The sequence below is a fragment of the Urtica dioica genome, chromosome 7 (assembly GCF_054948205.1).
Source record: "Urtica dioica subsp. dioica isolate 48M chromosome 7, U.dioica_male_clone48M_v1_H2, whole genome shotgun sequence".
In the NCBI taxonomy this organism is placed as follows: domain Eukaryota; kingdom Viridiplantae; phylum Streptophyta; class Magnoliopsida; order Rosales; family Urticaceae; genus Urtica; species Urtica dioica.
In genome coordinates this window covers 43,293,139-43,361,629 of record NC_142762.1, presented here as the reverse complement: position 1 = coordinate 43,361,629, position 68,491 = coordinate 43,293,139, and the positions used below count along the sequence as shown (strand labels likewise).

The following is a 68,491-nucleotide window of genomic DNA, read 5'->3' as shown; positions in this document are numbered from 1 at the left end:
GGGTTTATGAGTTTCTTTGTTTTTCCCTAAATCGTGTATAGTTAATAACCGATAATAATTGTTATAAAAATTTTGGGTTTTGGTAGTTACAATTGACTTTCATATTTTTTTTTTATACTTAATAACTAGTAATAATTGTTAACGATTTTTTTTTTCATTGAACTATAGTTTTTTTTTAATTATTATTGAATAAGCTTCTTTATAAGGCAACGACCTATGGGACGCGGTCCAAATGCACAACAGCGCATCAGTAATTTTTGTTTTTCTTCAGAGATGTGAAGTCCAAGAAAGAGATAATTCAAAGAGAGATATCAAGAAGAAAGGCCTTCACTCTTTCATTTTCTGGTCATGTAGTACCATATTCCATAAGGCTTTTGGTTATCTTTGTTTATTGTTTGTTTATTTATGGTTCATCATTTTGGTTGGTTAAATTTACGTATTGAGTTTTGTTTAGCCGGTAATAACCATTATAAAAAACTATTATAAATATGTTATAAGTATGTATGATTTTCAATAATTTATGGGTAAGTTTCCATTCCTTAATTGTATTCAATAATAGCCAATAGTCTTCTGGAAATCGTCTCTGCCTTGAAACAAGATAATTAGTCTCGTAAAACATAACACTGCTTGAGTACTATCTGGAATGAGTTTTCAAATGAAAAAGGGGCAAAAAAAAAAAAAAAAAAAAAATTAAGTAGTGTGTTGTGTAATGTTTAAATCAGGAGAGACTTCATACACTCAATAGGATACTCAAGTTTCAACCTTGATTCATGTGACAATACATCATTGGAGCCATATATTATACAAAAAAAAGAATGGAATCACGCAGTGGAATTAAAGGGGAAAAAAAATGAACCTATAGGGGTAGAGGGCTTGTTAGGTTAGTTTCTAAGCAGTTAGACAGAGCTCGGCTCTCTCCTTCTGTAGCCGATACTCGTTTGTTGAATTTAGGACTGAACTTTTTGGGTTAGTAGATTAGAGCGAAATAAGCCCCACAGAGCTTTGAATGAGAAAGAAGAAAAAAAAAAGACTAAAGCAGTTTGCAATGGACTTGCCTCGTTTCGCTTTTCACGAATCATGGTCTCCTTGGACCATCAAAATAACACGTTGCTTGACACTGTCACTCCGGAGCATCTCACCTTTGAATCCCACCTGAAAACTCAAAAAACATTTTGATTTAACTGTTCATATAGAAAAAAGCCTAATTATGGTTAAAATTATTATCATTATTATTAGAAAAATTACACGGACTAGCTAACCTCAAAGGTTTAGATTGCGTATTAGCCAACGTTTGAAATTGTTTTGTAAAATAGCCAAATTCGCTGACGTGGTGTTTCAGTCAATATTTGATGGACAGACTATTGACTGATTCTTTATTAATTTTATGCATGTTTACTTTTATTTCTTATAGCAATATTTAAGTCGACTTTTAAATATAGCAATTGCATATATAAAAAGAGAAGGTAAAATATAAGATCTTGTACGTGACTTATATCAAATCAAGGTGCGACTCTCTCTCTTTGGTTGGTAACCGCAAGGCTTAGGGTTAGGGATAGAGATGTTGCTGATGAGTTTCTGATCGCCAAATGGAGAGCGTCTTCTTTCTCGTTACGGGTCTGTTATGCGCAGGTATGGTCGCCGGAATCCATCGCGGACATGTCCTCTCCTTGTGCGACACGAACTAGCCGGGGTCCACAGTGGTTGGATTGACTATCGGATCTGTCCGGTCACCATCGCTTCTGGATCTTTGTGGCGCCACCATTGAAGGAGTTTCGTCGAGCATAATTGCAAGTTTAGTCGCTTCTTCTCTCGCTAGTGCTTCACGTGACCAGAGTCTACTCCTTCCAGGCCCAGATCCGACGGTGCCTTCCATCGATTGGCACGACTGTTCCGACTCAACTCCAGATCCGACGAAGGCGGCTTCATATATGCGCTCTCTTTGCTCTTAACTCAAGCTCCGACCACCACGTCGCGTTAATACATGTTAGTTCGTGTTAATTTATATTAATTCGGTTTATTTTTGTTTATTTGTATTAATTTTAATTTATTTGTGAGAAAATCGGCAACTCTGTGGCTTCGGTCTGAGAATTGGCGATTCGAAACGGATCGGCGGTTAAGATCGGTGGAAAATTGCATAAGTTAACTCGGCGTTGAAGATCGGTGGTGAAGATCGACGGTGAAGATTTCGTAATATTTTTAGAGAATTTGGTTATCTATTAATGGAAGAGTTATTTATTGTAATGTTTTTCATTTATTTATTTGTTTTTGTTACTAATTTATAACGAAGGGTATTTTTGTCTTGTCAAGTAGAGTAATGTGGTTTATTGGCTATTTTGCAAAATAAACCAAACATTGGCTATTTTGACAATTTTATGTTTCTGATTGGCTGGCATACTCGAGCTCCCCTATTATTATTATTGAATGAAAGATGAGTCTGAAAACAGGCTATTTACCTCAACAGCACTGTCCGGGGGAAACCACCGCAGTAGCACACCAAGATGCACGACGGCCGGGATGAGCTTGAAAAGCAGCGGAGTTGTCACCTGCAAGGTTTTTCCAGAATATTCAACCATTTTAAAAGAATGAATTTCTCGGGGGAGACCAAAACATTATTTTCGCTCTCTTTGTCCTTTTTAAAAAAATAAAAATAAATTGCTCGTCGTTAACCTAGTATTTCCAAATTATTCTAGTGCATGTTTTTAATTATGGCAGATCTACACTTTCTACAAGTGACAAAGCGCCAGGATAAATGGCATGCCATGTGACCGACCTTTCAGTAAACACATAATTCTGTAAATGAAAAATAGATTCATACCAGACTAAGTGCAGTCGTCCCCAGAAGCAGGAGATAAAGTTTTCCCTGAAAAAGTTTTCAAGGTTTGATCTGTAAACTAGGCCATTATTTCAAGAGAATCTTTAAAAGTATGGGCTAAGAGAATCAACAGAATTGGTAATGGAGAAGAAAATCATAGTAATTACAGACCTCAACTAGATGAAGATTTGATGCGCGACTGAGAAGAACAAAAGCGAATTCTCCGATCTGAGCCAGGGACATTCCCACCTAGACATAAACGGTAATTCAACTGTCTTCCCTTGATCACTCGCAAAAGTTTATAAAGAAAAGGAGGCCATGTAAATCTTACCAGTAGCGCGGTTTTGTTGTTGTAACGAAATCCCTTGACAACTGTGGCGATGATTACAGTTTTTACGACTATAACTAGGAGAACGGATGCAAGCAATATGTCTACGTGATTCCAAAGAAATTGAACATGGATCAGCATCCCGATGCTGGCAAGGAAAAGAGCCGCAAAAAGGTTTCGAATAGGTTCGATCTGCACGAATAAAGACCTTCAGCGTACCGCTGAAATACTAATTCACAATCCTACAAAACTATAAGCCCACTCGTCAACGACTGTGATTACGACATCAGCTCATTATCTTTGTTTTAATGTACATACCACATTCCATTTGCAGAGCAGACTATTTTCTTTTCTAAATAATCAGAAACTAGGAATTTAGAGTAAGAATTTCAAATTCAGCCAAAGCAAATTAAAACCCTCATTGGCAGCCCTCTGTGGCATTTACTATGAGGAACATAGCAAAATGTAGTCCTAGTTATTCATAGAATTCCATCACAATAAATCTAGTTGCACACAATTACAAGCAGCAGCACCAAGAAATGTCGGAGCATGTAGTTGATAGCCATATCCAAACAAAATATATAAAATATATGAAATACCTGCTTGAAATCAGAAGCTAACCTGCTCAAGCGTATGGGGGGCAAGATCTGTTGTCGATATCATCACTCCAGCAGCAAACGATCCCAGTTCTAGACTTAGCCCCAGCTTATCACTACACTGCAATTTTACAGAAAATTAGTTAATATTCTCATTCAGAAATATCTCAAAGAAATTAAAAATAAAAATTTCTGAAAATGGAACTAGACATCCTTCAAGTATAAAATGGTGGAAAAACAAACCCAAGCGACAAGCAGACAGAACGCAACCGATGCCAACTGGTAGAGTTCATTCGTCTGTGCACATGTAAATAATTTATTAAACCCGTACAGAACCCAACAGAAAACGATTGTCATGCACACATAATACTTTTTTCGATGGACGTTTTTATGAATCCCACAGCTTCTTTGGTACCACTGAGCCAACCTATCTTGCCTACTTGCACAATAATTATTGTACAACTAATCATTTAGATTGATTTCAGGAAAGAAAAAAAATACCTGTGACGAGAGGCTAACCATTAACTTGAGTAACCAAGGTAGACCAGTACGAGATAGTATTGACAAAACAGCCAGAAAAGAAATCAATACCACCAACCTGGTTACAACAAGATGATTAGCTTTTACTCATACTGGGCACCAAAAGACCGAAATTAATCGACATATATATACACACATGCATACAAAGTTTCTCAATTCTAAAACTGTAAGTATCGCCAATACTTACCAAGTTCTAGTGCCCTTTCTTTACAATAAAGTCATATAACTACTTAGATCATATAAGCAAGCATGCGATAAAATAATCATCAAGTGGCAACATCCCTAGCTTTGAAAATGGTTTCAGATAATCTGGCCAGGAATAAAATTGCAGAAACTATCATAACGCCAGGAAAGACGGAGAATACAGTTTAATTCAGGAAAACTTACGATTTGGTCATAGACATAAATCCTTGGAAAATGCCAGAAGTTCCACCAAGAACTGGAAGCAACGCAAAAAGCAACCCCACTGCACAGTCCTGGAAGATAACCATTTATCAGGGCCATTTCTAAACTCAATGATTACAAAACACATATAAGATCAAACTAACGGAAGTGTTCAACATCATGAGCGATTGTCTCCTAATTGAAAGAGGAATAATGTCTAAATATATGAACCTGCAGGATAAGTGTGCCTATGGTAACTTGGCCATGAAGAGAATTAGTTGAGTTTTTCTCCATCAAGAACTTCAACACCTAATGACACAAGAATCCAACTTCTCAGCACCAAAACTGGATGTGAGCTATACATACAAACAAGGTTGTGCATGCATGTATGGATGAAACAAAGTACGTTACCACTGCAGTTGAAGACATTGAAAGAAACGTGCCTACAAATATTCCCTCCGAAGGTTTACCGCCACACAACTGCAAACAATGAATTGCATCATCAAGAATGAGAAAACACCAAGCAACACAATTATGTCCCTAGTAGTATAACTGATGCCTGAATAAGACCATCATAAAAACACCAAAGAAAAACAATCTGGCCCCTACAATTTCGTCCCAAAACTTGCTTCTATCTCTAGCGCGACATGGGCTTTAAACACTGATTAATCAACAAGACTCCAAAGCGTGCTCGATCTCGAAAGAATTTCAGAAATCGCCGACAAGTGAGTCCTTAACAGAAATTGTGCCGACGGAAGAATAATCCAAGCTTTAAATCGAGACTTCCACAAACTCCTGACCAATCTACGGTTGACACTATCTCTTTTTATGTCATGTGCATCAGAGCTTCTGAAAGACATGTTGAAGACCAGCTTGCAGAGCTCCTTCTGTCTCCCTTTAAATTCCAAGATAGCAAGCTTGAAGCTTCTTCCGGACATGACCCCACTTGACTGGTCCCGAGAGTTAGGGGAACCGGTCGTCCGAATATACACTGAGATTTAGAATGCCGCTCAAATCTCTTAACAGACTTTTCCATCCCACTTGATTTACTAACACGTCCACCAGCAACTGAAACATTTCCTGAAAAGGTTCCCCAAATCTTATACTGCTTTTCCGTCTCAAGCAGCTCTGACGACTGATAGGGACAAATTCTAGTTCTAAAGTATACTTTTATAACTACGTCGACCATACATATTCTGCGAACTATTTAAAGAAACAAAAATGAATGTCAACAATAAACCGATATTTTTTAAATCTGCACAGCACATACCGATGCTGTAGTCCCACAAAGACACATGAAAAGAAAAATTTGGAGCAGACCACCAAGAACAGCAACAGCTCGGACAACTTTGAGCTAGCATCACAAAAAAAAAAGATGAGATTTCACTAAAAAGCCTGACAAAGATTAACTAAAAAATATTTATAAAAAAAGGAGCGGGGAAGGAATGTAAAGTAGCAGCAGAAAAACAGGCAACCTTTGCTGTGGAGAACTCCAGGCCCAGAGCAAAGAGAAGGAAAATTACACCAAATTGAGCCACTGTTTCAACCTATAATTATAAATAAACCATCACCATGGTATAATGTCCAGTGATGTTATTTAAGAAAGAAGAACGGATTTACAGCACTAAACTTTACGGGAAAAAGAGTATATTCTACAAATCATAAAGAGCGCCAAACATTAATGACTAAGCAAACATTTTTAAGCTGTATTTGTCTTCAAATCATTGTGATCTATATCCTGTTTCTTTCTTTCCAATGGTCAAACAAAGCAGGAAAACTAAGTTCTAGTATCATCGTAATCGTTATCAATTATCACAATTATTAAGTTCAGCATAAACTTAAAAGAATAACGGCATTAGGCATCACTCAGAAGTAGGTCACTATGTGGCTTTCATGGGTTTTATGATTACCGGTATAAGTGATGCTTGTAGCATTGCTCTGAAATAAAAAGCTCATATTTTCCAGTACCAAAATATTATAAATTCCTTAAACTACTTAATTATTTCATACCATGCCTAACCAACTAATTTTGTACCATTTTCCTTATGAACCAAGGCAAAAACAGAAGATCAAAACTGGCTAACAATGGGAGACTAAAAATAGAAAGCTAACCCAAAATAATAATAATAATTATAAAGAAATCATACTTGCACCATTTCACTAACGAAGTTCAATCCTCCAGGACCAATGGCAGACCCCGCTAGCAAATATCCCGTAATAACCTATATCACAAACGAAAACTATATTTAAAGTAAAAAGAATGGGAATGAATAGTCTCCTGATTGTAAGGTTACTACATAAATTGAACCAGACCGGTTGTCCAGCACATGCAAAGGCAATGCCACCACAGGTTGCGGACACAATAACAACAACCAAGTCGGATATCAATCTGAAAAAGAGAAATTTGAGAGCTCTCCAGATCACTGCTCAAAGGTTGAAGGGAATTTTTGAATAAAATGAAAAAAGTCTGTTTACCTCAAATCTAACTGCAGCATTGGATATTTCGACTTAAAGTTTGATATGATGAAGACATTATCCTACGAGAGCCAAGAGCATTTAAAAATTAATATATTACGTAAACATAAGAAAAATTATCCGCAGGGAAAAGAAAGAAAGAAAGAAAAAAGGCTACATTACCTTTCGATCTATTAATGTCGGGGTATCTTCTTGCCGATTATCATTATCCAGATTGAAAACATCATGAAATTGAAATGATCTGATCAAGCCACAGAAGAACAAGAAATGAAGTCTCGTTAAGACAGTGAGACATATAACTGTACTGAAAGAATCAGCTATTAGAAACTGCCTGAAAAGAAGATAGAAGCATATACTTTTCCTCTTTTGTCTCATTTTTCTTTGACTTAACTCTGGCGACAGTTTCAAGAACGGCCTGATCAGCACAATAAAAAAAAGATAAAGCAAGATGCATAGTATACGCCATAAGCTAAACCAAGCTTTCAGAGAAAGCAAATTAAGGAATAAAATATAGCAATTCAGTGTTGTTAAATTGGATTAAATTTACACATTAAAATGGTCATAACATAATACATGTGTATCCATTTCATCATTATTACATAAAACGCAAAGAAATAATATACAGCAAACATGATTCTCATATCAGATGTTCAACATATCATAAGCATAGAAAAAAAAAAAAGTTTAAAGAAATGCAGTTTAACCGAACCTGTTGCCCAGCTACACTGTTGTTGAAACTCCCTGCGTCATTAGCTGCAAGAATCTCAAAAACGAAAAGATAAAACAATTTACCAATGAGAAAGGGGATTCAGATCGAATATTCATTAACATCTCTCTTTTCATTTGTAAAGTTATCAAACATTTCAGAGCAAAAAGAGGAATTAAACATTCAACCAAGATATTCACTTCCAGTAACTATCCGCACAGAAAATCTAATTCAAGATGATGAATTTAAAATAATAAGAAACCGCAATCTCTACGTTACCCTAATAAAAAAACGATTTCTTAGAAAACAAGCGAAGATTTACAACAAACCGACAAACTGAATCTCTTGACGAATTGACGTAACAATATCAAGTTCATTGAGAAGCAATGAGAGCCAAAAAAAAAAATAAAAAAATGAGTATGATACCAGGCGAAGCTCGGATCTACTAACCTTCGTTCTGATCGTTTTCCTTGAATTCGTTCTCCAAGGCTTTATCGATCATGTCGGCGAAACTGCCTTCCTTAGGTCTGGAGTTGGAGACATTGGACTCAGTGGTTGCGTTGGCCTGGACAAGCAGATCCGGTTCGCCGAGCAGTTCAGCGCGCGCGAGCCGAGGAATCGAAACCGAATAGAGAAGAACCTGAACCACAGCGATGAAGAATAGCCTTTGAACGAAGTGCGAAGATGGCGATCTTCTCAACATTGCATGGATCGGCGGAGCAGAACTCGCCGTTCCGGCGGGGTAATGCAACAGACCAATCTCTCTCTCTCGCTCTGCGCGGTCGAAGAGACTAACGATTGTTAGATTCGCTCAAAGGTCTTCAATGGCCGCAAGAGACAGACAGTGTGTGTGTGTGGAGTGAGACAGTGAGAGAGACTGAAAGAGAGAGAGAGAGAGATTGGAGAAGAAATGAAATATGGGAAACAAACCAGAGTTTAATTTTAATTGGAGTTGAGGTTTGGTCAAGTTGTGGTCGTCGATTTCTCGATTTTAAATTATGAATATAATATTATATCTTCTCTGTGTTGTGTGAGCTCTTTCGTCGTCGTCGTGAACCAACCGACGGGGAAAAATAACCTCACTGATTAAACTGAAAATGAAAAACGAAAAATACAAATAATAAGAATAAAGAAATATTCAGTGGATCCGAGACTGAGACATAAATCGGATACAAACATCTTGACTTTTGTCTAGCTCGGCTATGGGTTATTTGCCTTCATTATTGTTTTTGTAATTGTATATGTGAATTTGAATATGTATTTATTTCCACATTTTTTTCTTCCCACGTGGAATTATATTTAATGGTAGCGATCAAAAGTTCCTAATAGACCATACAAAACATTAATTAAGGATGTTGTTATATAGATGCTTTCAATTTTATGGGAAACTTTGTGGTAAATTCAGTCCCACATCTAGTATATAGCGAAATTCCAACCAAACTTTTGAAAGAAATTTTTCATTAACCCAGGTTGGATTAAGCTATACGGTGTATAGCCTGAGTTGTTGATCTCATTCTCATAGGCTATGACCGTTTTTCTGAAAGTAATAGGCTATGACAGTTGTTAGACAGAGAATTGGGCATTCTGTTTTGAGTGTCGTGATGGTACATGTACGACAATGTTGATTAAATTAGTTCCAAATTAGAGTTGAATTACCCTTTATTTTCATTATTTGTGCGTGAGGATAAAGAAAATACAATAATAAAAATTATCTGACAGACCGACTCTTTTTGTGCAAACACTTCAATACTCGGAAAAATTTCATAACTAACTAAAAACATGTGTCACTTTTCATATTTTACTCATATTTTCAAAACATTTCATCAGTAACAATTTCTCTTTTTCGGACAAAAATACCCAATGTTTAAGATATTTAGTCAACAATTATTGAAATCTAGTTAACAACTATTGAAATATGGTTAACTGTTATTGAAATCTGATTAACTATTATTGAAATATGATCAAAAGTTATTGAAATATGATCAAAAGTTATTGAAATCTGATCATATACGTGCAAAGGCCAATGGTCTAATTTCACGCCGACGATCACTTCTACGAATGGCAGCGAGAGCCAGCACAAAAAACACGAAGTTGGTGATACACTTGTCGGGCTGAGGTGTGTGACCATAAATTGGAAATGTTGTACAATCTGTAACTTAGCTATACAAAGAATTATTTGACCTATTGAAAGGGGTTGAACACATATGCCATTTGATGACTTTGTCATATTACTCCACCACTGATCATATGCATTTATCTATCATTATTGTCAATCTTCTATGCACCTCATGGTTAAGTTCAGTATAGTTGAAGGGGTTGGGACACATATATCTGCGCCAAATGATTGATCATATTGATTCCTCTTGGAGGTGAAGTCCATCGCTGGAGATATGACATTTTCGGCTTTCGTTCTTCAAGTTGTATGTTTCCCACTTGGCGGTCTTCCAAGAATCCTCTAGCTCGTTCCACTAGTACGATGAGGTCTAATCCTAAATCTTCCATCACCAATTTAGTGGCACATACTATTCGAGTTCCCGGAGTGAGAGTTGATCCAAGATTCAGGCAAAAAGACCGACCATGTCACTATTCGCGTTCCCGTATAAGTGTTTATGAAAGTCTGTAATTTTTCAAATTCACTTGGCCCACTTGCAATTTCAAATAGTGTAACTTATTAGTTTGCGGGACAGTGATGTAATATTGGGGCTTGATCATGCTTCTCCGCCGTAGGTTTCTCTTCGTCGATAACCACCTATTTAAAGAGTTTCTCTCGAAAATCCTTAATATGTCTCCATGATAGAGTTTTTTTTCCTCCCGACTTCTATGTGCTACACAAAATCTCATTGAAATCTCTTGTGAAAAAAATTGACCTCATTTCATGGATCTAAAGCCAACGTATAAGTTCCCACAACTCTTAGCTTTGCCCTGATTTGAGATGGTAATACATGCCCAAAAACCGCCAATACTTTTCCACTTCGTCTAGCATTCAAACTTTGATATAATCGTGAATAAGAGTACTCCGCGATGCTTACCGTATTCTTCCAGAAAAACACGAAATTCCACCCAGCCCCACTCTATCCACCTCAAACCCACTTAGCGGAAGTTGGGATATATAGAGATTTGCTTAGCAACATTGTGCTTCAACTCGAATATTGACTAGCTTCCCTGGCTTAATGAAGTAAGAAATATCTCACACAAATAAAACCCACCACAACACGACAAAGTTACAACTTACATATAAGCAAAATACACGTGGAACGTACTCTCGTCGTACTGTCCGTTCGGAGTGAATGTGCTTGTTGTGTCACTAATCGCTTTAATACTATTGTTCTTTATCTATTTCATGAGACAGCGAAATAAGTTCCTAATTTTCTTAGTCGCGTATAAAGCACTGAGACACTACATGCTTAATCCTCTCCTTCTAAATAAAAACCACGACATCATTAGTTAAGATGTCAATTCATGAGTTTCAACTTGGATACTAATGACAATAAACAGCTTTTATGGCCTTATGGTGTTGAGTAACATCCAAGCCAAGTTCAACTTAGGAACTTTATGTTGATTTAAATGATAAAGATAAAGAAGAAAAAAAACATATAAATTAAATGGCGAAAACAATGTGTGTACAGTAGAGCGGTAGAATAATTCAAACAAATACACAACTGTAAAATGTGATTGCAGACTAAACTAAACAAAAAGTAGACACACTTTCTTATCTTCACACACAAACAGTCGAGAGAGTACTTAACTCGTGAATGTCTCAAGAGTGTTGGTCATGGTGTAACTTTGTCTTGGGTTGATGTGTCGCAGTTTTCTTTATCAGGAGATGGTACATTTTTTTGTGGGGATCAATGGCATATCAAAAGTATTCTAGTGAACCAATTCTTCAATCAGACCCCACTATTAATCTTATCGAATTCTATCGGGTGAATGTTGTCAGCCCGCTATTAATATCTGATCTCATGCATTCTTGATATGATATTCGCCGTTGTCCAAACTTTCTCTGTGATCTTGGCAGCCTATACTTTTTCCATTTTGAGTTTATTCTTGGACTATTTATTCCCTCTCGTCTCCTTCATCGGCATCACTTTAAAAAAATCATCTTTCATTCACCGTAATCGAAATACTATGAGAGTGCGTCTAGGAGAGGTCGAGGTCTTTTTGTGAGCCTCTCGCATTTTGTTTTGGGCACTCGAGGAAACTCATCCACGGCCACACAGAGAGAGCTTGTATTCCAAAGGTTTTTCGGCAATGAAAATAGTCTGGATATGTTGGCGGATCTTAACTGAAGAAGGTAGAGCAAGAGAGAGTCATCTTGTGTAAGTTGTCAAAATTTCTTTTTAACCAAATACTTCAAAACTAGTAAATTCTATATCATATGGGTGTGGCCTAGCGCAAGCACTCTTGGCGTCACTTTTACTAGGCCTCAGCTTTTGTTATCCCGTACAGTTGCTAGGGGTGTACAAAAATTAACTGAAAATTGGTTTAGCCGATAACCGAACCAACCGATCCAGTTTCACCCATGTGTAGCATTGTTAACTACTAAGTCAAAGTCTTACAAAAAACACACGGTTAGTGAACTAACGAACTTTCAAATATATCATGTACCTGAATCACTCACTTAGACACTTTATGATGTTGTCTGTATTACTTTAACGTAGTTCGTATCTATAAATATGGTATTTTGTACACATAACAAAAGCTGATACTACTCGTGTTTAATATCTACAAACATATTTAACACAAAGCCAGTGAGATCCCAAACCAATCAAACAGTGTCCAACTTCACAAGGCACTTACATCTTTATTCGTATCAATCAGGCTTTTCTTCGAGAGATTGGCTATTGAATCCGCAATCACTCTCGCACTAGACTTCATATAACCACCTGAAAATCCCAGAGGAATCGGAACAAATCTTCAAATGAGGCACATATTTAACTACCACAAAAACATGTACCAACTGAAATATTTGCACTCTTGGTGTGTCCATGTTCTTAGGAGTTCATATTTTAAATGGAAAAAGAAAAAGCGCACCTGATGTGAGCATGACAATAGGAACATTCCTCTCACGCGCAAACCTGAAAACTTTCTCATCTCTTGCTGCTATACCATTGGGACTAATCTGATCAAAGAAATATGCAATAGAAGGAATTGGTATAGTACTATATGATCTTATAATAAAAACATTAAATGATGAGCGTTTGAAAGGATGAGAATACCTTCAACCTGCCTAATGGATCTCCGTCTAGGATATCAGTTCCAGCATTATAAACTATCAATTCGGGATGAAAAGCATGGGAAGCGACCTGATAAAAGAGGGGGAAAATAAGAATTCCGAAGTTTAAAGAATTGTAATGTCGATGTAATAAATGAAAACTTACATCAACCAGAAGGAAAAATAAATAAAAACACATACTTGGGCAGATTACTTCTAGGGCACCTATTATTTCTATATTTTATACCTGCCACTGTAAAATATGAGTCAAGTTTTTACCGTATCTGGTGTATTTGGAACTAGTAAAAGGAAAAGTTGGAAGGAAGCTAAAATTAAAGGTACACACGGTACTTTAGGTTTGAATTTTGGTCCTAGTTGACTCTCACATTGCTAAGTATGAGATTGGCATGTGAGAGTCCCACATCACTAATTATTTGATAGAGGAGAAAGGGAAGGAGATGATTGATTTTTTTAGCTGTTGTGACATGTGCTCTTGTTTGGTAGGAAAGAGGGAAACAAAATAGGAAGGATTTGGAAAGATTCATAATCCACCGGGTCCACCATTTTTAATCCTTCCAATTTGGGAAGGAAAGAAAAGTGGCGAAAAAAATGTTATTTTTTTTTACAAATATACCCTCAAAACAATCCATCCATCTATCATTTTTTCCTTTCTACCAAACATAACTTTGAAATTATTTAATCTTTTCTTTTCTTTTCCATTCTTTTTTTCCTTGTAAAAGAATTCATATATTTCCTCTTAATCCTTCATACCAAACAAGACCTTAAAGATGGGCTTAGTATGTGGGTTTATAACCTTTTGGGCAACCTCTCCCTAATAGCTAGCTTTTGGGGATGAGTTCTACCCAAAGGGTTGTAACGGTTTCATTGTATGTTTAAAAACAGTTGATTTCGACTTTAAGCCTGAAAATCACAAGACTTCGCAAGTGCACAAAGTGTGTCATTCCTTTTTTTTAAAAGCATTGTAAGACGGAAGATCCTTTAGTCAAAGCCCTTTATAATCATCGACTAATCATATTAGATATAATGCTGGGTACATACCTGCAAATCATTATGAACAATATCATTCTGAAAGCAAAGTTTATTTACCAGAGCAATGGAAGCAAATTATGTGCATGAAATCAAAAGGAAAATTGAAAATGTTTGAATTGCTGATTACAAAATTAGGAATAAGTATAACACCTGTAGTGCTTCGTCTAATTTCTCCAAGTACTCATCCGTTGCAGTGCCACTCTGTTTGAAATTCAAGAAATAGGAAGTTCAAGAGATCAGAAAGCAAATATTAATAACGAAAAGCAGTTGAGAAAACTGTATTTTTGAAACTCACCACTACTTCAACCTTTTGGTCAATATATCTTCTTGCCTCGTAATCCTAACCATTAGGAAGGAAAAAGATAGGTTTTATCAGAAATGCTCACTACAAAAAAAAAAAAAAAAAAAGTCTTGCACAACAGTAGTACCGGGGATAATCGATAAAACAAATTTTTTTTATGAAAAAGATCAACAATTGAATAAAAAAGTTTGAAGCATCTTTGAAGCTATTAAACAGAGAAATCTGGCAAAATCTTTCACTAAACATATGGCACAGCTGCCTTTCAATTCTGACGTATAGACTTTCTCGAAGAATCTGGATGGACATAAAGATTCAAGCAACTTACAAGTGGATAAATTCCAGGGTTGAACATATCCAGAATATAGACTCGACCTGTTAGTAAGAAAAATAAAATCTTCTATTCAAGATGAGAATCAACTTAAGCCAGCATTAAAAAAAGAAAAAAAAGAGAGAGAGAGAGAGAGAGAGAGAGAGAGAGAGAGAGGGAGAGAGCCATACTGTCATTGGCGAAATCCGTTTCGTGGCCATTCCCTTGATGCGCATCGAGGTCAATGATCATCGCCCTGTAAGATTCGGAAGAAGGTCAATGATCAATTCAAATGCGATTTCATACATATGTCTCCCTCGGTTCAACTTTAGCTATACCTCGACACGTCCAATCGAACAAACGCAAATTGTATGCAAAGAGAAATGTCTGCGTAGGTACAAAATCCACCTCCTTCTTCACTGCAACAATGGTGAAATCCACCACCAAGGTTGATAGCCCACCCTCGCTCTTTAGCAAGCTTCGCAGCCAATATCGTCCCGCCGACCTAAAAGAGGGAGGAGCATTAAAATTAAAAACCATAAAATAAACAAGGAATATAAAACGAGGCTCTCGAACGAGTGTATTACCTGTTTACGGAATGGGTAAAGTACTTTCTTCTGCACAAGGCAATTGGGTAACAATGCAACCGGAGGAACCTGAATCGTGGGACTTCACCGTAATAAATAAACGCACATTGAAAGCACATCGAATGAATGGGACATAGCTTGGACCCTAAGTAACTGAGAAAAAATCAGCACTAACGATACCTCAATGATCATGGCGACATTTGTACTGCTCTTTAAGCTATTCAAGTACGTTTGTGAGTGAGCCTGTTCGACGATCAGAGAGAGATGGATATGCAGACTTGTCATTTCGAGCTCGATTTGTGAGTCGTGAGGACTCAAAATACTGTTTATAAAAGGATTGAAAACGGTACCACGAGAAGATCGTCATTTGAAGCTTCTAAAGGCTCTACGATACAATCTTTATGTACAACTCCATCATTGATTAAGAAGCCGCAAATGCGTCCCCATTTTCCAGAATCAAAGGGATGCCTGAATTTCAATTGCTCAGATCGATTAAAAATCTGCGATGAGAAGAAGAGAATCGGTCTTACTTACAGCTTCTCTATCCCTAGAAACGCGATGTTGTACGTGGACGAGTAAATCAATGGAACCTGAAACATGAAAAAAAAAAAATAGACCTAAATACTTGATATAGAATTTAGGAAAACGTCTGTTTGGCGAATCTGAGGTCTTTAACCTTGGATTTTGAAACGGTCAAGTAGAGCTTGCTAGAGAGAATTCGGTCGCGGCGGATTGATACGGCGTCGCTTAGCGACGATGGCGGAGCTGAAGAAGTGGACATCAAGTACTGGTACGGAGGTAGACAGAGCTCGAAGGCAGTGAAGAGAAACGGTCGAATCGAGTTGATGGCGGTTGCAAAAAAAATTGGTCATATTATAATGGCTTGGGAGTGAATAATCTTTCCTCTCTGTAATCGAAAAAAAAAAAAAAAAATTTATTCTTTTTCTTTCCTTAGAGCTAATTCTAAATGAAAAATGGTACAAAATAATCATTTAAAAAATAAAAAAATTGGGTAAAATTATTTGTTTTTTAGAAAGTACGGATTTTTCATTAAAATTGGGTAAAAAACCCATCAATACAGGAGAATAACACCTTAGTACTTGGATTACCAAGATCTAAGTCGAGATGAATCTAACACTAACTTCCGGTAAAAGTACGATATGTGCAAACTTCCGACAACTGGAAGAATTACAAGCACCAATAGAGCACACAAGAGGCTCGTTAAAAAACCCAAAGAATGGCGATGGAAAAATCCAACCAAACTTGGTTCGATAACCACGAATAGGGTGGCTCTTCAACCTGCATAGATAAAAACCTAACAGGAAATCCACTACGGGAGAGGGAACTACGGCTAATCCGAGTCCAACACAAAACAAAGCATAGCAAGAAAAGGATAGGTCCATGCCAACATAAAAAAAACAAACTAAAAAACTAAAACTGAAACAAACTAAAAAAAGGCGAGCACCCACACCCAAGATTTGTAGCGAGCACGGCCGCATCGCGAACGTCGACGAGCCACAACTGTCACTCGGCATCAAGCTTTGATGGCTCGAACCCGTGGCACGGAGCACCTCCAGCCAATCCATCCGAGAGCGACCATAAGGATCGGAGTCGACGGGACCACGTCGGAGCTTCGGATCTACACACAAGAGGGTGGGGTTCGCTGTGCACCTCCGAAAAACGCTAGTCCACACCGTCGGGGCTGAACCGGTGCCGGGGACGTCGACCGCAGAAGATTTCCGGCTTGGAGAACCCTCGCCGGCGAGGGTGGCTTCCGACGAGGGCGAGTGGGGCGTGAAGGAGCAGAAGCCTCCGCTGCATCTTGGTAGCTTGTCAACACCCAAGCCACCGAGAACCGAGAGGAATCGCGAGGACCACCGGTGGAGGGGGTTCGGGGCACCGGAGATCTCCCGGAAAGACTCCTCAATCGTTCTCAAGACCTGCAAAAACCAAGACCGGGAAGAGCACCCGAGCAAGACCACACGAGGACAGCCGGAGGAGAAGGCTTTCAGACCGGAGAAAAACGTCGCGGGGTAACACCCAAAACGAGAATGTGGGTCGGAGGGGGGAAGGAGATGGACCGGAGTTGGTGTCGAACGCCCTAAGGGCAGGGCTCCCACCAGGACCGACGCCGGGGCTGAGAGCACGCCGGCGAGCAGCATCCTGGGGGGGCGGCGGCGACTGCTACAAGGAGAAGAAGAAGTTAGAGAGAAAAAACCCTAGTTTTTTAGAGAGATAAAATGTTCTCTACTCAAGTATAAATTATTTTTAAGTAGTAACTTTTATTATACAAAATAAAAGTTAGTGTATTTGATTCGATGGTGTTTATAGCACATATGTCTTTTTTTTGTTAAAAGTATGAACACATATGTCATAAAGACATATCACATATTAATATAAAGAGTATTAATAGACAACAACATATCAGCGCGTCACCGTAGGCAAAATCTAGACAAAATTTATGAGTCTTACTTCACAAAATTATGGATTCCACCACATGTTCTATGTACGCAGATCCATTGTTGCAGCTGATAAAAATCGTTTCTCTAATATAAAAGGTAGTCACAAGTGTCTATAGTTTTTATTGTGGATAGCTTTATATGGATGGTCAATCCTCTTTCAACTTTATGCACTTGTATTAAATCATATAATCTTGATCAATAGTATCACTTGCGTTTGCACTGCTAATATATCATGTAATTTTGAATAATAATGTCACTTCTAAAAAAAAGATTTAATTGTGTTTTTATAAGATAAAAATGATTTTCCACATCATTGTATTTGCAAGATGAAAATCAAGAAGAAAAAAAAATAGCAAGTTCCACCTAAAGCTGTCAATTATGTTCGGTCGCGTGTCTGCTAACAGGCCCGACCCTCTTTTTTAGAGGTTTTAGGTCAGTCCGACCCTTTTCAGAAAAGGGCGGCCCAAACCGAGCTTCATGAAGGACCTGAGTTGGGCCTAGGGTATAGACCTTCAAGTCCGGGCTGACCCGGGCCCTCATTAAAACTCAATCTGGACCCGAGCCGGACCCTAATTAGGCCTCGTTCGGACCCAATCTTTTTTTTAAAAAATAAATCTTAGGTCATGAGTTGGGCCTAAGATCCTATTCCTAAGGCCTGGCCCGGCCGTCCAATAAGAAAATTTGGATCGAGGTAGAGGTCAAACTCTTTTAAACTTGAAGATAAAGAGCCGGTTCGGCCCAATCCGACCCTTCTGACAGTTTTTTAGTTCCTCCACACATTTTTAATATGTATAACTTTCGTTTGGATTATCAATATCATTCATTATTCTTTAGACAAGCACCATTGCATAACATAAGTACGATTTGATAAAATCCACTAATAGAAAAAAAAGTAATATATAATTATAATGACGTAATTACAATTCGATAAACTCCATATATAATTATGATTTATAAATAAAAAGAAACTAGAAATAAGGTGGTATGTCATTGTAATGTATTAATCCGATGCTCTTTAACATACAACAAAAGTTTTTTTTTTTTTTTTGTCAACAAAACTCAAAGATATACATTTTTTATATATACGTTAGAGAGCTATGAGTGGTCTCTTATCATGAAAGGTGGTGTAGCTAAATAATTAATTTAAAGTTATGAATTTGTAAAATATCTCAAGTTTGCCTAGTTTAATGAAATAGCAAAAATACGTAATAGTCTGATTTCAAAAAATTTTTTACCCCATTATTAATTTTTTTGAAAGTAAGAAATTGCTTATAATAATCGTCAACAAATTTTATCTGGGCTGTCAAAAAATTTTGAAAACGTAAATTTGACTATTTTGTTGAAAAATTGAAACTTTGGTTATTTTGCTAATTAATAAGTTTTAAATGACTATTTTTTACTATTTTTCCTATCATGAATAGGTTCATCAGCTAAACCGAAGTTTATTAAAACTAGACTTCTGAAATTATTTTCTTACCAAATAGCTTAAATATAGGGAGTGCTAAGTATATGGTTATTTTGGACTTCCTATGTCAAAATTCTAGTATAACTATCTTATAAATTAAAAAAATAGTATAAAAAGTGCCCGCGTATGCTATACATAGCCACTAATTAGTATTTTTTTTTATATTCAAATAATTAACATATAATTTTAATTAATGATAGCCATTCGACTGTTTCTTTTAAAATAAATAAATAAAACTAAAGTCTATTAACTAAAACAATACTCTCTCTCTCTTTCTCCAACAACAATAGAGTAGTATTATGACAAAATTATTTTAAAAAAAAAGCATTATGACATAATTACTCCATCAAAATAACATAATTACAACATTATTCGCTTTAAAGATGTTTTGTCTAAATAGAGTGAAAAGTCTAGTTTTGATAAAGGTAAAATATTGAACGTATTCATGGCAAGAAACCACATAAGAATTTCTAAACTCAAAAGCTCGTGATCACTATGTATCCTTATTTTAGGTAGCACCTATCACTTACCAGAACGTCCATAGCAAAGAAACAATTTCTCTTATAAGATATTCTAATATAAAGACCGGAACTTAAAAAACTACAATGATTAGACATTTGGTGGTTAAATAAACAAGATTTAATATGGATTATTAATACATAAATAAAACAATGAGGAAAAAAAAACACTCATAAATCCATGAGACTGACTAACACTAATTCGCATCTTGAAGATGAGCTCATAGTAGTGGAGTCAGACCGCATATTATCCAGAATCTACAGTTTACAATGACGGAAGATAATAAAGACAAAATATTCACATATTTATCCTAAATGAGTCCTCTCACCTCTGTTTTTTCTTCGGTCATATGTTAATCTTTACAGGTTAGAAAAATATTGTTTTCGGATTTACAATAAAGCAAGAATAATTTTATGGATCACACAAACAGTGATCATAAAGTCCCCAGTCTTTTTTGGTCGAGATCTGGCAGCGGTTTTACAACGGTTGAGATCTTGTAGACGCTTTCACAAATTACAACCACATATCCATTTTATATAAGAGAGACGAATTTGGAGAAAAAAAAAAGTAAGAGATTTCCTATATCTTTTTATCTCTGTTATTAAAAAAAAAAAAAATAATATTTGCAATTAATTGAATTCGTTGGGAAACGTATAACGAATTAGTGAAATCTCTATGGTTAGAAAGAAAATAAAGTGTCATTGAATTTCATAATATCTCATTTATTCGTACTTCCGAGCCAAAAGAAGTAAGAACCGAAACTTCCCGCTACTCAACAACAATCGCCATTAGACAAAAATTTCACCATCTTCTTCTTCTTCGTATCCGTGGAATCAGCTCTCTGATGAGTTCGAGCACCAATGGATTTGAGGGTACGTGCAAACTAACGATCATTTCACTGAACAATTGTGCATAGACATGCATTATTGCAATTTGTTTTTTTTTTTTTGAAAATCTGTGCGCATGATAGAGAATATGAATTGCGATGGACAGAGATCGAGTTCTTTGACGTTTGGCGAGCGGATCTGCGTCGCGTTCATACCGTTCGTAGCCGCCGTGGAGGTCTTGGTTTTGGCTATCTTCGACTGTTTCAACGTTCGTCCCAAGCGTCGTTACGATTTCCAAGATCTCGTTCGTCTCTCCGCCGAGACCCGATGTACGTATGATTATTCCTTTTGTTTTCGTTTCTAATGCATTGTATCATCAGATTCGATGTCTAATTCAGTCTCGTCATTTTTCGCCCAAATCTCAACAATTTCCAGTCTCTGTTAACGAAGTAGAGGCGTTGTACGAGCTGTTTAAGAAGCTGAGTAGTTCAATTATTGACGATGGGTCTATTCACAAGGTATATATATGCCAAATTTACTCAGGCTAGTTCAAATTCAAAATGATTTATATTGTTTGCTAAACTACTGAATTTCAGATATCGACGAACTTTACCTAAAGGTTATCTGAATTTCTGATTGCAAAAGTCCAAAGAGACAAAACGGGTGTTTTGATTCATTTATTTTAACAATTTTAAAGTATGCTCTTGAATCTAACTCTCGTGAATAAATCAATATCGCGTAGGAAGAGCTTCAATTGGCGTTGTTTCACACTCCTCACGGTGAAAATCTTTTTCTCGACCGGGTAAGAAGCTTTTGATGATCTTTGGGAATCCCAACGTTGTCTGAATCGATGGTGATCATCTAAACTTCTCTGTTAATTGCTTTTCCTCCCTTTTGGATAGGTGTTTGACCTTTTTGATGAAAAGAGAAATGGTGTGATTGATTTCGAGGAATTTGTCCACGCGCTCACTGTCTTCCATCCTCACGCCCCATTAGACGAAAAAATCGACTGTAAGTTGCTCATGAAGTGCTGTGTCTGATTGCTTCAGATTTATCCAATGCATGAACTTTACTTTTTTTACAGTTGCGTTTCGGCTATACGATCTGGGACAAACAGGATTCATCGAACGAGAAGAAGTAAATAAGCGCATCGTTATGAATATACATCCATATATATATATATATATATATATATATATATATATATATATATATTTTGTAGATGAGTGATACTGTATTTCAGGTAATGCAAATGGTAGTTGCGATCATGAAAGAGTCGGAAATGAAACTCTCGGATGATCTCTTAGATGCTATAGTCGACAAGGTAATCAATCATTTCCCGGTTGAAACTATTGAATGTGTAGATATAATTGAACTGGTTTACATGGCAGACATTTGCGGACGCTGATACGGACATGGATGGTAGAATCAGCAGAGACGAGTGGAAGGATTTTGTTCTTCGAAATCCGACTCTCTTGAAGAACATGACTCTTCCTTATCTCAAGTATTTACATTTTTTTCCCTAGGAATGCATTGATATGTTTTTATTCAATTTGAATTGAAACAAAATTTATTGCTTTGCCAGGGACATGAGAACAGTGTTTCCTAGTTTCATTTTTGACACCGAGGCTGAAGACCAGAGAGTTACTTGGGAATGAAGTCTTCAGTTCCACTGTGTAAATAGTAATCAGTAGCCTGATTTTAACACAAAAGAAAAGGCCTCTCTCAGAAGAGTCAGACCTCTCTGTTTGTGTGCATTATTTGGAACTACTTTGTATAGAGGGCAGATCTTATTTTCTTCAAAGGTAAATGTGATATTCATTGGTTTTAACCTGATTTAATGGTTTGTTTTCTGTACAAAATACAAATTGAAAGAATTTTTGTACTTTCATATTTATTTTTTGGAATACAACTGCGTTGACTTTTGACTCGAGTAGTGCGGAAAGGTTTTATAATGAGGAAAGATTTTGTACGCTTTTGTGAGAAAGTGTTAAAAAGTGCACATTTAAATTTAATTGGTCTACGTTATGTTGCTTTTTCAGTTACATTTACTTAAAACGGTTGATTATTTAATCAGCTCTTGCTTTCATTTTTTTTATTTGTATAAACTCACGAGGATATCCAGTTTGGTCAAACAAATTGTCCTTGTCAGTCATTTTTTTTTTCATATATAAATTATACTTTTCTATATATACAGATTAATGTAGTGCTAAGATATCTACTGTCACCATCACATAATTTTTTTTTATTGAACATCAAGCTCTCATTCTGAAGTCTATCATTACCTCACTCAGTCTTCGCATTTTATTTTCTATTGCCGCTGATGAGATCACTTCGGCAACTAAATCGGGCTTTATAATACTATTATTTTGAGGGTTATTTTTGTTGAGAGGTATTGAGGGTGAAAATTCAAATGTCACAAATGAACTTCTTCTATAGTGTGAAACGTTTAAAGAATTTCAAATAAATATAATTGTTGATTCTGTTGGTATGTTACATGGGCCCCGTTTGACATAGTTTTGTTTTTTTTTTTTAAGTGCTTTTAGATTCAATTTTTGAAAAAAAAACTGTTTTTTTTCAAAAACTGACAAGATGTTTGGTAAACTGTTTATAAAACAGTTGTTGCTGATAACAAAAATTGATTTAGCGTTTGGTAAAATAAATATATTATAGTAAAAAGACTAAAATAGACATGTTCTTAATAATTAAATAATAATTATTAATATGCTTATTTATATACATATATATGAATAATATTTTGTACGAGGATATTACAGTAATTTATATACCAAACTTAAAAACATTTTTTCTAAAAGCTAAGAATCCTAGCTTTTCCATCTCATGTACAAAATCTAAAATCGCTTTTGAAGTTTTTTGTAAAAACAGTTTTACCAAACACCAGATAAGCAGTTTAGTTTTTTCTAAAAACAAAAACAGGGCTTTTTAATCTGAACCAAACGCAGTTATGATCTAAAGAATGTTGCATTAAAAAAAAGATATTTCGGTTTTTGTCCTACTTTTCATCTTAATTCTTAAGTAGTAATTGACTTGGATACTTTTAGAATAACTAGTTTTTTTAAAACGCGCACGGCCATGTGTATGTATATATACATAAAGAAATTTCATCACTTTAAAACTATAAAAAAAAAATATTTTAGATGTACCTCTTATATTCAAAATATTTCAAATTATATTTTTGGTCCATTTTCGGACAAAAATATCCCATCTACTTAAATTAGACTTTTGGTCCATTTTCTATAATTAAAAAAAAATTCACACTTTTTTATCTCTACAACTAAACCTGGGCAACCGGAAGGAAGTGAAAATCCACTACCACTGGGCACGGAATTCCGGTTTTGACTGGAAGGAATTATTCCTAATTCCTTCTAGTGTTGACCGGAATTCCACTGGTAGTGGTACGAAAATTTCCGTTCCATACCCGAAAATTCCACTTCCATACATTTAAAAAACATAATTAAAATCAATACAATTTCAAAGGATTAAAATGTAGTATTTTTTAAATAAGGACTAAAATGTAAAAGTGATAAATAAAAAATAATGTATTGAAAACGGCCTCCTTAAAACCTCTCCGAGGGTCGGTAGAGGAAAGAGTACCTTTATTTATATTCATAATTATTCAAAGTTACAAATATAAATCTAATAATCAATGTTCAAACTTGAAAGATCGAAATCGAAATCATCCACGAGATCGAAGTTAACAAAAGTCCCGTGTTTGTAGTGGTGTATCAATGATGAAGTCTCGTGTTTGTTGTTGTCAGCTTTTACTAATTTTCCACATTTTCCGACTTTATCCTCCCATTTACCAATTTCTTCAAAGTATTGCCACATCTTAGATCTCGATCTTTTTTTGGGGGGTGGCGGGCCTCCTTCGTGTTGATGAGGTAGGTCTTCTTCCTCCTCATGTTGTGGTGGCGGTGGTGGTGGTGGTGGTGGTGGTGGTGAGTGTTCCTCCTCCTCCTCCTCCTCCTCCTCTTTGTCGATTTGATTTTCATAATTTTATAATTGCTCTTGGTACACTTGGTATGAATCTTGATATTGTGGTTGGGGTTGAGAAGGATAAGGTTGTTGTTGTGGATAATAAGGTTGAGGTGGATGGTGAGGTTGTGTATAATAGGTATATGGATAATATGGTGGTGGATTATTCGGAACATATGGAGATATTGGGTCGAATGGGCTTTCGATTTGATGGTAACTTAGAGGTATGTAAGAAGTTGATGGTACCTGGGTTGGGTTGTACTCGGTATTTTTGTAATTCGGAAATTGAGATAAACCGAGCCAATTTTAAGGGTATTAATTCACGGGAGACTCGTGAGTTGGTTGTGGATCTTTGGGGGGTGGTGTGTTTGAAGAACTTGCTCGTGAGGAACTTCGACGAGAAGAACTTGCTCGATGAGATTCGGACTTTTTTTCAAATTAAAACTATATACTAAAAATATATTTGAAAATTACATAGGAGAAATCCATATGAAAAATAATTATACAAATTACATATGAATAATATTTATACCAAATACATATGAAATATATATATATATATATATATATATATATATATGAAAATTAATTATGAACAATATTTATGAAAATAGATATGAAAAATATTTATGAGAAATACATATGAAAAATATTGTGTAGAGATATTTGAGAAGATTTTATATGATTTTGAGTAGTAGAAGAGAGTTTGAGAATATTGTATTATGAGGTGTGAAGAAATGTTATGAATGAGGGTGATATTTATAGGAGAATGAAAAAGAGGGGTTAAAAAATTAAATTAAAAAATAAAACTAAACCAATGTTACAATTTCTTAACGTTACACTACTGTATAACGTTTACAAATCCTCTCATTTCATCTGACTCATTTGTGGCCGTTGGATTTGCAATGGTCACAACTCCAACGGCCAGAAAAAAAAAAAAAAATTATATACGAAAACGACGGAAGCACCGGAAGGAAATCATTCTGTGCGCTTCCATCGTCTTCCACAGCAGCGATTGAAGCATTTCCTTCTGCGGGGCATCATGACCGGAAGGAAGTCTTCCGCGGCTCTCTAGCGACCAGAAGGAACCGGAAATCCAGTCTTCTGCCATTTCGGTTGCCCAGGTTTATCTACAACTCTCTATTTTAACACTTCTAAATACGATGATTTTTTATGATATTCGACGATCTCCGATGATTTTCGACGAACATGCGTAAAAACTAATTTTAAATAATCAATTTTTTTCTTCCATTTTTTGCTATAAATTGAAGAAAATGATGAATTTCATCGCTAATCATCGCCAATCGTCGCTAACCATTGCTAATTGTTAGTTAAAAACAGGAAAAGAGCAACAACGACTACAAAAGAGTCGTTGTTGCTCTTTTCCAGTTTTATAAAAGAGTCGTTGTTGCTCTTTTTCAATTTCTTTGTGATAGTTTGCGACGGTTAGCGGTGGTTAGCGATGTTTTGCGATGAATAAGGATGATTTGTGATGCTTAGCGATGATTGTCATTATTTTTTTTTCATTGATATAGTAAAAAATGAAAAAATAAATAAATAAATTTTGCGCGTGTTCGTTAGAAATTATTAAAGATCATCGAAACTCATTGAAAATCATAAAGAGATCTTCAAAAGTGTTAAAATAGAGAGTTGGAGTGATAAAAAAGTGTGAAAAATTGTGTAAAGAGTGAAAATGGGCCACAAGTCTAACTCTAGATATTTTGAACATAAAAGGTTTAACCAAGATATTTTGCTAGTGTTTAAGTCTAGAAAATGAAATTTGTTTATTTGAGTGTTGTGAATGGGTAGTATGTATAGGTGTATTCGTATAATAAATAAAAGGCAGGTACTTATGGTAATAGAAAGAAATCATAAACGAAAGAGTAATTTTGAGATAACTACTCAAAAAATATAAAAACAAAATGTATATTAAATAAGTAGGTAAAACAAATAATGATTAGATTCAAAATTAATTTCAGCAGTACGTACGCTTTCAACAATAAATAAATAACTATGGGTTTTTTTTTTTTTTTTTTTTTTTTTTTTTTTTTTTTTTTTTTATTGATACAAATATGTTCCATCAATATATAAAATCATATCCACAATTATGACTCTACTTACTCTGTTTTTATCTAAATTTCATTTTTTTTCTTAATTTTGATTGTGTGCTTATTGTCTTATATAAGCTTTCAACATTAAATGAGTACAGTGTTTACACACATAATATTTACATAAGTTTAAATTTAAATAAGAACATTCATACCCTCCAATTATATATATATATATATATATATATATATATATAAAGTAAGTATAAAGTATAATACTGCGTATTGTTTGATTTAATTATAATATTATTTTAAAAAATTAACAGTAATATATATCAAATATTTACAAGAATAAATGACAGGATTGCCCCCTGAACTATAGCACGTGTGACAACATGCCCCTCGGTCTTTAAAATATCGATATTTTCTCCTTAATCTTCATGTTTGTTACAGATTGGTCCTGCCGTCTAAGTTGGGTCACGTTCCGTCAGTTATATTTTCACGTGTGAGTCACGTGTTACTAAGTAAAAGGGTATTGTAGTAAACTATCAAATGAATATTAAATTCATGAATATTCTAAATTCATTGATAAAATAATTAATATAATCGAATAAATGAAACTAAAAAAATGAGTTCAAATTCCATTACAAATCGAGAAACCTAAACCCTGATTTTCAAAGGTATGGCGAAATCACCAGGTAAATCCCCGACGAAGAGTCCGACGAGGTCGTCTCCACGCTTGCAGAGAAGCAGTTCTGCGTCTCGTGCAAACAAGAAATCGCCGGCGAAGGCAAAAATTCCAATGAAAACAAAATCGTCAGCGAAGAAGAAATCAACAGAGAAGACCAAATCGCCGGCGAAAGAAGCTTTTGATAATATACCTCACAGCGAAGATGATTTCGGTAAGTGAAAAGAAAATAATATGCTCTGATGGTGATTGTGAAATTTGAACTTTTATAAAATGGGTTCGGGGACCACACATTAAAGTGTCTGGTGTTGGTTTTGTTTGTTTTCGTTGTCCTGGCTATATTTTTCTATTGTTTGTAAATGGTCGGGTATTATTGAAACCGTGGGTCCTCTGTGTCTCCAAGTATTTCATTTATTCCTCTTTTTAATTCATCTGGTCGGGTGTTGGTGTGTATGGGTGGGAAATATTTATTAGGTTATGTCATTTAATTTGTATTTATTTTTTGTGTTGCAGATGCGTTGCTGAACAACTTTGTGATCAACATACACTATGGGGGTTCGATGAGTATTGAGACTGCTAACTGGAAATACGTTGGTGGGCGTGTAGCTCACTTGGATTGTGCAGATATAGACAGGATGTCTATAGTGTACTTGCACAATATATTGAGGGTCCAACTAGGATTTCTTGATGGCCCAGTCTATTTATTGAAGGACCCTGAGAGTCGTGGTACGCAGCTGGTATTCATTGAAGACGACGAGACGTTGTTGGACGTTATGGCGAAGACGCTGAGAACACAGTGGGCTGTCGATGTGTATTGCGATCATCCCGTTAATGTTCCACACATTGTGTATGGGGATAATGATAACAATATGCAGATCATCGTGTCTCAAGAAGGTCACATTGTCGATGATGTGACTACAAAAGAATCTCATGAGAATGATAAAGGTGCAAATGTGGAAGATCTTCCTGAAGATGGTCCTGTTGTAGAAGACCTTACTCAAGATGCTCCGATTGTGGAAGACCTTACTCAAAATGGTGGTCATGACGAAGCTGCAAATGTTGAAGAATCTCCAAGCATTGAAGACATGACTGAAGATGGTGGTCACAGAGAAGCTGCAAACGTTGATGAATCTACAAGCATTGAATACATGACTGAAGATAGTTGTCATGGAGAAGATGCAAACGTCGATGAAGCTCCAAACATTGAAGACCTGGCTGAAGATGGTGGTCATGAAGAAGCTGCAGAAGTCGATGAAGCTCCAAGCATTGAAGACCTGGCTGAAGATAGTGGTCATGAAGAAGCTGCAGAAGTCGATGAAGCTCCAAGCATTGAAGACCTGGATGAAGATGGTGGTCATGAAGCTGCTGCAATTGTCGATGAAGCATCATCAGATGAGCATGGCCATGATGACTTGCAACAAGAACTTGGGTTTGAAGCCAGTGCGATGACGTCCACGTAGATGGTGATGTTGTAGACATTGGACTTTCAGCGTTACGTGGAAAAGGAAAGAATGTTATGAGCGATGTAGACGACATTTCTGAAGATGGAAGTGAGTATGACATGGACGCTAACATCGGTATGGCTGACGAGTCATCAGATTCAGATCTAGCAGAACATGGCAATGGCTCGTCAAGTGTCCAGGGAAAAAAAATTCCAAAGAAAAGACTTCCAAATTTCCAAGAGTTTAAGGAGGCAACTGACATGATAAACCCTAGTTTGAAACTGGGTTTAACATTCAAAACCGCTCACATATTCAAAGAAGCCATCAGAGAGTATGCTATCAGAGCAGGTAAAGATGTTTACTTTAAGAAAAATGATCCTGATCGTGTGCGAGCTTAGTGTAAGGATCCAAACTACAAGTGGACATGTTATGCCTCTTTACTAGGCAAGACTGGTTTGTTTATCATCAAAACATTTAGGTCGGAGCATACGTGTGCGAGGGTTAATCGTAACAGGTTTTCCACCTCTAAATGGTTGTCGAAGACGTACATGCAACAATTCTAAAACACAGAGTCGTGGTCTGCTCCAGATTTCATGAATCAAGTTCAAAAAGACTTCATTCTCGATTGTTCACGTGTGAAAGCATATAGAGCTAAGAAACTTGCTGCACAAGTAATAGAAGGATCGTACATTGAGCAATATGCGGCGCTATGGAACTATGCAGCTGAGCTGAAACGTTCAAACCCAGGCTCGACAGTAGAGATTGAATCTGAGGCAAGTCCGGAGGGTAAGCCTGTTTTCAGACGTATGTATATATGTTTTAAGGGTTGCAAAGATGGGTTCCTTCATTGTAGACCTGTGATTGGCCTCGACGGCTGTCACATAAAGGGTCATCACACTGGTCAACTTCTAACAGCTATTGGTATAGACGCAAACAACAACATTTTCCCGATTGCGTATGCCGTGGTTGAATCAGAATGCAAGGCGTCGTGGTCATGGTTTCTACAATTCTTGAAAGAAGATGTGAACATCTCCAATGGTCATCACTGGACATTTATTTCTGACAAACAGAAAGGCCTACATGAAGCATTATAGCGAGTATGTGGGAGGAAGGGTCTGTGCAAGCCGAACACAGACACTGTGGTCGACATCTTCAAAGTAACTTCACTAAGGTCAGTGTACTGTGAATATTATGATAGGTTTATAACTAAATGATGAGATGTGAATATTGTGTTAGGTTTTTAACTAAGAATATTCTTTAACTAAATGATGAGATGTGAATATTGTGACAGGTTTTTAAAGGACAATATCTTAAAAGCTTGATGATGTCTTCGGCAATGGCATATTCAAAAGCTCGGTTTGAATCTGAAATGGAGCTTATAAAGAATGAAGATCAGAATGCGTATGATTGGCTAATGGAGAAAGGTCATCATCACTGGGCTAGGAGCCATTTTAGGACAACTCCTAAATGCGAGATCTTACTGAATAATCTTTGTGAAAGTTTCAATGGCACAAGAGCAGTTCTTATGGCGAGGCAGAAACTGATCCTATCATTGCTAGAACGGCTGAGAATGTATCTATTGCAAAGGTTCAGCAAGCAACGCCTTGCTGCTGATAAATGGAAAGGTGAAATAGGTCCTCAAATATATAAAATACTTGAGACTAACAAGGTTCTAAGCGCACAGAACATAGCACGGTGGGCCGGTCAAAGTGAATATCAAGTGAGCAACATGTACGGTTCAATGTATAGAGTGAACCTCGCTCATCAGACATGCTCGTGTAGTCGATGGGATTTGTCAGGTATACAGTGCTATTTATTACATATTTAAGACGTGCTCATACTTAACATTAACATTTGTCTGAACTTTGTGGATTTAGGTATACCGTGCTCGCATGCAATCAGCTGCATATGGCAACGGCATGAGGACCCAGTCAAGTACGTGTCAGCTTGGTATAAAAAAGAAGCCTACACGAAAACATGATAAGGCCCATAAATCCGAGTGATCAATGGCCAAAGACAGGCTTAACTGCAATGGAGATGCCACCTGACAGAGCAAAACCTGGGAGGCCAAAGAAGCTGAGGTGAGTTGAACATGACGAAATTGTTCCTCGCCGTGGAACTAGAATAACTAGAAGGTATGTCATAACTACATGCTCAAACTTTGGCAAGGATGGACACAACAAGACCACATGTTTCAAACGACAACAACAACAACAGGTACCTGATTGTGTATAAGACTGGCAACCTATAACGTAAATTCATTATAGGTTTGGTAATTAGAATATTTCATACTTTTTAGAGACAAGCTACACAGAAGGCCAGCCAACGAGCTTCTCAACGAGCTCGAGCAACACAGCACACAACTCAAGAAGCTCAGGGACCTTCAGCTACACAGAAGGGCAGCCAACGAGCTTCTCAACGAGCTCGAGCAACACAACACACAACTCAAGCAACTCAGGGACCTTCAACTACACAAGAAGGCCAGCCAAATTTAAGGGTAAGTGATGTCATATTTAATTATTGGAGCTTGGTAGTTAGAATATAGGTGTGTGTATTACTTGTTATCTAAGTAATCAGTTCGCCAGCTCGCCAGCTCGCGAGCTAAGTGAGCGATCTGCGAGCTGCGAGCTAGCGAGCTGGCGAACTGATTACTTAGATAACAAGTAATCCACACACCTATATTCTTAGCTCGCGAGCTGGCGAGCTGGCGAACTGATTACTTAGATAACAAGTAATCCACACACCTATATTCTTAGCTCGCGAGCTGGCGAGCTGGCGAACTGATTACTTAGATAACAAGTAATCCACAATATTCTAACTACCAAGCTCCAATATTAATTTATGGTCATCAGTAGATATTGGGTCGTAACATTTTATTTTTTTCTTTCCATTTACAGCGAAGCCCAAGATTTAGGACTCGCACCAGTCGACGGGAAGTCATGGAGCCTAGAGGGCTTTTCAGAGACTGATTTTGTGTTTCTAAGGACAAAGATGTATAGCCTATCTTTGGTCCTTAATTCATGCTTTTGGGTCGGGTCTAATGCCCTACAAACTTCACTTCTTCTTTTTGGTATAAAGGCTTAAGTTATTAGTTACTGTAATGTTTGTAATGTTTTGTACTAAGTAATTGCCCACTGCTTGCAATGTGTTTTGTACTATGTTTGTAAAGGCTTATCTGAAATACAATGCTTGCAATGTTTGTAAAGGCTTATCTGAAATACAATGTTTGTAATGAATTGTAATCAAATGTGTTTTGTACTAAGTAATTGCCTACTGCTTGCACACATCTTCATTTCTAACTCTTATTCCATTTATCAGAACACATTTTCATAACCTCACAAATTTATACAAAACAACCAATTTATACAAAACAGCCGAACACCAACTTTAAACATCTTCTTAAACATATTGCATATATAATTCATCAGATAGGTTACACGTCAAACACGACAATGGTTCAATAACATTCACATTATTTAAACAAAACCAGACAAATAAGTAAAAGAACAATCATAACCAACAGCTTCAATTTATGCACTTCAGTAGCAATTAGCCTAATCACGTCACTTGAGTCGTCGTTTTTTGGAGATGGGCCTTGGTCTACCGATTTTTCAGTCACCGAAAACTGTGTTGCACTCTCGAGTGTATTGACCTTCTTCAACAATCCAGGGATGATATGCTTTGCTCTTGAGCACATCGGTGGGTCCAACCACTCATGAAATCCGCACCCTCTCATATTAGAATTCTGAGAAACAAATTAGTCCACTTCAATACATAATGAATTAACCCAAACAAAAAATCGATTCACAACTACAAAAAAAAAAAAAAAAACAAACCTGATACTTTGGGCATCCGTAAAATCGTCTTCCTGGGTTATCATTTGTCCACGAAGTCCATTCGACGCTGCTAATTTCGCACAAACACTGCGGCCTTCGATCTTCGACAATGACACGAGGTTTCTTGCGATTCGACGAACTGCTCGGACTGGTTTCCATATCACAGACGAGAGAAAGCAATACGCGACAAGGACCTCAGAAATTATGGGTTCTCGAACCTTAACTGGTTATGGAGTTTCGAAATTGATTTTGGGAAAATTGGGGTTTTTTTATAACCCTAGCTCGAGCTGAGTTGGGCGATGAGAATTTTTGGATTTTGAAAATATCGATTAATTCTTCTTTTATATATATTTGGGTTAATGTTTTAAGGGTTATATTCGTAAAACCACTAGAAATGTATCTCACGTGACGAAAACGTGACGACTTAACAGACTTCTTTTGAGTTTCATACACAGAAGGACCAGAAGCGTACAAAACATGATATTAGATGGTGATTTAGTCGATTTTATGTTTTAAGGAGCACGATGTCTTAAGTGCTATAATTCAGGGGGAAATCCTGTCATTTCTTAAAAAAATTAAAAGATTAACATCATCGGATTAATTTGGTTCAACCAAATCTCACGACTATAAAAAACTAAACAAACTCGAAACAATTGCAGATGAGATTGGTTACGACTCGAATTTCATCAGATTTTAATGGGGCGATTTAAAAAATAATGCGATTTGATTTGAATGATCGGATTGTTCGATTAAGCGGTTTCCATGAACACCCCTATCCAAAATAGTATAAAAAAAAGGATTAACATAAAAAAATAATTATTTATAATTTAAAAAAAAAATTATTTTTTTGAGTAAAAATTTAAGCAACCTATTCATACTGTTAAAATCATTTATCACAATCTTTGTTCAGTGACTTCAGTCTAACCTTTAGACACCACATTTAAAAAAAAAAAAAAAAAAAAAAAAAAAAAAAAAAAAAAGAGTGCCAGCAAAGACTAGTGGTACTAGTAGCATACTACTAGAATATAGAGTTAATTTCCGTTGGTTGTGGTTGAGAACTTGAGATGAGACATGTATGAGATTTATGGGGGATTTGGTTTCTGAAGTGAGTCACCACCAATCAACACTGTACGTGACGTTCTGTAACCCAATATAGGCTCACGTGCGCACAAATGTTCTTGCTATTTATTATTTAGCCCCACAATTTTAATTTTTGTTTCATAACAAACCAGAGGCCTCTCTTCTCTTTCTCTCTCTCTCTCAATAAAAAAAAAAAAAAAAAAAAAAAAAAAAAAAGCACGAAGATTAGCAATGGCTGACAAACCAAGCCGAGCTCTGGTTGTGTACGGAGACGGGTTGAGCCGATTCATAGACTCTTCGCATACCCATCTCCACTCTCTCGCTTCCATGGCTTCCTGTGGCTTCTTATCCCTCCCCAATTCTCCTTCTTCAGGTTCTCTTTCTCTATATTTCGAATTGAATTTCATAACCCCGAAGAGATCTCATATTACACGCTCTCTCTATTTATTTATTTAAAATCTTTTTGAAAAAATGGGTTAAAATCAACTAGCAACTAAATGACGATCCACCCAAGTAGGATTTATTTATATACATATTCTTTGCATGGCTCCTTGGTATTTTAGTTCGTGAAAATCTGGGCTCGGGGTTTCTTTCAAATACTTATATTCGCAGTGCAATGCTAGTTTGATTTAGTTTCAACCAAATTTTTTCTGATATTGGGACTCGCTTGAATTCGGATTTGCAGAAAGCGAGGACAAGAGAGTGGTTAGGGAGTTTGCAATTCTGATGGATTCCTGTGAAGCCTATCTCAATTCAGTGAGATTATGCTTTTTTGATATATTTTCTTTGACGTGTCATCATATTTCACACGGTAACTAGAACTTTGGGCTCTTTATTTTTTTCTCAGAAAGTTGAAACCCAGAATCAGTCCTCCTCGATTCCGACCATATCAGAAAGGTTTTTTTTTTTTTTTTTTTTAACCCTCATTCAAATATTCAGTGTTTTTTGTCAACACTCTGATTAATCAAACACTGTTGAGAGTTTCAGATTCATGGGGATGAAAGCCGCCCTAATCACGACTAGCCCGAGCTTGGAATCGTTCGGTTCGAGCCTCGGCTTGACTGCGTTGAAGTCGGACGAGTTCGCTGGAAACAGTGCCGCGTTGCTCGGCTTGCTCGGGTTTCGGGACGAGAAGGCGATGGAGACGAGCCGATTCGACTTGGTCTTCGTGCATTTCGTGGCCGACGACAACAACGCGGAGTCTCTCGATTCTATGGTCAGAGAAATTATGGAGTCAGCTCGACCCGGGTCCGAAATCGGATCTCGTCTTCACCTTTCAGTCGTGACGAGCTTCGGGGCTGTAACGCAGAACGACGATCCGTCTGAAACCTCGGTTTCGATTTCGGCGAACGAGAAGCTCTCGGTTCTGCTTCCTCGTCAAAGCTACACCATGAGAGGCGAGACTGAGAGGAAAGACGTCAGGTGGTTTCGAGCCCTAATGTCCTATTTACCCTTTGTGACGACGTTATGAGTTTATTAACAGATTATTTTTTTTCTTCGTGTCGAAGCAGGCATTACTGTCCAATGTTGCTGGCTCAGTTGCAATACGGCGTGACCCGAAAGGACTTGGCTGAGACGTTTTCTTTCGGGGATTTCAAGGAGGTAATGCAATGGCTTTGTATTACTGCTTTTGAACTGCATTACAAAACTATTTACATAAAATTATGTATAAAACTAAAAAAAAAAAAAAAAAAACGATTCACTGTGTTCCTGGTGTAGCGTGGTGGAAATCTTGTGATACCCGCAGATAGATTTTTGCACGAAGTGGCGTTCAAGCTCTGGAAAGCTCCTAAATATGGAGCATGAGATAATAATATTCCCAGTCTGACTCTACTCAACTCAACTTCACTTTGTATACTAAGAATATTAACAATAAAAAGAAGAAGAAGATAGTAACGTGTGTTTCTTCGGCTTCCAACGAAGAAGAAAGAGGAAGCTGAGTCTTCGTCAATTTTTGGAAAACTGTCTCTAAATTATACAGTTATATCCATTCGATTGTGTTTTCGATTAAATTTTTTATTACCATTCCGGAGTGTTATTTTACTGGATGTAATTTGAGACTACTATTGCGAACAATATCACATAAGCAGTGTTCGCACCAGCTTAAAAGCTTACATTTCAAACTTCGATGTGTTTCTAACTCTTTTATTTATTTCATATATACTTATTTTTACACTATTTCTCCTATTATTTTCGTCTGAAAATAATAACAGATGACTTATTTCTTTTTTTTATTAGTTCATAGTCTTCCTGCCGCCTTAAAATTTGAGAAAGTTTGAGATGCATGAAAGGTTTGAAAATGCTGAGATATTAATCTTCAAATGCTGTATTTGAGTAACTCTCCTCCTTGAACTATCTATAAATATTCAAGATCAAGGTAACTACATATAAACAACATAAATGTTCTCTAAAAACAAAATGTTCGAGATCAAGGTAACTACGTTTTCCCTATGTTGATGCGCTGTTGGCGCTATTATATATCAGTTTCTCTAAAAACAAAATGTTCGAGATCAAGGTAAGTACATAAAAAACAAAGAGAGATTAGCAATCAAAGAGGGTATGAAAGCAATAATTTCCTACAAGAAACCAAGCCAACAAGAGGAGGGGAAAAGAGAGAAGTCCGATCAAGAAAGGCGGGCCCACCATGAAGAGGCCGAGAGCGAGGACGAGCAGAAAAGGAAGGAAGGACTTGACGACGGAGAAGAGGTCGACCCAAGAGCCCTTGCAGAGGACCAGAGCGGCAACGGAGACCATGTTCCAGTCCATGGACCCGCCGAGGCACATGCGGTTCAAGCTGTTGGCCACAAACGAGTGGCAATTGCACGTGAAAAGGTTGTAGCTCTTGTTCTCAAATAACCGCACGCTCGACTGCAGCGCGTCATCCCACGTCAGAGCGCTCCCCAGCTCCGCGTGCTTGTACCCCTGCTTGCACCTGTGCCCCGATAGGCTCGCTGCAAAACAACACTTTTTTTTTTTGTGTGTGATTTAGTTTGTTTCTTGTATAAGCATTCTCTTGGCCTGATTTTGGCAGAGATTGATCCACATTCATATTTTTTTATTTTTTTTTATTTTTTGCTTTGGACTAGTAATCCTTGAATTTTGTAAATCTTGGTGTCCGACATAACAATTATGTCCCATTTCTAGTTTTTTTTTTTTTTTTTTTTTTTCCAAATCAACACCCCTTTCAAAATGTAAGATTATATGTAAAAGGTGAAAATTATGAAATGGACATAACAACCTGTAGGCAAAATTAACGCCATTTTTACCCCTAGCTCATATACAGCAAAATCATAACAAAGTCAATTTTTCAGCGGAACTGCGAATTTTGTTGCTGAAATCCTAATATACTTGATTCGATGATGAATTTTTCAGGAGTCAAACAAATATGCCGAGTTCTCATTACAAAACGATGTAACAATCCACGAAAACCGTATAATCCACGGGCCACATGTAGCTAACCTGTTCTCTGTCGAGCTGGAGATATCTGGCCGGGGAGCCGAACGCGAACTTGTCGACATTGATGAAATTGGAGACGGAAAAGTCGAGAATGGTCCCGTCCTCTCTGCAGATGCCGACGTGGCCGACGAAGGGCGCCAGCCAGGACACCACCGGCAGCGGGGTCCACACCAGGCAGCACGGGAACCGGCACTTCTTCGCTTCCACCGGCCACACCTCCTCCTCCATTCTCCTCTCTGCACAGCTCGCTTCTTCCACGTCATACAGCTCCATCATCGCACCTCTTCCCTGTCGCATCTCTTTCTCTGCAACAACAATCGCTTACGAATACACCATTGTAACTTAGCTGGGAACTATGTGAGTCACCGGTTCAAAAATTATTATTGGGGATCGAATAGCGATGTATTATTATGGATAACATAGCAAATGCGACAGAGAAATTCAACAAATGAGAATGAGCTTGGATCGTAAAATATAAACAGTTTCTATGTCATTTTCGCCAACGGTTTTCCGACAGATGGCCGATTTTTTTGAACGAAAAGTCGGGCATTGGAGAAAAGAGAACGAGATCTGAAACACACGGAGTCTGTCTCCGATGATTACAGAAAGATGGGGGAAAAATAAAAAAATAAAACGAAGTAAACACATCGGAGCACAGTGATGGGATACAGATTGTCTACCTGCTAAAGCCGAAGGCTGATTCTCTCGGGATCACAATGAAGCAGAATGCGAAAACCTCGAGATTGGTGAACCAGAAGAAGAAGAAGAAGATAAATGGAAAGATTGGAATGATCGCGGTTGGTAGTATTGGTAGAAGTATTGGACTTGAAGTTCTTTGCCTTGAAACAAAAAAATCAAGAATTGCCTGATTTATATCCTCGCTATAATTTTTGTTATTAATATTATAATAAAAATATACAATTTTAAGTTATAATTAAATAAAATAAACTCAGGATAATTAAATAAAATGTTGAAACGGTGGAGAAGAGGGAGGTGACGATTAGGTGCATGAACGTTTCTCTGATGTGGTCCCCACATCCCACGTGTGCCCGCCGTTTCGCCGTATATATATAGCTAACTTGATCTAGTGTTAATCGCACACATAACTCGACGGAGAAATATTGAGCTCGAACTTTCTGAGGTGTAGAAATACATGTCGCCTTATAAGTGGAGGAATTATCCTCTTTCAACTTAGCTCATGTACTAAATCGTCACATGCGCTTGTATTATTAATATATCATATTATGTAATCATGATCAATAGTGTCACTTCTAAAAAAACATGTTTCAAAAATAAAAAAATAAAATAAAATAAGCAAGTAAATTTTGTGAAAGATAATATAAAAAACTAATTAAATTAATTTTTTTTATTTGAATTTCATGTATGATATTACTCAAGTAAGTCGCTATTGGAGTTGACTTCGCCCTTCATCAAGAATACTTTTTTGGGCCAATTCAAGCACTAAGTTTTGGCATAAGGCAATCTCGAGGTCTGGTATGCGCAATCTATGGCACAATCGAGACGAGTTAAGTCATTTTTACCTCAACTCATCATGAGAAAAAAAAAAAAAGAACGGGCTATGCAATTTTGGGCTTAGTCCGTCACGAACAAATGATGAGCTAAACTCTTTTTTATTCGGCTTAGCCTTTCACAAAAACGTTTAGCGAGCTAAGCGCTTAAAGGCTTGGCCTATTGCATGAAATATTGTTAGTTAAACCATTTAAACCTTAGCCCGTCATAAAGAATATTGCGAGCTAATCCAATTTTAGCTTTAGATCAATATGATTATCATGCGGAGACTTTTTCAACAACTTCCATGAATTGAGGATCTCGAAGACCGGTCAACCACGATCTCCTCAATCGCTCCATAGATATCGGATTGAGCAGCATATTTGGCGCGCGATGAGAATAATGAGACCGGTTCAACCAGACGTGTTCTAGAAGAAGTGGCGACTTTCCTCGAGGCTTATAAATAGGGTTTTATTAAAGGGCATAAATAAAAGAGACTTTTTCCTACACGAGCATACTTATTAGTCTTCTGACCTCCGGACTATTTTACTCACACACAGAAAAGTGCCATTTATCTTTGTATATTGTAGAAAGAATTATATGAAAAAAATAGCTTAACTCATATCTACGTCCTCTTATATTATTTTTTTGGAAAAATGATATTCGTAATCTTGTCAGCGTATCAGTATTAGGCAAAAGAGTTAATGGATCTCATTATTGTGAATCGTGGGTCACACATATTTCCCCTACAATTTTCCAATGCTTATGGTTGATATCGACTAGTACTACGATTGTCATTTTCTTATTTTTTTTTATGAGGGTTTAGTATTGATTATTTATCCTTTATATCGCGATTAAGCTTTAGTGAGTCATTGAGTGAGGCTCGGTCTGAACTTCCTTTGTTAGGCAGCATTGAATTTGAGGGTCGGTTACTACTTTAGATTCTTAGAACCAAAACCAAATTTAGTGACTGATATTAAAATATTCTATCTGCGGTGCGTGCAGCTCGTAAGTATTATTCCCTGAAAGCAAATCTTAGCCGCCAACATTTTATAAAAACAATTTTTTTTATGCACGGTACACGAATGCAAATAATGTTATCCATCAATAGTTTTTTTATGCACTTGAACCAGCGAATAAACAACAAATAATGTTATCCATCAATTTTTTTTTTTTTTTTTTTTTTTTTTTTTTAAAAAACTGATGTTATCCATCAATAGTTGGCAGCATAACTACGTTACTTGACGCAAATGCTTGGTCTATTCAATCAACTATAGTTACTTATTGAAAGAAAAGAAAGAAAATAAAGTAATAGCGAAATCAGATTGAGCTTTGAGTTCAATGTATGATTTATTTTTTCTGTTCCCGCTGAATTCAATGTATGATCAATCAAAGCTTAAACGCGATTCCCTAAAGTAAATAAAGAAAGCAACTATTCATAACTTCAAAAAAAGGATAATTAAGTTAATAATACACCATTCTTTTAAAAAATAACCAAATTTATTTTATTAAAAAAATAGTCCACCAGATTGAAGTTAATTAATTAATTGGTTAAGTTAATTTATTTACTTAAAGAAATAGCTCATCAGACTTAAATAAATTAAATTAATTAGTTTATTTAATTTATTAAGTTTGATCTAGTGGATTATTTTATTAATAAAATGAAATTTGGATTAAAAGAAGCTTGAAAATTGATTAATCGTACACATTCCTGTTGAGAAAAATACTATTCCTATGATGAATTTTTCTTTTTTACTTTTACTCTTTTGATAAGCTCAAATAACACTATGAAGTGCAATTTCCACCAAACAAACTATACCACATTTTATCCAAAGAACATCAAACTGATTTACAGCTTTATATCAGTCGTTACTATATACACAACATATGTACGTACCAGGTATATACCAAGTACAAGTTTGAGGCCCTATATATAATCAGTCCACTAAATCACAGTTTGTTTGTTGTTTATCTTCTTTAGATTTCAAAGGTGATTTGGGTGAAGAGAGAGAGAGTCAAGGGATTGCAGGTTCTCCACAGAAAGCGTCTGGCTCGAACGATCTGGCAGCCTCGTCGCTGTAAACTCCCGGTATAACCCTCGTTCTCTCTTCCGATATCTCAGCGCCGGACTTCTTGTGGCCTTGGTCGATGTTGATCAGAAGAGCCACGCACACGAGCAATGACACTCCCAGAGTCACAAGCGTGTTCTTCAATCTGCTCAGCACCGGCTTCACCTAATCATCATAATCACAAAGCAAACACTTGACTTGATGATCCAAGAACTAAAATATCATCAACACTGAAAAAGAGATCATGTATATTCATTAGTAACTCACAGAGAACGATCCAAGGAGACGATCACGAGTCAATACCTCGGCGGTCTTAACCCACATCTGCCAATAAATTTGATTTGATTTGATTTGATATAAAGAGAAATAGCCTAAATTGAAGCTCTGCAAGGTTGAACAATTCTAGAGTACTTACTGACCTGGCCATCGTACCAACCTGTCTCTTCATCTGGAATTGAAACAATTCTAGGTTAATTTCGATCTCAATCATTGCTATGGATATTCTCGGCAGCCAAACAGAGGAGAGTTAAAGAAAGACTGACACTCGACGGTGGCGCTGAGCAGGCGATTGCCGACGTAAGCCCAGCCGAGGTACATTCGGACGACGGCGATGGCGACGAAGATGACGCCGCTGGAAACCACGGAGAGGAAGCGTCGGGAGAGATCGGGATCGGCGGAGGCGACGGGGAGCCCGATGACGACGGCGAAGGAGAGGCCGGTGGCGAAGAGGCGAGAGCAGTACTCGACGAGGCTTCCGGAGGCCCAGGAGAACGGGAACGAGGTCGAGAGGCTCTGGTACTCGTTCACCGGAAGCTGCTCCTCCGGCACCGGACAGATCGCCTCCGTCCGCTTTGGCCGGCTGCTCTGCGGCGGCGGGAATCGGAGACGGCGGCGGAGGAAGTTAGGGATGCGGTTTGGGGAGAAGAATGGGGGTTTCGAAGTAGTTTGTTTGTTTAGGAAGTGGACCACCGTAGGCGCAAACGCCATGGCCATAGATGTCTCCGATTTTTTTTTTTTTTTTTTTTTCGTTCTTTTATTAAAGGGAACTTGCGACACCGAAAAATAAGAAATTAGCGAGAAGAGGTAGTAGTTTCTGTTTTCGATTCGTGTCGTATACGGATCGTGAAAAACGACATCTTCAATTTGGTGAGGATGGACAATGATGACTTGATCCTGTTTTAACATTTTTTTATTATATTTTATTTTTGTTATCGTGTCGCTTTCATAAACACAAAAGCGAGCCAATCGTAAGCAAATAATGATAGTGAAGAAAAATAATTAAATTTCATTTTTATTTACCAATGGAATTTCTCTTGTTTGGTCTTTGGTGATGTTATGCTTCTTTTCGTTTTTTATCGGAACTATATTTGACAAACGATTTATCTAAAAATATTTGAGAAACGACAAAATATGTTCTGATTAAATTTGTTTATATAAAATTGTAATACCGAAGAAGATAGTTGAATGGATAAATTTGTCTGATTCCTCGGTATAGTTTCATGTTCATATCACTCAAATGAAGCTCCTTTGAGCAAGTCACATGCAGTATGGCATGCTCACCTCCGCTTGAATGGGACATAACCATTAAATTAATATCTTAAATATTATATTTTACCAAAATCACCTAAATTATTTTTATTAACGTCACATGCCTGTATGTCACAAAATTTTATAAACTGTATGATAGAAATATAACGAAATCTACAAATTGGTTAGTTATAGATACGTCAAAAAAAACATTTTTTTTTAAATCATCAAAACTAACGATATTTCATGTCGGACAGGATTACTTTAAAAGTATCTCATTTAGCTGATAGGAGCTTGCCATAATTTCTTTGTTCAAATTTTCTTTTTGGAAGTAATTTTTTCTTCACAACAGCAGAGATCACATGTTTACAATTCCTCACTAGACCCCTACAGATACAAAATGGCAAATTTATTGTTTCTTTGTGGTTTTTTTTTTTTTTTTTTTTAAACTTGTTTTCTGTTCCTTTTTTTTCCTCCCGGAATTTCTTACACTTGGATTGATATCAAATGTACTACTAAAACTACTTGGGCAACTAGTTCTTCTAGCTCAATGGTATCAATCACCCTCCACTGCACTTATGCAGCTAAGGATTCCATTCCCATTAACACAACTTTGTTGGTTAGTTTTGTGGTGCTAAGCCCCCACTTTGAATGAGCCAAACACTTCTCTCTAATCCCATCATTCCCTCTCTTTTTACTCGACTATTCACACCCATACTCTTTGAGCTGAGCCATAAATCCAGTTTTTTTTTTTTTTTTTTTTGGGTACTGTAACTTTCTTGATGCTTTTTCAATCTGCAGAGAGACTCGTTCCTTTAACAAAAAGCCGTTGAAGACGCCGGAGACGGATCATGAGCTGGGAGAACGATGGCCTTAAGTTTGGTTCTCTGCAAAAGAAGCCACATTACTTTCTTTGGCTATAGCATCTCTATGCAAAGGGTAAAAAAGATCCCAAGACTAGGAAATAATTGAAATTACCTTAGCCAACAATCCTGTATTATCTGGGCAACCTCTGGATCAATCTCATCAGGGATTTCAAGACGCCTGTTCTGGAATCCAACAGCCCCAACAACCTGCATTGGGTTCAATCCCTTCCAAGGGATTCGAGAAGTGGCGATTTCCCATAATATCACACCAAAACTGTACACATCACATCTGTAGGCAAAGATCAGACCAAATGTTTAGAAGTGTCTTAAGAGAAACATTTCAATTGCTTCTTCATCCATTTTAAAGTAATTGAAGCATTTCCGGGGGACCAAAAACAAGGACATAGTACTTACTTCTCATTGGCCGGTTCATTCCTTAAAACTTCAGGTGCCATCCATTCAGGCTGTAACACGTGATATTTTTAATACTATGTTCTCATAAACATAAAATAGGTAATAATTTAACCCCCAAAAAAAACCTACCGTTCCAGCAGTTGACTTGGAAGATAGAAATGTGTGGTGCTTCATGCGCGATAAACCGAAATCACAGACCTATAGGAGAGAAACAGCATAGTGTCAGAAAAGACAAATGATGTCGACCATACTCCGAAAGAGGAAGAAAAATTATTGTTTATACAGACCTTAACGAGCCAATTTCTATCAACAAGGAGATTCGGGGACTTTAGGTCTCTGTGCACAATTGTAGGGTGGCTTGTGTGCAAATAATTCATTCCCTTGGCCTGCAATATCATATACAGTTTATAACGTTGATGAAGAAAAACAAACTGCTTCAGAGAGAAAACAAAAGAAAAAGTTGTAAACTATTTACCACATCAAGAGCCATTTTCAATCGCCTCTTTTCATCTATATGAACATGAGGACGTTGTAATAATCTATACAAACTCCCCCTGCAAACCAATACATGGCAGAGAACACCAGAAAAAAAAAAGTTCATAATTTTGTTTTATAAAAATGTAAATTTTTAAAAACAGAGCTACTATTATCACTAATTATTTCATTCAACAGATACGTAAAAACTAAAAAATATGGGTGAGAGTTTACCCTCTAAAAAAATGTTCCTTCTAATAGTTTGATGAAAAAAATTAGTATTTTCCTCAAATAAAATTTAATCAGTTATAAACTTCCAAGTTTAGGGGAGTAAATGAATGGCAGAAGTAGAGAAAATTGACCTGGGAAGGTACTCTGTCAGAATAGAGAAATGCGGGGACCGAGTAATAGCCCCCATGAATAGTACTACATTCGGGTGTCTCAGTCTTAACATGATTTCGACCTGCGAAACAACCATTACAGTTGAGCTAAAAAAACGTTTAAAATAAATATGTTATAAGCAAACAAATAAGGTCCATTACTAACTTCGCTTCTGAACTGAACCAATGCATCCCCTGAAAAATCTTGGTTAAGAAACTTCTTCACAGCAACTTCCTGTTGGAGATAAACAGATAATACACGATCAAATTCAGGATGAAAACCATATAAAAAAGTGCTCTAGTAGTATTAAAAGAAGCTGCATGTAGTCAACTGCAATACTTGACAACTAGATTACCGGAATCACAAAAAGAAGCCATTTCCCTCCCTCCCCTTTGTCAAATGATTTATATTTTTAAAATTCTCATAAGAATTTCATATGATGTTCAAGTTATCACAAATATTTAAAAAATACAAAAGGTGTGCTCATGGGAGGTAGAATGATTGAATTTCTCGTGTTTCATCTAGAGTTCAGGAAGTACAACCACACACATAAAGAAATGCCAACTTGCTAAAAAGATACTTACAGTGCTGTTCCAATCTGCACGATAAACCTCACCGTATGAACCTGCAGAACAAGGTATACATAAGAATATAATAGAATGCATTTCCATACTAAGGTAGGAATGCCTCAATTTTCTATTCAAAGCCATCCAAATATTTCCAACGTTAAAGAATAATTTATCTTTCGGATTTCCACCTAAGAAGAAATTATCCTGGCCGCACCAAAACGGTAAAATAATACTACGAGCCAAAGGACAAATATACACCATAATCATTATGCCATCCACAACTTCCTTAATATTACTTGTAAAACTTATTAATCAATTTATTTGCACCAAAATACTACTTGATATCGAGTCAGGGGGTAAACTGTCAAGGTATCTTGTATCTATAATAAAGGTATTTTGTATCCTACTTGATAGAAGGAAAAGGCTAAAACAAGCTCTTGTATCTACAATAAATGCATACATTACATAGGTATCTTAAATTACCATAATTAGTCAATTGATCGTAATAAACACTGAAGTTAGAACCTTACCAATACCAATACGTTCACCAATACGTAGATCCTCCCATGGAATTTCCCACTCGACATTATCTCCAAGCACTGTATTGATTCGCTCACTTTGACCATCATTACAAAAACCAAAGCCACTAGTTGCTGTTTCCATCACATTTACTGCAGAATCCTTTACCAAATCCATCTCATTTGAGTCCTGAAAAACCCTATTATTGTCACTAATGAAGGTATTTCCAAGGTGTCTTTGGAACGGAGTTGGTGCAAAGGGCAATGCAAGTCTATGAGCTTGTACCTCTCTCCAAGCTCCTGGGTTAAGTTTGGATGGGTCAAACGGCGCTGTAGCTACGCTTATAGCGTCAGTCTGGATTGGTTCAGCTGTCGCGTTGGCAAACATATTATATCCTTGGTTAGTTGTGTCAGAGGTTGACGACACGCGATTGAATTCATCAGGCACGCCTTCAGAAGCTTGTTTTGGAACATCGCCTATGTAACCATAGTTTGAACAATCCCTCCGAGGAATAGGTACAAGAGGTTGGTCTTGGTGTGAAAATAAGTTATCACGGTCAAAGGTTCCTTCATTATGTTCCTGGGGACTTATATCTGAAAAAAGACCCGGAGGAGGTGATGCACCACTCTCTAACAAGACTGCATGAAGCTTTTGCGCAAACTCGGGGTCTTTTGCAGCACTAATAACATATTTTGACACGTTTTTAACCTTCTTTTTCTGCGCGGATGATGCTTTTGTGCTAGTTTCCAAGGAAGTATGATCTGATATCTGTTCTAAAGGAAGAAACTTCCCAAATTCAATTTCACTTCTCTCATTAGGGTTTTCTTCAGCTGGACCCACCCCATTATCTGATGGAACACTTAACATTTCATCTGCCATAGAACTTCCAGCTTTCGATACACACGGAGCTTCAGGACCACCATCAGCCAAAATTCCAACACCCATGGGCCTAGCTGTGACTTCTGTTAAGCTCCTTAAATTAAGGAAAGAGTTTGGAAGCTGACTGCTAGGAACTTCAGCAGGAATCATGGCACCGGGAGCACCCATAAGGTCAATAATATATTCACTGCATAATATTAAACAGCTCACACAAATTACTTTCGACATGTCTAACCTAAATTTCATCAATCAAATGAAATGGAAAGAGTGCAATATACTATCAGGGTAAGTGAATAATGAATTCGGTCCATTTGTGACAGAAAATTAAGTTTTCATCTTAATAGAGTAAGTGGGCTTTACCTTCCATCTTCGATTTTTATCAAATTCACAGCTCCGTCATCAGTCCCAGTGTAGTAACTTCCTTTGACCAGCATACATGGAAGATTAATCTTATCAGCTAGTACCTGAAAACCGAAAGAATCCCGGTTATAGAATTATTAGTAAATATGGAAGGCACATTGATTCCATAAAAAATAATAAAAAAATAAATTCCTTTATTAGTCTACCCGCCAAACCCTGCATTCTTTGCAAGGAAACATAAAAAGCGTTGTATGGTAGATCTCTCGTGAATCAAAACAATCTGAAAATAATAAATAACTAAGACCTTGTTTTGGTAAGGTTTTCATTTTATTACAAAATAAAGAGTGGTGATGCTTCTCAAACGACAAGGAACGCACCTCCACCATTATTTTTGCTTTAAAAAACGAAGAGCGGAAATGTTATAAATGGAATCTTAATATAAGCTGCATCAATAAAATTAGGGTTTTTCTCAGCATTAAATAAAAAACAGGCACACAGATTGCAATAGTAGACAGGATTACTTGGAGAAAAAATGCAGCAACCTTAAATAGCAAGGCCCTATGACGTGAAAGTCCAAAATCAAGTTGACCAAGGGGAAGTATGATTGTGTTCAGGAGACACCGTAAGTCATTCCTGCGTGCTGCCCATTTTCTAGTCATGTCATCGGCATCTCCAACTGGACCACCCATTCTGTCCACAACAATGTCGGCAATCTTCTGGATCAATCCACTGAAAATTAGACCGTGGTCCGACGATCGGCTTTCTGATGATACAGCATATGCTTTCTGCTCAAGCCGGTGCAGTTCATAGTCCGTCGTGCAGTTGACCAATATCACTTCATAATTTACATCATCTGTTATAGATATCTGTTGGAGATCAGACATCGATGGAATTTTCCCTTGGGCAAGTGGGCTTGAGGAAATAGTATATACATCATAAAACCCATCCACCACTTTGTCATTGTAATTTACAACGTTATAGCTCTGCAAGAGACAGACATTAGGAACTTGTTAACGCACCGTTAATAGTAATTTTTATAACGTTGATGAACCACATAAATACTAGACGAAACTCAAAGAGGATCATTGGCATGCTTAGCTAAGAGAGGAAGAAAAAAAGACGTAGAAGTGTTTAATTTTTCATGCAGAAAATGAGAGACCAATATCAACACCTGATCTATGCAAATTAATCCTCGAAGTCAATCTATTGTTACCAGTTTTGGCGAGTTCAGGGGAGCTAAACTGCCAAACCAGTAAAAGCATTGATAAACCAGCCGAGATTAGCCCTGCTAATCATCACTACACTATACTAATTTCACTCATTTTCGTAAACCAGTGACCAGTTTGATGATTGATCTAACACTCATCGCAAGAAATTTGATTCTCAAACCTAAGAATTCGCTGCCCAAAAACCAAAAGGGAATAAACTAGAAACTAACTTGCTTTCGCTTTTAAAAAGTCATTTACCCTATTAGAAAGACACAAGTAAAACCTGCAAATGCACAGGAATCAAATTCACCGACAAAACGAAAAATCCGAGATCGAACAACCCAACCAAAACCGAGAATCAAGAGACGCGTTTTCCGAAAAGCTAAAATTCCGAATTCAAAACGATAAAGAAAGAAAAGACGAAATAATTACCCAATAATGGAGCGAAAGAACGTCAACAAGCGCTTGACCGACGCCGGCGGATGGCGCGGTGGAGCAACCGAGGCTAATCCTCTTCGCCGCATCGATCTGAGCCGTCTCGGGATCGTCGCGCGATTCTGGATCGGAGGCGCTGATCGCCAGCGCCAATTGCACCTGAAACTCCTCCTCCAAATAAATGAAATCCAAAGAATCCTCTCCGGCTGGCCGATCTCCGCCGCTGCTAACCGATTCTCCGGTTCCGACTCTCTCGGACGCCGCCGGAGAAGGAATCGTCTGTGCAGTAGACGCCGAGTCAGTCGGGGCCGCCGCGTCGGGACGAGCCTCGGCGAGCCGCTGGTCGCAATGGCCACCGCCGATGTGGAGCCTCCTCAGTAGATGCTTCATTCTCGACATCGATCGAGATCAAGATCATCAAAATTTGCTCTCCGATCGGATTCGATTCAATTCGATTCGCTTCGCTTCAATAGGTTTCTCCGTTGCCGGCTACGCTACGCCAGGCTTAACCTGCGCCCACACCGGCGAAGCTACGCCGCGGCTTAACCTGCGCTCCTTCGTCGTCTTCTTCTTCTTCTCCTCCTTCGTCGTCTTCTTCTCTAAGCTCACACCACACCACTAAAAGAGTGGACTTAAATTAACCGCTCAACCATTCCCTCCATTACTCTCTCTTCTCTCTCTCTCTCTCTCTCGTTGTGACCTCGAAGTACCCCAAAATAATAATAATGATCACAATAAATATTTTTTAATCAAGTTTATATTAATAGTGACAAATAATTATAAATTAATCCCGTTGTCTCCCAAGTCAAGGCCTCCCACTATTACCAAAAGAAGCTACGGTGTGGCTTATCCCCCAAGCTGACTTGGCTGGCCCTCATCGGATCTGCACCGTTGGTTTAAGTTGATTCCCCGTGTCTGATAAATTGGACGGTTGCGATGAGTTCATTCGATTAGGGAACTTTGATGGCCGTATCAATGCCGACATTTTTACGGACGAACTTTTAGTGCAAAATGTTGTGTGTCTTTCTTCTTATCCAAAGTTTGTTTTGTTTGTGCCATAAATAATTAGGAATGAATGCTTATTTTTGTGTAATAAATCAAATTCGTGAATGAATTAGGGATGAAATATGTAACTCCGCGTCGTCATCAATATGCCAATTGGAATTCCTAAGTTTGCGTATAAATTAAATTGCAATAAAAGCATATTAATGGAGGGTCCAAATGAGTGCATAAAGTGGGAGAGAAATTAGGCACACGGGTTTTAAGAATCACACAACAGCATTGGTGGTGTATCATTAACCCGTGTGCATAATCGCATATAATAATTTCCTAATGTAACAATTTATTATATATGGAGTAACAACAGATAGCGTTAATAAATTTACAATCTTCTTCTATATAGAATTCTTTTTTTTTTTTTTTTTAGTACAGGCTATATAACCAAATAGAACTTAAACTTTTGCAAAATAACTATAGTTTGTCAACTATAAGCAAATTAGTCAAAGCAAGATTAATCTAGGCTGGATTAAATTTAATCCCAACGAACTATAAAGACAGAATGTAAGCTTTATGAAGGTTGGATTAAAATTAATCGAGACACGATTAAAAGTCGTAGTACTCTCAATTGACTATTTTGCACCTAATGAAACTATGACTATTTTGCAAAAGTCATAATTTGAATTGGCTATTTCATACTATTTATCCTAAAATATTTATGAATACATAAAGGTTCATGATTCGACTACAAATTTGAATATTTACATTTCTTAAAGACATTGTTTTCCCCCTTTTTTTCTCCTTTTTCTCCACCGGTCTTGCACGCAAAACACAACTTAGTGGAAATAGTTTATTCTTCATTTATTATTATCTTATGCAAACCATGTGGGACTTATAGAAACTTACTGCTATGAGGTTATTATCGATATTCATTCTCGTTCCCTTACCATTTGCTCTTCTATTTTTCTTGGGGAGAAAAGTAGAGAATAAAACGTACATTTTGAGATATGTTTCAAGGAATTTTGGCATGGATTTGGTGCAGAAAACCCATGTATGCACGTTATCACCTAATAACAAGAAGGACAAATATAGTGTTGGTTTATATAGTTGAAAGGGCAAAATAATTAAAAATAAATAAATAGGTCGTCCCAAGTTATTGTTGTACCAATAACTTATCCTTGATTGAATTTGAAACCATAGACTAACATTTAAATAAGTGAAGTACAAGTTATTTTTTTAGAATAAATTTGTAATCAACAAAATAAGACAAAATTATTTACAAAATAAAAAACCCTACCATGAACATGAATTCAAGCTATAGTTTTAAATAAAATAATCTACGAAACACACACTTAGTATAATTAAACCAAATCCACATTCACTTAACCTTAGTATAATTGAACATGAATTATACTACTAGGCAAAACACACACTTAGTATAATTGAACATGAATTCAAGCTACAGTTTTAAATAAAATAAAGTCTACAAAACACACACTTAGTATAATTGAACCAAATCCACATTCACTTGACCTTGTGGCGAACCCGTGTACCTAAAGCTGACTATATGAAACTTGTATGACCATTTTCATGATATCATCTGAAAATTTGAGGAGAAATATTTTTTTCCCTTAAACTGTTCCAGAATTTTGTCTCGGTGACATTACATACTGTTAATCGCGTTTTTGGATTAGCACTAAGAACCGTCCGTGGTTCGATCTAGGGCCGGACTCTATGACCGCACGTAGGTTGGGTTTGGTGAAGTTCTTCTCTTCTCGTCGTGTTTGTGTTATTCGGATATTTGGGTCTCCGGGTTCTTGAGTTTTCGGGTCTTTGGATCTTTCGCGTTCATCGTGTTCTTCGCGTTCTTCGTTGAGTTCTTGAGTTTCAGGGTCTTTGGATCTTCAGCGTTCATCGTGTTCTTCGTTGAGTTCTTGAGTCTTTGCTTATTTGAGTCTTCAACCCTTTGAATCTTCCATGTTCTTCATGTTCTCACGTGTTCGTGTTCTTCGTGTTCATCGTGTTATTCGAGTCTTCTAGTGTCCGGGTCTTCGGATTTTCGAGTCTCCGGGTCTTCGAATCTTCCACGTTCTTCGTGTTCTTCGTCGGGTCTTTGAATCCTTGCACTTTCACCTAACCACAAGAAAACGTGAATCTAGAGGGACGCGGAGGGTTTTCCCTCGGCGCGTTCTCCGACGCTCAACATTAGTCGTGTTGTATTGTGTTTTGGTAAACAATTTATACTTGTCTCTATGTTTTCTAGAGAGAGAAAGTGGTGGTGTGATTTTTATAGAGTTTTGACAAGTTGAGAGAAACTTTTATTGTGTTGTGAATGAATTGGGTATTTATAGGGACCAAGGAGTTTGGTGAAAAGTACTTGATTAGGTGGTGGAGATGGCCGGGTGGTCTTGGCCGAGTGAAGACGGCCGGGTGGTCTTGGCCGAGTGAAGACGCCGAGTGAAGACGACCGGGTGATCTTGACCGAGTGAAGACAACCGGGTGTTTTGGCCGAGTGAAGATGACCGGGTGGTCTTGGCCGGGTGAAGATGACCGGGTGGTCTTGGCCGAGTGAAGACGACCGGGTGGTCTTGGCCGGGTGAAGATGACCGGGTGATCTTGGCCGAGTGAAGACAACCGGGTGATCTTGACCGAGTGAAGATGACCGGGTGGTCTTGGCCGAGTGAAGATGACCGGGTGGTCTTGACCGAGTGAAGATAGCCGGATGGTCCTCTTTTTTGGCCGGCCGGGTGGTCATTTTATTTGGCCGACCGGGTGGTCATTTTTGTGACTTTGTCTTGAAGATTTGTCAAGAAGTCTAGCTTGAAAACATTCTTTGAGAGTCTTTTGAAAGATATGACTCGGAGCTTGGTGCGTGAGTTTGCTTGTGGGCTTGATGTATCATTTTTTGCTCTTGGGGTGTCATTTTTACGTTGTGAAAACGACGGCATAACACATACTAGGCAAAAAAGGGATACCTATATCCGTCTGTTTAGTTTCGTTTTAATGTATTTATTTCTTATATATATATATATATATATATATATATATATATATATATATAGAAAAATTGTATGAACTAGTCAATCTCAAACTATTACTTTTGCAAAATAGTCATAGTTTCATTTGTTTTGTAAAATAGCCATCTCTCAAAAACTTTAATCCAGGATTGAATCAGACTTAGGGTACCCGCGCTTCCACGCCCGCCCCGTGCGGCTGTAGAACTCCTCCGCCCCGCCGAACGCCTCGAGGTCCTCCACGATCTCGCGCTTCGTCGCCGGGTCCATCGCCAGCGTGTCGAAGCTCGCCGAGTCCTGGAACGCCACGTGGCTCCAGTAGGCCCCGCCCCTGCCGTTGGTGTAGAGCCGCCGCTGCCGGTTGCGCGCCCTGAAGGCGATCCGGTTCCGCCGCCGTCGTTGGAGCGATCGGGAACATCGCGAGCATCGAGGACGCAAGAATCGCGTCGCCGAAGAAGGAGATGTTTCGGTTCTGCTTCAGATCCTCGTTTCGGTTCTGCTTCAGATCTGTTGGATTTCCAGATTGTCATTAAATTTAATCTTGTCTCGATTAATTTTAATCCAGCCATCATAAACCTTACATTCTGTCTTTATAGTTCGTTGGGATTAAATTTAATCCAACCTAGATTAAGTTGGCTAATTTGCTTATAGTTGATAAACTATGGCTATTTTGCAAAAGCTTAAGTTCTATTTGGCTATATAGCCGCTTCACCCATATATATATCTCTAAAATTGAAGTAGATATCAGAAAAATGGGATACCATAACCATAATACATATATATATATATATATATATAATTTGTAAGAAAACAATTTGGCTAAATATATTCCTAGCAAATTTTAATCCTTAGAGAGTAAACAAGTCTAAATCCAGTTATATATAAAAAATAAAAATAAAAGAGTAGACAAGTCTAAAAAAATTGAGAGTGGGACTACTTTTAAAAAAATGTACATACCAATTACCAACCAAACAACAATTACCCGGCAATTATGGGGTCACGGGTACCCTAAAAAAATTGTTTTTAACCATTTTCAGCATAAATCGGAATATTCATACTAATAAGACCGTATATCCGATTTTGATTATCATGTGACATGTATCTTGTAAGTTAAGCGATCCAAAGTAATAAAGAATAAATCAACTATGTAGTTTGATAGGTTCAATAGCAAAGAGAGAGCTTCATTGAATAGTTTTTTTTTTTTTTTTTTTTGAGGGACTTCATTGAATAGTTATATTTGATGAGAAAAGAATATTGTTGAAATATCAGCTTCAACGGTCAGTATTTCTTCTTATTTCTTTAGCCATATATTTACTTATCTGACGTGTCTGAATCCTACGGCTTCTGTATGGATGGACGGCTGTGACTTAATCTTGAACTATGTTATAAAGCTCCATAGTTGTTAAGGCGGTCATGAGTGAGATAAGAGATGTTTTTTTTTTTTTGTTTGAGAGTGAATCACAAACAGAAATTGGGGAAATAGTTTGAGAGCGAGAGAAAAGAATTGTGAGGGGATCTCTCAAGGAGACGGTTCTTAGGGTTTTCGTTCATGGTTGTGAAGTGTCAATTGTCTGTGTTCGTTCTTTGTAATTGAGTCGATAATACTCGAAAGAAGTGAGAAGTAATAGCAACTCGGAACATCCTTTTCTTGAGGAGTTCGCGGGGATTAGGATTCGGCTGAACCTCGTTAACAAATCGCTGTGCATTTATGTGTGTGTGATTGTGTCCATCGGAAGTGAAATCAGTAGAATCTCCTTCTCACAAATATGTATGTATGTATACAATAATTATATATATAATTCAACAGCTCGTTCGTTATCTAAAGAATATTACGAGCTTCGGTTCTACAAAAGATCTTACAAAACGTGGCTGGAACTTGGAAATTGGAACGAGGAGGCCACGCTTTCAAAGGATCATGGAATCAAATCACATATTCCAGAGAAATAAGGGGAAAAAAAGTATTTTTTTTTATTACTGAATTAGTAATGTCTATGTTGTAATTATATACTTCCTCAGTTCTCATGTTCACTCAGTTCCAATATGTGACCAGAAATTCATAAAGCAAACAGAAGAGTAAAGAAGAACCGATATGATCATATGCATATTGTGAAAGAAAAACTATTATAAGATTTAACATATAAGATTAAAAAAAAAAAAAAAAAAGCTTTTAAAAACCATGGTTTCACTTGAAATTGGATTTTTTATCCAACAAAAATATCATTTAAATCCGTTATGATAATTGTAAATAATCGCAAACCATCACAAAAAATTGGAAGTCATTGAAATTAGTGTTAACAACGACTCCATTTACTATCGTTAGTCATTGAAATTAGTGTTAACAACGACTCCATTTATTATCGTTGCTGACCAAAATAATTTAAATCCCTTAGGGGCCGTTTGTTTTAGTTTTCTAAACTCGTTTTCTGTTTTCTGATTCTAATTTTTAAATTTAAAAAACAGATTTAGAATTACGTTTCAGAATATTTTAAATGTTGTTTGGTTATGTTTTCCATTCAATTGTATAGAGATAAAACAGAAAACAACTTTTCATTGTTTTCTGTTTTCTAAACAAATTTCAAAGAAAACAGAAACATGATTCTAAATCTGTTTTCTGAATTTATAACCAAACAGTTTTTCTAAAACTGTTTTCTATAATTTAGAATCAGAAAACAGAAAACAAAAATAGAAAAGTTAACCAAACAGGGGCTTAAATTCTAGATGGTTAATGCAAATCATCGCAATCTATCGCAAATTCAGGCCATCACAAATAATCGCAAAATAAAATAAAATTGAAGTCATTGGAATTTAGGGAAACAATGACTCCTTGGTAGTCGGTGTTGCCAATGAAGTCGATGTTCTTCAATATTTGCGATTATTTGCGATGAAATTCAAAATTCTTTAATAATATAGTCAAAATGAAAAAAAAAAATTTTGATTTTTTTCAATTATTTTTCCGTGAAGTCTTTAAGAGAGAGCACAGGGAAACAATGACTCCTTGGTAGTCGGTGTTGCCAATGAAGTCGATGTTCTTCAATATTTGCGATTATTTGCGATGAAATTCAAAATTCTTTAATAATATAGTCAAAATGAAAAAAAAAAAAAAAAATTGATTTTTTTCAATTATTTTTCCCTGAAGTCTTTAAGAGAGAGCACAAACTAGACTATAATTAGCTTTGGTTTAATAAAAATTGATTTACTAAAAGACAAAAAAAATCATTGCTGAAAATTGGAAGTCTTAAACCATATTCAATCCAAAAACTCAAAAATGTTCGGGGCTGTTTGGTTAACTTTTCCAAAACCGTTTTTTGTTTTCTGATTCTAAATTCTAGAAAACAGTTTTAGAAAACATGTTTAGTTATAAATTCAGAAAACAGATTTAGAATCATGTTTATGTTTTCTTTGAAATTTGTTTAGAAAACAGAAAACAATGAAAAATTGTTTTCTATTTTATCTCTATACAATTGAATGAAAAACATAACCAAACAACATTTAAAATATTCTGAAACGTAATTCTAAATCTGTTTTTTAAATTTAAAAATTAGAATCAGAAAACAGAATTTAAAAACAAAAAACGAGTTTAGAAAACTAAACCAAACGGCCCCGAATTTTCTTGCACTCCAAAATGCAGTTTCTATCACCTCAAACAGTGTTTCATCTCCAACATAATACTCAATTTCTTACACCAAAAATCTATATTCTTCATAACTCTATTACTTTAATAATTTAAACATCTTTCTATATATTACACTATAACGCATATTTATTTAATTTGTATACTTTTCATCCAATAATATTATATTTAAAAATAAAATAAACACACATATTATATATAACATATAGTTATTCGATTCAAAATTTAATAAGTAACATCATACAAAAATATTAATTTTTTTTATCTATATGTGTGATGCCATGTTATTCATTTTTTAGTTTGTTTGCAATGAATGTAGTTTTTTTTTATCACATATCAAGATTAATTATTTATATCACATTAGAATAATTAAAATAATTATATTTTTATTTTTTGATAATTAATACAATTACTCACAAAATATGTAATTATAATTAATAGTGTGGAATGAATAGTGAAATTTCATTGACCACAAACTCACCCAGTAAGTAGAAACTCCTTTTTCATCCAAGAATAAGAGTTCATTTTTTTTTAAGAAGCAAACGCTAAACGATGCTCACTCATTGGATATTGGAAGAAGAACTGAACAAAGGAGGCTAAAGATATCTCTGACTCCATCAGTGAAAGGTACATGTGTGAGATTTAGCTGGCAACGATCTGGAATTGTAAAAGCTGCCAATGCAATCTTCGAATTTTATCATGCGCTGTTAAATTTGTCAGATTTCAATTATTGCTCACATTTCGTAAAACTTTCGTCCCGAATTTCACATATGTATATATCTCTTCATTTAGAAGAAAAAAAGAGAATTCCATTGACTTCCTTCTTTCCTTTTAAGTTTTAACTACCCCTATACTATATAGGTATGCTGCGGAAAAAAAAATTGAAAAGACTGAATATTGAAACAAGATATTATAATTACAGTATGGGAACAGATGATCATTATCATCATATGAAGAGAATGAGTATCACTCTGCTGTAGCAGCAGGTATGAAAGAAAGATGAAGCTTTTTTTTTCTTCTTTTTTTCTTTGTGATGAAAAGGATAAGCGAAGACGAAGAATTTATAATACAAATGGAGAGAGAGGAATGATAACTGAAAACATGAGAGAGAGACTTAAGCAGTGGCAGCAGCCTCTTCTTCGACCGACTGAGAAGCCGGAAGAAGGGTGCAGATCAGGTTCCGGTCTCCATACACATTGTCGACTCGTCCTGATATTTAAAAATTATACAGGAAATTTATTAGCATAAACAAAAAAAAAAAAAAAAAACCTTAATCTTGTTGTAGAGAGGGAGAGATTTACCAGTGGTGGGCCAGAACTTGGAAGAGCGGAGCCAGGAGGCGGGGAAAGCTGCGTATTCCCGAGAGTACGGCTTTGACCATACATCTGCCATTAGCAGTGATGGTGGATGAGGAGCTCCCTGCAACAATTACATAAAAAAAAAAAAAAAAATTATAATCAGACACCAACACTATGCTTTTTTTTTTTTTAATTTTAAGCGACATGAAACTTGTTAATTGCATTTTAGCCAACGTTTGTTGATCATTGTAAATCAAACAGTTTGATGACCAGACAAGTGATAATAGGAGTGAAAATTTAGTCAATTTAAGCCACACGTACATATTACATAAACATTTGGTATTACCTTGAGCACATTGGTGTGGATGTCAGCTTTGCCATTCTCGATCTGCGCAATCTCTTCCCTGATGGAAATCAAAGTGTCGCAGAACCTGTCTAGCTCCGCCTGCAACAACCAAGCGAGAAGAGTGAATTAGATTTGAAGAGAAGACCACAGAGAAGTGAAAGAGAAAGAGAAGCATACTTTGCTCTCGCTCTCGGTGGGCTCGATCATGAGTGTCCCGGGGACAGGCCACGACATCGTCGGCGCATGGAATCCGTAGTCCATCAGACGCTTTGCCACGTCTTCCGGCTCTATACCAGCCGTTATCTACACACAGGGTGGTCATCAATACACAAACCATTTCAAAATGATCTAGAATATACAAAATTAGAATTCAAATCCTACCTTGAAGCCTCTTAAATCAATGATGAATTCGTGGGCGACAGTTCCGTTGACACCACGGAAAAGAACGGGGTAATAGTCCTGCAGAAAATGGCAAAAACAGAGTGAAAAAAAAACACGCGCAAAATGAACAAACAAAGAGAAAGAAGGGAAAATTTAACCTCGAGACGCTTTGCCATGTAGTTTGCGTTCAAGATCGCAATCTTTGAGGCGTCGGTGAGTCCCTTGGACCCCATCATTGCAATGTAGGTGTATGAGATTGGCAAAATAAGCGCAGAACCCCACGGAGCAGCTGCGATGGTTCCGAGTGGCTCAGCCTTGTCCGGAGCTGGAAGCCCTCCAGTTGGTACCTTTTGACAGAAACCAGAATTTTAATCACAGTACAGCATTAGACCCGGAAGTATAAATAAGTGATTAAAGTTATGAGAAAAGAAGAGTTGTCAATTTCTCATGTTAGTTTCCTTTGTGGAAGAGTAGTGTAATGGGAGGGATTGGTTCACCTCTCCAACAGTGAACCGTGTTTAGCAATAAAATTACCATTTGCGTTTCTTAATTATCACACATTGCATCATACGCACAGGACTCGAAAAACGTTCTACTCCAAACAGGAATAAGATTGTACGAGGCAAATAAAATAAAGTTATACCACTGGATGTGAGGGCAAAAATGGCGCCAAGTGTTTCTTCACACCGATGGGACCCATTCCCGGACCCCCTCCTCCGTGAGGAATGCAAAAGGTTTTGTGGAGATTGAGATGGCAAACATCGGCTCCGATCCAACCCGGACTGGTTAGACCAACCTGTGAAAAGGAAAGGAAGGACCAAAAAGAGTTAGTTCACTTGCGTTCCAGGTTCCAAAACTATATTTGTTGAAAAGAAGAAACGGACCTGTGCGTTCATGTTAGCTCCGTCCATGTAAACCTGACCTCCGTTGTCGTGAATTATCTTGCAGATCTCGTCGATGCCTTCTTCGTACACACCGTGAGTCGAAGGATACGTGACCTAAAATACACACACACACACACGCACGCACGCACAGAGATGATGACAAATATTGATTCTCCAAACTTAGTGTTACATAGGGATTGCGTGTTTTTCTTACCATAAGAGCTGAGAGGTTGTCTTTATTAGCCTCGGCCGCCTTTTTCAACTCGGCGATGTTGATGTTTCCTTTGGCGTCAGTCCCGATCGTCACAATCTTCATCCCGCACATCGCAGCGCTCGCCGGGTTTGTCCCGTGAGCCGAAACCGGAATAATGCAAATGTTGCGGTGATGGTCTCCTCTTGACTACAGATTTTTTTCATCCACGGAATGCGAATCCATGTCAGCTTTTGTAAGATGGCACACAAAATTTTATGACAAAGTTAACAATGAGTGAGTGAGCGAGTATACCATGTGATAGGCACGAATAACCATCAGTCCGGCGTACTCTCCGGAAGCTCCAGCATTGGGTTGCAACGAGAAAGAGTCGAAGCCGGTGATTGTGCATAGCAAATCGCCCAAGTCGTCAAACATTTCCTGAAGAAGAAAAGTAAAAGAAAGGGAAATTTTTTTTTACGTTTTGTTGACATTGCAAGAAGAGAGGTTTGGTAGAGCTATATACCTGGTATCCTTGGGCTTGTTCGACAGGGGCAAAAGGGTGAATATCAGTGAAGCTAGGCCATGTCACAGGCATCATTTCGGTTGTTGCGTTCAATTTCATGGTGCAAGAGCCGAGCGGAATCATGCTGTGGCACAGCGAGAGGTCCTTCGTTTGTAGCCTGTACATGTACCTCAGCAACTCGTGCTCCGTGTGGTATCTGAATAGGAAAAGATAGAAGAAGAAAAAAAAGAGGCAAATAGTTCAAGATCATAAAGGGTATATACGAGCGTGAAAGTCGGGATGGATTAACGGTGAAGAAAAGCTTTACGAGTTGAAGATCTGATGCGTGAGGAACGGGGTCTCTCGTTTCAGGCTCGAAGGAATCGGGGAGTGAACTTCCGGGGCGAGAGAAGCAGCGGTGAATGGGACCTGAAAGAGGATATTCCATCAGCAAAACAAACACGGAAAGGAAAGAACGTGCTGAAAAATTATCAACACCACTCACGGGCTTGCCATCAGCGAAGACTTTGAAGAGGTTATCAACGTCCTCCAAGGTAGTCGTTTCGTCGAACGCGACAGTGATCTGAAACACGCAATAACTGTAAGAACCCGACACAAAACCTACAGTAATAATAACAGAAATAACAGAAAAAAAAAAAAAAAAAAAAAAAAAAAAAACTCACGGTTTTCGAGTCTACGACTCTGAGGTTGATCTCGTTCTTGATAGCCAAGTCGGAGAGAGCGTGAGCATCCGCGCAGGTGACCTTCACCGTGTCGAAGAAAGGAAGCGCCTGAACCTCGACCGTCCCAAGCTTCTTCAGCCCGAGCGCGAACGCCCCGGCTAGACCGTGAACCCGTTGAGCAATCGTCTTAAGCCCTTCCGGACCGTGATACACTGCGTACATCGCAGCCATGTTCGCAAGCAGCGCCTAAAAAAAAAAAACACAACCCATATCTTATCATCACACACACACAAAAGAAACAATAATATAACGGACTAGAATAATTGAAACGTTAACATTCCTATTTAACCAACTTTTCAAATATAGCCACTAACGGCTAATTAGCTACATAACTAAAAATATTGGCCTGTATGTATGTGTAAGGTCACGAGTTACTTCTCTCATTATCAATTAAATATCTGTACCTATAGCTCAGGTGTATGTATATGTATATATATACCTGAGCGGTGCAGATGTTGCTGGTGGCCTTGTCGCGGCGGATGTGCTGCTCGCGGGTCTGCATTGCCATACGAAGAGCGGGTTTTCCGGTGGAGTCGACGCTGACTCCGATGATCCTCCCAGGCATCATCCGCTTGTACTCCTGCGAGGTGGCGAGGAAGGCCGCGTGGGGCCCGCCGTAGCCCATGGGGACCCCGAACCTCTGCGCGGAGCCCACGACGATGTCGGCCCCGAGCTCCCCGGGCGGCTTGAGCGCCGTCAGAGCCAGCAAGTCCGCGGCCATGACCACCTTGGCCCCGTTGGCATGGGCCGCCGAGATGAGCCCCGAATAGTCCAAAATCTCGCCCTCCGTCCCCGGGTACTGAACCAGGACACCGCACACGTCGGAGTAGTCGATCTTCCCGAGGTCGGAGACGACCGCCACGTGGAGGCCGAACCCGGCGGCGCGCGTGCGGCACACGTCCACGGTCTGGGGGTGGACGGCGTCGGAGATGAGGAACGTTTTGCGCTTCCCTTTCTGGATGTTGTTGCACATGGCCATGGCTTCCGCGGCGGCGGTGCCTTCGTCGAGGAGAGAGGCGTTGGACATCGGAAGCGCGGTGAGGTCGGTGATGAGCGTCTGGTAGTTGAGGAGCGATTCGAGCCTCCCCTGGGAGATCTCGGCTTGGTAAGGCGTGTATTGCGTGTACCACGCCGGATTCTCCAGGACGTTGCGGAGGATCGCCGGAGGAACGTGCGTGTTGTAGTAGCCCATGCCGATGTAGGATTTGAACACCTTGTTCTTCGCCGCCAAATTCTTCATGTGCTCGATCATCTGGCTCTCCGTCAGGCCTTGGTCGAACTTCGAGAACCGCATGGAGTCCAGGCGAATCGACTTCGGCACCGTCGCGTCGATCAGCGCGTCGGCGCTCGGGAATCCGACGACCTCCGCCATCTTCGCCTGCTCCTCCGGCGTCGCGGAGTTGTGCCGCCGGGGAAACGTGTCGCTCGGCTTCAGAGCCTCGACGGAGATCGACCGGACTCCGTATCCGGCATTGCGAGGGTTGTTGTTGCGGCTCAGGGGATTCGATCTCGGGCCGTTGAGGGCCGGGGAGGCGTAAGAGGAGAGAGACGAGACGTAGCGCGTGGGCGTGGAGGACGGCGAGGGCGCGTCGTTTCGGCGGGACTGGTTCTTGGCCTCTGACACGAGGCGTCTGAGGATGGACTGGTTCGCCAGTCGCCGAGCGCGTTCCATTGTCGGACGAGACGGTGGTTCCTTCGAAGAGCTGAAAGCTCTCCCTCTGTTTTTGAGGGGTTGGTGGTGTGGTGAGAGATGAGAGAGAAATAAGGAGAGATGGTAATGAAGAGGAATTTATAAAAGCGTCTCTTTTATTCTTATTTATTAGTATTTTATTTTTGTTGTTATTATTATAGCCTTGGAGTGAGTGAGGCAAAATGGTGTGGTGGTTGATGATAACACACCGATTTTTTATGTATTTATTTATTTGTTTATTCTCTGTATTAACTATAAACACACTCTCAACATGTGCATGTACGTGAAGAAGAGAGATATTTAACAAATTACTGAAAATAAAAAAAATAAATAAATAAATAAAAAGATTGTTGGTGGATGGTTAGTGAGTGACAAAACACCACCAATGTCTCGGCCAAAGAAAAAAAAAGGAAAAAAAAATTGAAAAAATTAAATCTCCAAGCACTTAAATGTATGGAAGACGTTAAAGCATAAGAAGATTGAGTTTCAATGGTTCTTATGAAAGAGCTTCGATAGATTTGTACCACTACGCCTAAAAAAAATAGTAAATACGTGTCAAATGTTTTTCAATGTGTGTTTTTTGTTTCCGTTACATTGTTGGCAGATTCTCTTTCACAATTGGCTTATCTCGATCCCTTGCCTCTCACACACACACTTGTAATGAATGAAACAAAAATAATTTAATATGCTCGTTTTATTTTAATTCTTGTTATTATATTATGGACTCATGAAACAGACCCCAGGATCTAGGTTTTTGGTCACGTGACGTCCATGGTAAATTGAACCATGAGTTAACACGGGTTATGGGAACAATCACCATCAGATTTTGAGAGGAAAAGGAAAAAAAATAATAAACATGGAAATTATTATCTGGGACTTTAACACGGAAATTATTTTACAAAAATAAACATGGAAATTATTGACTCGTCTGACGTGGCGAGTGGAATCTGGTGGCAGGGGTATTCCGGTAAATTATGAAGGTGCATGCATATCTGGGGCTGAATTTTTTTTTTTTTTTTTTTATATCGAATATCTGTGGCTGAAACTTGTAAGTTAGTAATCACTGCGGAGTGAACTTTTTGTTCTGTCATTGAATCTTGTGGTTGATATGCGATTGCGCAGAAACAACCGTTCGATCAGAAATGAATCTTTTTGCAGCGGAATTTGACGGCTGTCAATTTTTATGAGTGGAAGTCCTAGAAATAGTATCTACCAAAATTAGTTGCAAAAGAGATAGTGGATCTCTAGTACATACATACACCAATGAAAATAAAACGATAAATCTGGTCGAATAAAATATTTCTTTAAAATTAGATCTGAGTTAAATAACTATTTAATGTATTCCTTGTAATCCCTACCACTTCTTTCGTCTTTCATTGTTTAACAGAAGTGGCAATTCAGTTAAATAATATTTTATCTTATGGAGAATAATGAGAGTGACATTTCCGTTAGGCAATTTTTTTTATTTAATGAAAGTGATAATTTTAATTGAAAATAATAATTAATAATAGATAAATAATATCAACCGTTAGATGTGTATCGTGGTGAACTTTCGGTCGGAAGAGAGATGGAAGGAAGGTCTTCCGTGGCTTCCTCGCGCCTGGCAGAACTTCCAACTCCGATAAGGATGAAAATCGGCAGAGGACTTCCCACACCTGTCGGAAGTGGCAGGCATGTGACGAAAGGAGACGGAAGGCTTTCCTGCCGTTGGAGAATAGAAGAGAATGACGTTGGAGATGAAAGAGAAGTCTGCACATTTTTTTAGGGCGTTGTTGATTTGTAGTTAAAACTAAACTATAAAATTGAGATGTAGCCAACGTTTAGGAAAATAGTCAATGACAATTATATTTGACTTAAATATCCTCATTAAACATGCTATAATTAACAAAAAAAAATGTAAATATTTTAAAAAATCGAAAGGATATAGAATCCGTATGATTTAGAATCACTCAATTTCGATCATATGAAAAAGATATATATTTTTGAAGTTTTGATGAAGAAAAAAAAATTGTATGAGAGAGAAAATGCGTGTGTGACGAACTGTAGAAAAAAACTGTTTTAAAAAAAAGGAACAAAATGGAAAATTCAAATGGGTTATTCAAGTGTCACCTCATCTGTTCGGCAATTTTTTGTAAAATTTTTAAAACGTCAGTTATATCTCAAACGTTAAGTTTATAATAGCTTAGTTAGTTACAAATTTCTTTTTTTTTAACCCATTTATTTATTTATCCTATAAATACATCTCATTTTTTACCATTTTATTCACAAATCAAACTTTCTTCTCTATATAATCAACTTTGTATTCTACTTAATTTTATAAACTTAAGTTTGTATTTTAATTTTTTATATATAATTAAGTTTATAATTTTTTTTATATATTTAAGTTTGTATTCTAATTTTTTTTATATAGTTAGGTTTAAATTTTTTTATTATATACTTAAGTTTATCTACTTAATTTTTGTTATATAGTTTAGTTTATGTAATCTTTATTATATAGTTAAGTTTATAATTTTCTTATTATATACTTAAGTTTTTACTTAAAAAAAAGTTATTAATGAATATGAAATCCAGTTTACATATTAGTACATTCCTTTAAAATTTTAACAGTTTATTCTCTTTTATTTACCATTTAAATATGATTTTTTTTATATATTAGTTAATGGAAGTTAACGGAAATCCATATTTCCATTAAGTTTATTGGAAATTCCACTTCCGTTAAATAACGAAAGACATCATTTTGTTTTCCTAGCTTATTGGAAATGGAAGCGACACTTCCTTCCAATAGTCAGGATGAGATGTGTAATTATCAACGGTTTAGATTTTTTTTAATTAAAAACTACTAATGACTAATAGAAATTAATGGAAGGAATGTCTTCCTATAGCTTTCTTCTACTTTCAAAACGCTATTTGAAGAGTTACTTCTTATACCGTTAGCTACGAAAATGGTAATTTCGTGAGATACAAAAAAAGTAAATGGAAATCTTCATTCCGTTAAGTATCGTTAGTCCACCATGACCTACAATCATTAATTAATTTTTTTTAGAAATCATTAATTAATATTTAGGAAGTATAACAATTTATGTTTTTCCGTGTCTTTTGAATATGCACTGAACTTGTATCCCCGCACGTTGGAGTGTTGTACATACCCCCACTTTACTTGGAATATATATATATATATTCCATTTTCAAGTAAGTAGAAATCTGCTAAAAAAAAAATAAAAGAGAATCGTATGCATGAACATGATGAGAATATTTGGGCATTCAGTGTGGAGTGGTTTTCCTTGAATCCTTTTCGTCTTTGATTTTCTTTCTTACAAAACTGGCTTATCATAACTTTTCTCATTGCATCTACACCCCCGATTACCTATATTTCTTTTGTCGGTTATCCCCAAATCTATATATTTCTCATAATGACCTTTTTTTACATGGAGGAGTTTTACTATGTTTCTTCGAGATTATAGAAACAATATGAACTACTTGTTATGTGGAGGAGGGGATATTCATGTATGTAAATTTAATTCCTTAGCGGTCATACATTGAGCTCCCGAACTTTAAGTACTTAACCAATATGACTTTTAAAAACAAATCAAAACATAATAAATAAATAAAACCTGGACGTGTGTGAGCACTTCAAATTTATAACAATTCGTGCATGACCATCATCATAGTGACGTTGTAACGTTTCACTAAAGAATTCATCTAAGATACTTTTTGTATGGGTCGTAGATCGTTTATTCTAAGAGCATCCTCTATCTTTATTTTTCATCTCTATTTTACATATTTACATCAATAAACTATTGATGTTTTTCATCTTCAATTCATTTCTATTTTACTTTTTCTTCAAATAATATCCTAAATATACCCTTTTCCGCTATAATTTTTAATATTTTTTACTGTAGATAACTAGCCATTTTGAAACTTAAATTTGCAAAATAGCCATTGTTTAGATAATTTTTGTTAATTAGTCACCAACCATTTATTACCCAACAAAAAAAGACAAAATTATCCTTAACAATATTCACGCCTATTTACACACAAAAATATTACTTGAAATAATAATAGTAGTAATAATAATAAATGTTAATAATAAGTACCCACTAATATAACGTAACAAATCAGCCAATTTATGACAGGAAAAACGGAGATGAAAAAAATTATTGAAGAAGATGAACATGTCACGTATTACCAATAATTTACGATAATTAACTGTGCATAAACCAGAAAAGTATACCAAAGAAGATGAACAATTGTCAATTAACAATAATTAACGAATATTAATTTGCGCGAAAATATATAATTTAGAAAAAACCAATAAATTACTAATAGCTATTAACATTGATGAACCCCAAAATGAACAATAACATAAAATTAACTTGAAAATCATAAAATTACATATTTGTTAATTATTGTTAATTAACGAATCAGGACTAGCGAAAAAATAAACAAAAAAAAAATGAAAAATGAATAGATTACATTAAAATTAGGCTCAAATCTTGCAACGGGTCCTTTGAACCGAATCGTCGCTTCTTCGGCCGTGTCGTACGTACTGAGCCATACCCTCACTCGCGGGGTTAGGTCTCGGATCTCTGCCGCCCACCGCCCCATGGCCGTCGCTGAACGACGTGGAACTTCGTGACGGTGGAGGTCATTTCCGACGGAACATTCGGCCATGAACGGTGGCCGCTGATTTGGACCTCAGTTACGTTGTATTTCACTGAAACGTGTGGAGAAGAGATTTGTGTCGATTGATTTTTTTAATCAGTTAGGGAGATCCTAAGATATAGGAAATTAATTGAGTTTTTGTTTTAAATTATAAATTAAATCAGATTAATCAATTGATATATTAGGTACAAAATATATTATCTCACTTGCCGCGTCAACCAAAAGGCTATTTGTTAAAAAAAAAGAATAAATGTTACTTTTGCCCCCTGAATTATGGTGGTACTGAAATTTTCCCCCCCAAACTTTTAAAACTCAATGTTTTCCCCTTAATGTGTGAATCAATTTCATTTACGTCATTCCGTCTAATATTCTGTTAAGTTGGTAGTTAAAATAGCACATGGGTCTCACGTACTATTTCAATTTCATACGTACTATTTAACAAAAAAAAAGAATTAAAGAAGTAAGAGAAAAGAATAAAACTTATTTACCGTTGAAGTTACCAAAATAGCCTTAACTTCGTCTTCCCCAAATCTTCTATTCCTCTCCTCTGCAACTTTTTTTTCAGTTAAAAAAAAATAAGAAACCAAAAATTAAAGGGCTTCAAGCAGAACCGTTGGCCAGGGAGGCCGCCGCGGTCGGTCGGGCTCGCCGTCGACTTCCTCATCGAGCACCTGAGGAAGCTCGTCTCGGCGATCTTCGGGAAGAGTCTTCGACAAGCTCGGCGCGCTCGATTCGCAGACCATCGAGGCTCAACGGGCCTTCGACGCGGCAAAGGCAAAGCTCGACGGGCTTAAGAAACCCCGCTCAGCAATGGTCACGCGGGCCAGCGTGTCCATCGTCAAAGCTCGTTTGTAATCGTGTTTCATGGGTCTTTGTTTGGACGAGGTAATACATCAAGCTTTTGACGAGCGATGCGGGAATTGGTGACGACCGACGTAGCCACGGCGACGACCGACATAGCCACGGCGGCGACATGACTTCGACACGTTTGGCGACGGTGTGATGTTCTGAAGTTTCAAAATGATTTTTACTCTTTTAAACACAACAACAAAAAATTATTATTTATAATGGGTTAATATTGGAAAATAGAGAATCAGTCTACTTAACTGACGTTTGCTCGAAAGAGTACACGGAAGGCCTAATTCTATTATAACATCTGATATTAAGGACTAAAAACTGAGTTTTTATAGTGCAAGTACTGTATTCCCAGCACCACCACAATTTAGGGGGCAAAAGTAACATTTATTCTAAAAAAAATTGAAACGTTGCCTAAAATAAAATTGGTATGTTTGAAGCGTCTTAATTGTTTATATTTCTCTTTTATATATTACAAATTTGCCCAACAAAATTAATTTTGTTCATATTAATTTTGTCTATGTAGTATTGTAACTTAAGCTTTTTAATTATGTAATTTTTAAGTGTCTTGGTGATTTTATTTAATTATCGATGTAATATTGTGATTTATGTTGCAGTAGTTTAATTTTTTTTTTTTGTATTTGAATTAATATTTTTTAGAATACATTAATTTATACATAAATAAATAACACATATAACGTATCAAATTATAGTTACAAATTAAGTTTTGGGCTAATTTATAATTTTTAGAAATTTTAAATTATAAAAAAGAGTTATAGATCATGAATAATTGATGTTCAAATACGAAAATCACCAATTTAAATTTGCTTCAAATTTGAAGAATAGATCTTCAGATAAAGATGAAGTCCCTACACTTACAATATATAACATTTGATTTTTTATATGATTATCCAAACATAAATTAATATCGGTTATTTTTAAACAATTTATCCCGTTGTTATTTCATAC

The 68,491-nt window shown here is 37.1% G+C and overlaps 8 protein-coding genes across 15 annotated transcripts; 2 read left to right on the top strand and 6 right to left on the bottom strand.

Annotated features, from left to right (window-relative positions):
* Positions 1-682: 682 nt before the first annotated feature.
* On the bottom strand, positions 683-9,152 carry KEA6 (K+ efflux antiporter 6). 3 transcript variants are annotated; one of them, XM_089619299.1, is made up of 21 exons: positions 9,019-9,152; positions 8,292-8,932; positions 7,845-7,888; positions 7,492-7,550; positions 7,298-7,376; positions 7,136-7,197; positions 6,974-7,049; positions 6,808-6,882; positions 6,136-6,207; positions 5,931-6,014; positions 5,072-5,140; positions 4,892-4,969; positions 4,664-4,752; positions 4,238-4,334; positions 3,980-4,033; positions 3,762-3,857; positions 3,144-3,332; positions 2,984-3,061; positions 2,816-2,860; positions 2,454-2,543; positions 683-1,152 (listed from the first exon to the last, which is right to left on the bottom strand). In XM_089619299.1, exons 2-21 carry the CDS (start codon positions 8,542-8,544, stop codon positions 1,069-1,071), a joined length of 1,773 nt encoding a protein of 590 aa, XP_089475425.1. In that variant the 5' UTR covers positions 8,545-8,932; positions 9,019-9,152; the 3' UTR covers positions 683-1,068. The 3 variants fall into 3 exon arrangements, with proteins under 3 accessions (XP_089475425.1, XP_089475424.1, XP_089475423.1); XM_089619298.1 differs by having other exon boundaries at positions 8,292-8,615; positions 8,772-9,079; XM_089619297.1 differs by having other exon boundaries at positions 8,292-9,079.
* A 2,496-nt stretch (positions 9,153-11,648) lies between these two features.
* HDA2 (histone deacetylase 2) lies at positions 11,649-16,184 on the bottom strand. Of its 2 annotated transcripts, XM_089621330.1 has the most exons (14): positions 15,975-16,184; positions 15,833-15,888; positions 15,649-15,766; positions 15,479-15,541; positions 15,299-15,367; positions 15,050-15,216; positions 14,903-14,967; positions 14,730-14,776; positions 14,399-14,443; positions 14,254-14,304; positions 13,058-13,144; positions 12,873-12,960; positions 12,639-12,724; positions 11,649-12,123 (listed from the first exon to the last, which is right to left on the bottom strand). In XM_089621330.1, exons 1-14 carry the CDS (start codon positions 16,077-16,079, stop codon positions 11,965-11,967), a joined length of 1,206 nt encoding a protein of 401 aa, XP_089477456.1. In that variant the 5' UTR covers positions 16,080-16,184; the 3' UTR covers positions 11,649-11,964. The 2 variants fall into 2 exon arrangements, with proteins under 2 accessions (XP_089477456.1, XP_089477457.1); XM_089621331.1 differs by lacking the exon at positions 11,649-12,123 and having other exon boundaries at positions 12,369-12,724; positions 15,975-16,181.
* A 3,880-nt stretch (positions 16,185-20,064) lies between these two features.
* On the top strand, positions 20,065-22,483 carry LOC149391866 (calcineurin B-like protein 10). Its single transcript, XM_089619023.1, has 9 exons — positions 20,065-20,616; positions 20,715-20,900; positions 21,007-21,089; positions 21,314-21,373; positions 21,474-21,582; positions 21,656-21,708; positions 21,815-21,895; positions 21,963-22,075; positions 22,157-22,483. The coding sequence occupies exons 1-9, from the start codon at positions 20,589-20,591 to the stop codon at positions 22,227-22,229; spliced, it is 786 nt and encodes a 261-aa protein (XP_089475149.1). The 5' UTR covers positions 20,065-20,588; the 3' UTR covers positions 22,230-22,483.
* An 11,324-nt stretch (positions 22,484-33,807) lies between these two features.
* On the top strand, positions 33,808-35,834 carry LOC149391865 (rhomboid family protein). The gene is made up of 6 exons (XM_089619471.1): positions 33,808-34,034; positions 34,347-34,417; positions 34,509-34,558; positions 34,649-35,083; positions 35,173-35,263; positions 35,381-35,834. Exons 1-6 carry the CDS (start codon positions 33,893-33,895, stop codon positions 35,465-35,467), a joined length of 876 nt encoding a protein of 291 aa, XP_089475597.1. The 5' UTR covers positions 33,808-33,892; the 3' UTR covers positions 35,468-35,834.
* A 101-nt stretch (positions 35,835-35,935) lies between these two features.
* On the bottom strand, positions 35,936-38,027 carry RTE1 (protein REVERSION-TO-ETHYLENE SENSITIVITY-like protein (DUF778)). Of its 2 annotated transcripts, none has more exons than XM_089619472.1 (3): positions 37,798-38,027; positions 37,121-37,437; positions 35,936-36,625 (listed from the first exon to the last, which is right to left on the bottom strand). In XM_089619472.1, exons 2-3 carry the CDS (start codon positions 37,412-37,414, stop codon positions 36,203-36,205), a joined length of 717 nt encoding a protein of 238 aa, XP_089475598.1. In that variant the 5' UTR covers positions 37,415-37,437; positions 37,798-38,027; the 3' UTR covers positions 35,936-36,202. The 2 variants fall into 2 exon arrangements, with proteins under 2 accessions (XP_089475598.1, XP_089475599.1); XM_089619473.1 differs by having other exon boundaries at positions 37,121-37,422.
* Positions 38,028-40,419: 2,392 nt separating this feature from the next.
* LOC149391863 (YCF36, putative (DUF1230)) lies at positions 40,420-41,752 on the bottom strand. Of its 2 annotated transcripts, XM_089619469.1 has the most exons (4): positions 41,238-41,751; positions 41,115-41,143; positions 40,963-41,019; positions 40,420-40,860 (listed from the first exon to the last, which is right to left on the bottom strand). In XM_089619469.1, the coding sequence occupies exons 1-4, from the start codon at positions 41,686-41,688 to the stop codon at positions 40,642-40,644; spliced, it is 756 nt and encodes a 251-aa protein (XP_089475595.1). In that variant the 5' UTR covers positions 41,689-41,751; the 3' UTR covers positions 40,420-40,641. The 2 variants fall into 2 exon arrangements, with proteins under 2 accessions (XP_089475595.1, XP_089475596.1); XM_089619470.1 differs by lacking the exon at positions 40,963-41,019 and having other exon boundaries at positions 41,238-41,752.
* An 878-nt stretch (positions 41,753-42,630) lies between these two features.
* On the bottom strand, positions 42,631-49,085 carry LOC149391862 (Protein kinase superfamily protein). Of its 3 annotated transcripts, XM_089619468.1 has the most exons (14): positions 48,325-49,082; positions 47,227-47,667; positions 46,685-46,788; positions 45,731-46,511; positions 45,457-45,634; positions 44,942-44,982; positions 44,523-44,591; positions 44,339-44,439; positions 43,978-44,056; positions 43,790-43,888; positions 43,632-43,700; positions 43,503-43,552; positions 43,201-43,377; positions 42,631-43,109 (listed from the first exon to the last, which is right to left on the bottom strand). In XM_089619468.1, exons 1-14 carry the CDS (start codon positions 48,724-48,726, stop codon positions 43,013-43,015), a joined length of 2,688 nt encoding a protein of 895 aa, XP_089475594.1. In that variant the 5' UTR covers positions 48,727-49,082; the 3' UTR covers positions 42,631-43,012. The 3 variants fall into 3 exon arrangements, with proteins under 3 accessions (XP_089475594.1, XP_089475591.1, XP_089475592.1); XM_089619465.1 differs by having other exon boundaries at positions 45,457-46,511; XM_089619466.1 differs by lacking the exon at positions 42,631-43,109 and having other exon boundaries at positions 43,197-43,377; positions 45,457-46,511; positions 48,325-49,085.
* A 7,756-nt stretch (positions 49,086-56,841) lies between these two features.
* LOC149391861 (glycine dehydrogenase (decarboxylating), mitochondrial-like) lies at positions 56,842-62,124 on the bottom strand. Its single transcript, XM_089618506.1, has 15 exons — positions 60,755-62,124; positions 60,256-60,501; positions 60,078-60,155; positions 59,901-60,001; positions 59,594-59,789; positions 59,383-59,508; positions 59,092-59,277; positions 58,878-58,991; positions 58,637-58,789; positions 58,152-58,340; positions 57,994-58,071; positions 57,790-57,915; positions 57,613-57,711; positions 57,270-57,387; positions 56,842-57,177 (listed from the first exon to the last, which is right to left on the bottom strand). The coding sequence occupies exons 1-15, from the start codon at positions 61,985-61,987 to the stop codon at positions 57,083-57,085; spliced, it is 3,138 nt and encodes a 1,045-aa protein (XP_089474632.1). The 5' UTR covers positions 61,988-62,124; the 3' UTR covers positions 56,842-57,082.
* Positions 62,125-68,491: the final 6,367 nt, after the last annotated feature.

Excerpts from the sequence above, each read along its gene's own strand:
- LOC149391866 (XM_089619023.1), top strand. The coding sequence starts at position 20,589 with ATGAGTTCGAGCACCAATGGATTTGAGG. Across the intron at positions 20,617-20,714 it reads GAGCACCAATGGATTTGAGG|AGAATATGAATTGCGATGGA; the intron begins GTACGTGCAAAC and ends TGCGCATGATAG. Across the intron at positions 22,076-22,156 it reads ATGACTCTTCCTTATCTCAA|GGACATGAGAACAGTGTTTC; the intron begins GTATTTACATTT and ends TTGCTTTGCCAG.
- HDA2 (XM_089621330.1), bottom strand. The coding sequence starts at position 16,079 with ATGTCCACTTCTTCAGCTCCGCCATCGTCGCTAAGCGACGCCGTATCA. Across the intron at positions 14,968-15,049 it reads GTTCGATTGGACGTGTCGAG|GGCGATGATCATTGACCTCG; the intron begins GTATAGCTAAAG and ends CGAATCTTACAG. Across the intron at positions 12,124-12,638 it reads TGATTGATACGAATAAAGAT|TTAAGATCCGCCAACATATC; the intron begins GTAAGTGCCTTG and ends TACCTTCTTCAG.
- LOC149391861 (XM_089618506.1), bottom strand. The coding sequence starts at position 61,987 with ATGGAACGCGCTCGGCGACTGGCGAACCAGTCCATCCTCAGACGCCTC. Across the intron at positions 59,509-59,593 it reads AACAAGCCCAAGGATACCAG|GAAATGTTTGACGACTTGGG; the intron begins GTATATAGCTCT and ends TTTCTTCTTCAG. Across the intron at positions 59,278-59,382 it reads TTATTCGTGCCTATCACATG|TCAAGAGGAGACCATCACCG; the intron begins GTATACTCGCTC and ends AAAAATCTGTAG.
- KEA6 (XM_089619299.1), bottom strand. The coding sequence starts at position 8,544 with ATGTTGAGAAGATCGCCATCTTCGCACTTCGTTCAAAGGCTATTCTTC. Across the intron at positions 7,551-7,844 it reads ACAGTGTAGCTGGGCAACAG|GCCGTTCTTGAAACTGTCGC; the intron begins GTTCGGTTAAAC and ends TGTGCTGATCAG. Across the intron at positions 7,198-7,297 it reads CGACATTAATAGATCGAAAG|GATAATGTCTTCATCATATC; the intron begins GTAATGTAGCCT and ends TGGCTCTCGTAG.
- LOC149391863 (XM_089619469.1), bottom strand. The coding sequence starts at position 41,688 with ATGGCCATGGCGTTTGCGCCTACGGTGGTCCACTTCCTAAACAAACAA. Across the intron at positions 41,144-41,237 it reads GCTCAGCGCCACCGTCGAGT|ATGAAGAGACAGGTTGGTAC; the intron begins GTCAGTCTTTCT and ends TTTCAATTCCAG. Across the intron at positions 41,020-41,114 it reads CAGGTTGGTACGATGGCCAG|ATGTGGGTTAAGACCGCCGA; the intron begins GTCAGTAAGTAC and ends ATTTATTGGCAG.
- LOC149391862 (XM_089619465.1), bottom strand. The coding sequence starts at position 48,726 with ATGTCGAGAATGAAGCATCTACTGAGGAGGCTCCACATCGGCGGTGGC. Across the intron at positions 44,592-44,941 it reads GTGCAGATTGGAACAGCACT|GAAGTTGCTGTGAAGAAGTT; the intron begins GTAAGTATCTTT and ends TATCTCCAACAG. Across the intron at positions 43,110-43,200 it reads ATACAGGATTGTTGGCTAAG|AGAACCAAACTTAAGGCCAT; the intron begins GTAATTTCAATT and ends CTTCTTTTGCAG.
- RTE1 (XM_089619472.1), bottom strand. The coding sequence starts at position 37,414 with ATGCGACAGGGAAGAGGTGCGATGATGGAGCTGTATGACGTGGAAGAA. Across the intron at positions 36,626-37,120 it reads TCCAGCTCGACAGAGAACAG|TGTTGTTTTGCAGCGAGCCT; the intron begins GTTAGCTACATG and ends AAAAAAAAAAAG.
- LOC149391865 (XM_089619471.1), top strand. The coding sequence starts at position 33,893 with ATGGCTGACAAACCAAGCCGAGCTCTGGTTGTGTACGGAGACGGGTTG. Across the intron at positions 34,035-34,346 it reads CCCCAATTCTCCTTCTTCAG|AAAGCGAGGACAAGAGAGTG; the intron begins GTTCTCTTTCTC and ends TCGGATTTGCAG. Across the intron at positions 34,559-34,648 it reads ATTCCGACCATATCAGAAAG|ATTCATGGGGATGAAAGCCG; the intron begins GTTTTTTTTTTT and ends TGAGAGTTTCAG.